General features: G+C 29.7%; 4 protein-coding genes across 8 annotated transcripts in view; 2 read left to right on the top strand and 2 right to left on the bottom strand.

Moving 5' to 3' along the window:
- The window catches only part of LOC105121696 (cell division cycle protein 48 homolog), a 4,885-nt gene extending 2,749 nt beyond the window's left edge, over nucleotides 1-2,136 (top strand). For both annotated transcript variants that reach the window (XM_011020431.1, XM_011020430.1), the window contains exons 4-9: nucleotides 1-85; nucleotides 177-398; nucleotides 473-544; nucleotides 641-922; nucleotides 1,132-1,491; nucleotides 1,594-2,136. The exon at nucleotides 1-85 is cut by the window's left edge and continues 682 nt beyond it. In XM_011020431.1, the coding sequence (XP_011018733.1) occupies nucleotides 1-85; nucleotides 177-398; nucleotides 473-544; nucleotides 641-922; nucleotides 1,132-1,491; nucleotides 1,594-1,884 (1,312 nt within the window). In that variant the 3' untranslated portion in view covers nucleotides 1,885-2,136. The remainder of the gene's footprint in view (nucleotides 86-176; nucleotides 399-472; nucleotides 545-640; nucleotides 923-1,131; nucleotides 1,492-1,593) is intronic.
- Nucleotides 2,137-43,371: 41,235 nt separating this feature from the next.
- SIGF (RNApolymerase sigma-subunit F) lies at nucleotides 43,372-47,906 on the bottom strand. 4 transcript variants are annotated; one of them, XM_011020427.1, is made up of 10 exons: nucleotides 47,812-47,906; nucleotides 47,600-47,692; nucleotides 47,011-47,162; nucleotides 46,556-46,722; nucleotides 46,253-46,447; nucleotides 45,925-46,180; nucleotides 45,575-45,805; nucleotides 44,894-45,034; nucleotides 44,349-44,549; nucleotides 43,372-43,919 (listed from the first exon to the last, which is right to left on the bottom strand). In XM_011020427.1, exons 2-10 carry the CDS (start codon nucleotides 47,679-47,681, stop codon nucleotides 43,632-43,634), a joined length of 1,713 nt encoding a protein of 570 aa, XP_011018729.1. In that variant the 5' UTR covers nucleotides 47,682-47,692; nucleotides 47,812-47,906; the 3' UTR covers nucleotides 43,372-43,631. The 4 variants fall into 4 exon arrangements, with proteins under 4 accessions (XP_011018729.1, XP_011018730.1, XP_011018731.1 ...); XM_011020428.1 differs by having other exon boundaries at nucleotides 47,600-47,685; XM_011020429.1 differs by lacking the exon at nucleotides 47,812-47,906 and having other exon boundaries at nucleotides 46,556-46,644; nucleotides 46,684-46,722; nucleotides 47,600-47,805.
- A 10,498-nt stretch (nucleotides 47,907-58,404) lies between these two features.
- Nucleotides 58,405-59,658, top strand: LOC105121694 (TCP family transcription factor). Its single transcript, XM_011020425.1, has one exon. The coding sequence runs from the start codon at nucleotides 58,775-58,777 to the stop codon at nucleotides 59,372-59,374; it is 600 nt and encodes a 199-aa protein (XP_011018727.1). The 5' UTR covers nucleotides 58,405-58,774; the 3' UTR covers nucleotides 59,375-59,658.
- A 6,397-nt stretch (nucleotides 59,659-66,055) lies between these two features.
- On the bottom strand, nucleotides 66,056-71,236 carry LOC105121693 (uncharacterized). The gene is made up of 11 exons (XM_011020424.1): nucleotides 71,009-71,236; nucleotides 70,306-70,711; nucleotides 70,054-70,214; nucleotides 68,626-68,699; nucleotides 68,377-68,431; nucleotides 67,931-68,005; nucleotides 67,738-67,811; nucleotides 67,589-67,637; nucleotides 67,216-67,300; nucleotides 66,605-66,661; nucleotides 66,056-66,391 (listed from the first exon to the last, which is right to left on the bottom strand). Exons 2-11 carry the CDS (start codon nucleotides 70,682-70,684, stop codon nucleotides 66,333-66,335), a joined length of 1,068 nt encoding a protein of 355 aa, XP_011018726.1. The 5' UTR covers nucleotides 70,685-70,711; nucleotides 71,009-71,236; the 3' UTR covers nucleotides 66,056-66,332.
- Between the last annotated feature and the right edge of the window lie 853 nt (nucleotides 71,237-72,089).

Below are 72,089 nucleotides of genomic sequence, written 5' to 3'. Positions count from 1 at the left end.
GGAAATCGATATCGGTGTTCCAGATGAAGTTGGGCGCCTTGAGGTTCTTCGTATTCATACCAAGAACATGAGGCTTGCTGAAGATGTAAATAACAAACACAGTAACTGAATTTCACACGTTCCTTTTCTGTTTTGCTGCTCCATTTATTTAATTTAAATTCTGTGTTTGTATGCAGGTTGATTTGGAAAGAATTGCCAAGGATACCCATGGTTATGTTGGTGCTGATTTAGCAGCGCTTTGCACTGAGGCTGCACTTCAATGCATCAGAGAAAAGATGGATGTGATTGATTTGGAAGATGAGACAATAGATGCTGAGATACTCAACTCCATGGCAGTGACTGATGAACACTTCAAGACTGCTCTTGGAACAAGCAACCCATCTGCTTTGCGTGAAACAGTAAGTCTTGACCCTTAGTTGTTTGTTATGGGCATCTTTTGTTTTTATGACTCTGACTAGCAATTTATGATCAGGTTGTCGAAGTTCCTAATGTTAGTTGGGAAGATATTGGTGGTCTTGAGACTGTTAAGAGAGAGCTGCAGGAGGTAATTGCTGTTTTTCTAAAGTGTTGTATTTGTTTTTGTAAATGTTTTTTGTTTTCTATTTGAATGTTAATGTAACCATTGCACTGTCTTATTTAGACCGTTCAATATCCAGTGGAGCACCCAGAGAAATTTGAGAAGTTTGGAATGTCACCATCAAAGGGAGTTCTGTTCTACGGTCCCCCTGGATGTGGAAAAACTCTTCTGGCTAAAGCTATTGCCAATGAATGCCAGGCAAACTTCATCAGCGTCAAGGGTCCTGAATTGCTTACAATGTGGTTTGGTGAGAGTGAGGCCAATGTACGAGAAATTTTTGACAAAGCTCGCCAATCTGCTCCTTGTGTCTTGTTCTTTGATGAACTTGACTCAATTGCAACTCAGGTTCATTCACTTCTTTAGAGTGCATATGAATTTTACCCTTTTCTAGAACATGGTGATCATATGGCGTGTGACAACTATTCAGTGATTCTAGTCGTTGGAGATGTCAATCATTATGGATGTGTTGTTTCATTAGGGATGTGTGTATAATCCAACAAGTCAGATGTATTTTTTTTGCTTCTTGCTTACACTGTGCCATGTCACACTTGCAGAGAGGAAGCAGTGTGGGAGATGCGGGGGGTGCTGCTGATAGAGTTTTGAACCAGCTTCTGACAGAGATGGATGGCATGTCTGCAAAGAAAACTGTTTTCATAATTGGGGCAACTAACAGACCTGACATCATAGACCCTGCCCTATTGCGTCCAGGGCGTCTTGATCAGTTGATCTATATCCCTCTTCCTGACGAGGAGTCTCGCTTTCAGATTTACAAATCTTGCTTGAGGAAATCACCAGTCTCTAAAGATGTTGACCTCAGAGCACTCGCCAAGTATACACAGGGTTTCAGTGGTGCTGATATTACAGAAATATGCCAGCGTGCCTGCAAATATGCCATAAGAGAGAACATTGAGAAAGTATGCTTCAGATTTGTTTACTGCTACTACTATTATTCTCTTATCATGTTTTAACTAGCTGTCCTGTTACACTGAGATTTATTTGGGATCTGTCTCTTGTAGGATATCGAGAGGGAGAGGAGGCGAAGCGAGAACCCTGAGGCTATGGAGGAAGATGTTGAGGATGAGGTGGCAGAGATCAAGGCATCACACTTTGAGGAATCCATGAAATATGCCCGTCGGAGTGTTAGTGATGCTGACATCCGCAAGTATCAGGCGTTTGCTCAAACACTGCAACAGTCAAGAGGGTTTGGATCTGAATTCAGGTTTGCTGAAGCTAGCGCCGGGGCAACTGGATCCGATCCGTTTGCAGCTTCTGCTGGCGGGGCTGATGAAGATGACCTTTATAGCTAAGTTACCTTAAAGTTGTATGTCTTGTAGATTTGGGCCCTAATATGTGTATTAGGTTAAATCGATGTATGTTTTCTTAAAGTTCCTTCGGAATTTTTTATTGGGTCCAAAGGTGGCCTTGTGACTCGGTCACTTGAAGATTTCTTTTCGGCCCTTTCAAGTCGAATGAACTTTTTATCTTGTTTTGTAAGATTATAATTGGCAACCATCCGAAATTAAAGTTACATCTCAATGGCAAATTGACTTTCCAATTTATCTTAAAGATTATCGTGCTATTTGCAGCTCGGGAGTTTATGAACATTGAACCATGTCATCTACTCGTAAGGTCCTGAGTTATGCGATTTGTCTTTAGAAGTAATGTCTATTGTGGACTTCAACTTCAAATTTTCAATTTCTGATCAAAATATTTCTCTACTTTTTAAATACTAAATTATATTAAATAATGTTGAGGGCAGATCCTAACCAATTCGCAATCCAATAATTTGAAAGAGTAACCATTTGAAGTATGCGACCAGTGACTGTTCTTTCATTTCCAGGGCCGAAGGGTCTTGATACCGTTGAAAATGTCCCTCCATTTGCTAGCCTCTTCGCTTCACAATCTACCGCCCAAACTTTTCTTCTGTAACATTTATGTTTGTTGGGTTTATCTAGCACAAATAAATATAGAAAATATCCATGAATTTAGTTTATATAAAAGTTTGAAGTGGTTGCATCCTTCGTTCTTTTTACACTTCAATTACCGGAGGGGGAGAAAAAAATGAGTTTTGGGATACTATAAAATTTTAGATGAGCATGACACCTTGTAATATATTATTTTCTCAAAATAAATTTATCTTATTGTTTTGTTTGCAAAGTAGGCTTAAGTTACCGAATCACATAAATTTCATGTATGTGTTCTTACGTGATTGATTGTGCTTATTCTTTTATCTTTATCCATTTGCTAATTGTTTCGAAATTTAGGGCTATTTTCATTAGAGTATTACATTACTAATTATCTAGATGACAAATATTTATAGATATCACATTACATCAACTATTATCAAATTATCTCTTGCTTGTAAAAAACGAATCAAGATAATGTTTATCAATAATTACTTTTATGTCTCGATTAAACCAACCTATATTATAAAGTTTAGAGTGTTTTTCTATCATGAGCTTATGTGTCGATTAAGCCAACTTCTCTACTGCTTTAATTGACACCACATTCTTATAATTCTAGCTGTTGATGATCAAATTACATGCCTTGTCCTTGATGATACAAAGTGAATGGAAAATACTAGTGCATATTCATTCGAATCACTTGTAAGAGCAAGCAAGTTCTTTTGGATTACTAAGGTAACACCGCCATTACCTTGCAAAATCTCTTTACTACCATCTGAATCATCATAAGCTGGATCACTTATCTTCTTATTAGTTTTTTCTATTATTATATTTTTACTTGGATGACTTTAGCTTATGACACTTAAAAATTTTATGCCTCAATTCACCACATTTGAGAAAATTTAAAAATAAATCCATCACTAGAACCTTAACTTGTGGTTTGTTTAGTTGCTGATTCAAGTTAAACAAATAATTTTTGTCAGGTAAGTGCGCGTGCCTTTACTATTCTAGTTAGATTGAAAACCGCTTTTGTTAATCACCCTAAAACCCTTCTATTTCTCCATAATTAAAGCCCTCTGATAGGCTTCTAAAACTATCCACAAAGATTGTAAACATTACATGTCTTGGATAGATTGCTATAATCCACTCAGGTACTTGAAAATCCACTACTTTTCTATTTCTTATATATCATTTCTAGCTGTTAATTTGTAGAAATTATCTGTGTACTCATCAACAATCCTCCCACCTTATCTCAATATATAGAGTTGCTGGTACAAAGTCTAAGTATACTTCAAAGGAAAAAATTCTCCTTCATCTTCTTTCCAACTTTTTTTAATCATTTTATCTGCCTTGTCTTTCTCTTCAATTGCTCACACCAAGCAAAAGCTCACCCCTTCAATTGCTTCAACCAAGTAGAAGTTCGCCCTTTCAATGTGATGATGATTAGCTTTACCCTCATTTGCTCTAGAAATTCCATGTACTTGAAAACCCTCTCTACATGAAAACCCTCTCTATTTCATTCAACTAATCGATAAACTTCTTTTCTTACAAGGTTTCTACAAACTTAATGAGCTTTACCCAAAACCCTACATCTTTATAATACTTATCCTGAATAAAAGGATATTCTTTCTACTCTTACATTTGAAATATTTTTTAAAAAATGATTATAGATCCATGATCACTCTTATCATCACGATCCTTAAGGTTCCTCATTGTCACAATTTGAAGGGTTAGTTATGCAATATTTTTTGTATACCTTTTATCATTAGTTTTTAGACATCTATTTTCTAAAAGATAAGCTCTTGATCCCCAAACATGAACATCTCTTATTCTGTAACCTCTTCTAACCATGATTATTTAACAACATATAATATTTAACCATCAGGACTCGTTGAGTTTTGATATCAACATATATAGAAACTACATAAGAAAGACAATAAGTAAAAACAACACATAATTCTGCCAAATAAAACCACCATACAAAAACTTTAATTCAAAATTTTATTATTGGATATTTTATCTTCAAGTACTATTTCTCTCTAAGAGTTTTGCAACTCTTTAAATAAACCTAAACAAATGACAAAATCTAGAAATAAAGGGAAAACATTAAAAGTCCTAAACAAACTAGGAAATAAAAAAAATAAAGAGGAAAAATAAGAAAATTAACTTGAACAACACCTTCTATACCTTATTTAGAGGTCTTTCAAACTTAATTAGTTATGACTAGTAAACCTCTGTATAAAACTACACCCGTGAAATCTCATAGTAATATGTGAGCACGATTTAACTCTCAAATCAAAAGTTGTAGGTCTTTTTGTTATGCCAATCACTTTGTGTAACCTAAGTATCTTATTGGGATTTCAGTCTATAAATTTTCCTACAAGACTATCTATATAGCTTAATTATGGCAAATCTATAACTAAATGATTAGAAGCACTTACATCAACCTCTATGTTATAGGAATGCTATTATTGCCCGGGCTATTTCTAATGAAATTGATGCTTTCTTCTTTTATTGATGTTGAAATCATGTTAAAAGTGGTTAAAAAGAGTGAAAGCAATATCAAAAAAGCATTTGAAAAAACATAAAAGAGTGCATCTTTAATTATATTTATCAAAAAATTTGATTCGATTGCTCCCAAATAAAAGAAGATGAATAAAGAGGTTGAGAGGAGGATTGTATCATAACTCCTCCTCTTAACACATGAATGAGCTAAAATCATGGGTATATGTTATTGTAATTAGGCCTAAAAATTAGCCCAATAACATTTACCTTACTCTAAAGATGTTTTGGAGATTTGATAGGTAAATGGATATCGATGATCTAAATGAAGTTAGATGTTTTGAGGTTCTTAGTAGTCATACTAAGAACATAAAGCTTGCTGGAGATGTAATTAATAAATAACATCACCTTTCATTCATTCCTTTTCAGGTTATGTCTTCAAGGATGACAAGAATTGTGACTCCTTTTCTTCTTCAAAAATAGATTATAGCTAGAGTAACTGATTCACCATTAATAATATTGGCCATTTGAGCTAAAACACTAGGTATGGATGTGTCAAGAATGAAATCTTTTTCAATTTCTTTTTATTATTGACTTGAATAATTCCCACCTTAAACTACCTCTCCTCTACATTTTTGCCTTCTTGTTATTAGTGAGAGTTAAACAAAAAGCAACTAATAATAACCTAATTGTTTATGTACCTTGTACACAATCTCTTGATAATTATTTGAACAAACTCTAAAAGTAATAAAAATTTTTAACTTTTCCATACTAGAATATATGCTTATCAATATATGCTTAATCAACTAGAACATCATGCCACCAATTTTTAACATCACATGTAAGTCTGTGTATGACAGATCCTATTTTTTGACAACATAGAGTCTTATTCAAATAAAATTAGGTTTTAAACTTTAACAACCAACCAATAAATCTCTTATTTGAAGATTCTTATTAAAGAAAGAAAGGAACTTCATCAAAATTAAAAATATGTATACGAAAAGTTTGATTATGAACTAGGGTTGTTCATAGTCCGATTTGGTTTGTCCTAAAAAACCAACTGAATTGAGATATTTGACTTTAGAAAATATAAATTGGACCAAATCAAAAACTAGTTCAAATGAAACCAGTTTGGTTCGGTCAATACTGATGTTTTTGGAATAAAACTAGGAAACCTAATCCCAACATTCCTGAATAATTCATCTAGAAATATAAGATCATGACAAGATATGAAGATAATTACTCTTGCTACTCTTGGTGCAATAGAGTATAACATTGTATCGGCTTCATTGAAGCATGTTAAGACTACTTCATTTATTCATAAATCAAAAGTATTTGTGTTAAAAAGGAGAAAAAAACATGATATTAATTATACTTAATAGCAAAATTATTTTTCTAACACTATCAACTTTTATAATTCATTACACAAACCATGAAATGTCTCAGAGGTTAATAAAACACACACACACACACACACACACACACACACACACACACACACACACATATATATATATATCCTAGAGAATTTTAAATAATCAACTAACTCAATAATGCCTAGATTGTATATTATCGCCACTAATTAAAAGATAAAATTAAAGATTAAGTTTGAAAGAAGTCTTCAAACAAGAGGAGAGAATGAGAGAAAAGAAGTTAGAGGGAGATAAAGAGGTGAGTTTGGTCGAACTTGACAATGCAGGTGGCCTTTGAGATAAAAAGATATAGCAAATGAAGATGTAATGAGAGGGGGGGACTATGAGATATGGTAGAGCAGATGCAGAGGGAAAGGGAAAAAAACAAAAGATGGTTAAGGGGGAATTATGAGATATGGCAAAGTAGATGCATAGAGATGATTTTGTTGGGTGATGTCTTTTTTATGAAGGGGGGAGGGGCTACTTTAGGGTTAGGTTAATTAGTGGTAAATATTTAATATTGCAAAGTAGATGCATAGAGATGATTTTGTTGGGTGATGTCTTTTTTATGAAGGGGGGAGGGGCTACTTTAGGGGTAGGTTAATTAGTGGGAAATATTTAATATTTATACCCTTTTATTTGTAGAATTATTAGGTTCTTTTTGTAAGGTTTAGTTCAATTTAATGGTTTCAATTTTTGAAACCAAAATTGATCTAGAATGAATTGATTTTATGGTTTTAAAAATTAGTTTAATTAGGTTTTTCTTTTGGTTCATTTTTTTTAGTTATTTTAGTTGATTAGTTTTTTTTAAACACCCCTATTATAAACTAAGTTTTTAGTGTATCTCCTATCATATACATCACTTTCTAAATAGACATGATGTCTATAAGAATTTGTAGGAATAGATCTAGGATTTGATCATCCTAAGACAAGTCTTTAATTACATCCATTTCCTTGTTATAAGTCTTATTAGTGCCTCCCCCTTGTTCTTAATTCATTTGCTCAATCAAGTCTATTGTGGAATGCTCTTGTTAATCAAATATTTATGGTAGGGTTCTTCACATGACCTCTTGAATCTTTAGAGTCTCCTAGATGGCTTACACTCCTATATTGTGGGGTGAGAAGTTGTTACCAATACCTTCATCTATCAAATAGACCAATTTGCTCTAATACCAATAAAACCCATTGGACGCTGAATAATTTCTTGTCCTGAATGAAATTCATTAGATCAGTAAGATTATAAAAAATTAAGTTTCATTTTAATTGCCAATGACTTGTAAATTAGTTACCAATTAAGTTTCCAATTTGATTTAAAGACAACTTAGATGTCTATAGAAATATATATCCATCTTGTCTACTCATTATTAGTGTTTGAGTTGTGCAATTCTTCCAAGCTTTTTATTGTTTTTTTAGGATCATTTAATGGAGAAATTAATAGTACTATCTATTGTGTTCACATTTTAGTTTGTTGAACAAAATATGACCATACTTTATGAAAACCAAATCATAGGTAAGTAATTTTTTGGGTGAAGAATGGGATATGAATAAAAGAAAATTTATAGAAAGGCACATTATGAAATGAAATAATTCATGTGCTTCTCTAGTCACCATTAGAAAATTGAATTACATTGATGGAATATTCCATATGTGTCAAAGTTGTGTTTTCGTTAGTAAAAATATTTTTGATAAATTCTTTGAAGGAATTGTTTTATCGGCTAGTATTGTGTGAATGATTAAATGATTACATATCTATTAGTAATTTCATTGTTAATTTAATCACTGATGGTTAGGTTGACAAAATATTCTTATCAATGATAAAAATATACAATGATCAATTTGTGTTGGTGTATCAGTAGGTAAATATTACCAATGAATCGTAAACATATAAATCATCAATAATATATTGATCTGTTTGACAGATACATGATAAAATCACCGATAACCGTGTTTTGTTGGTGATTTCATTAGTCTACATCAAAGCACGTAGTTGCTCTCAATAATTCTCAAATGAAAATTGACATCTTGTACTAACAGAATAATTAATGGAGTTTTTATATTCATCGGTGTTTTTTTTAGTGGTGTACTAATTTGTTTTTTTAATACTAGCAAAAAAAATTTGAATTGGAGAAGCATTAAACAACATTAAATAAAAAATTCTAACTTGAAGAATACATTTAATATTATTAATTCAACTAATTACAAATGTTTATAAACATTAAAAAAGGCTGCAGATGGAGATGGAGGTGAAGGGGGAATGAGAGGAAAATTTCTTGGAGGTTAGTAAGGAGGAGGATAATGACTAAACATATATATAATTATCTCCTCCTATTATTGCCTTTTTTATTCATACTTTATCTCCATTATAGCCCTCAAAGCACCAATTCATTTTTTTTTTAAACTATCCTTCCTTTGTATAACACCATCAAAGTCTGGATGAAGTTTAAAACTTATAATAAACACTTTTGTTTGACTGCCCATAAACTATTGCACATTTCTTTTTAACTATCCTTTCTTTGTATATGTGTTTCCATATATAACTCCATTGAAGTTGGCTCGCGTCTAAGTTATGTATCCTATAAAATAAATCATTAATTAAACATTATTACCAATAATAACTATCATTTTAAGAAAAATATTTAAAAATAAAACAAGTACTTTTAACAAGTGCTTTTCTTGGTAAGTAAAAGAAACGACTTGCTGGTATGCTTATTAATGAAACCATGAGTTTCCTTATTTTTGTTCGAGGGACCCACTCTATAAATGCTTTGTAAAAACCTACAACGTGAAGAACTCTAGATATCTCTCATAGCTACCTTTTGTGTTGTAAGGAGGTCCACAATTCTTCCACTTCTTAAAGTCATATGACTTGGTGTATCTTCTAACATAGGTGTGTTAGTCATACCAGAAATCACGCAACTTGGTTCATAGATTTGTTAAACAAAAAAAATATAACAAAAAAAGATTACAATTTAATAAAAAAATATATACTTCACATGTTAAAACCTACCTAATTGTGTTGTGATTTTTCTAGATTTGCCTTGTCGCCCTAAAGTTTGCCTCATCTTACTAAGATTTTTCCTTGCAATTATTTTTATAAAATAATTAGTTTCTAAATAATAAAATCTTTTATTAATGACAAGTATTAATTATATATGTACTAATCTTAAACTTTCCCCATCAAGCCTCAACCACGAACATCCATTCAAGATGAGCATTAGGTTGGCTCCATTGAAATAAAAGCACTTTCATTGATGATTTTATTGTTGAAGTTATTGTTCACTAAACTTCTATATTTGTGAACTTGAAAATTAATTAATTAACAATTCAATATATAATTACATAATCATTAATTCAATGTTATGTTTGAATAGAACAAATTTTCTTACATGCATTTTCGTTCAGTGACGTCCTATATTAAGTCCTTAAATAAGTTAAATAAGCTGATTAGAAGTTTAATTAAGGCATTGAACTTAATTAATTCTTCTAATTTTGGTTAAAATAACTTTCAAATTTAATTTTAGCTCGTCTTGTCAACAGTATTCCAATCTTATTATCCTTTTAGCGTTTTGACTTGTTGCATCATAAAAGCTCATCTATTTAAGTCTTTATAATATTTTTGGATTTTTTTAAAATTTTTAAATAAAAAGAAAAAATATAAAATAATTTTAGGGGACATGAAATTGGGATGACACTTCATACACTAAATATATGGGCAATGCTCCATTAAGTCGAAGAAAAAAACCAACTTTATCATATGAAAAGTGGTTAAAAAGCTCTATCCGGCAAAGAGAAGAAACAAGCCTTTCTTTTGCACTTTCCTCATTGTGTCATCATCTCAAGTTTATAAATTGTCTTAATGATGTTCATTTCAAGCTGCTCCATGTATTATGGACATAACTTGTTTAAGCAAGTATCTTTTAAAAAATAATTAATCTCTGTGAGTGCATGAATTGTTTAAGCAAATATCTTTTAAAAAATAATTAATCTCTGTGAGTGCATATTATATCCCTTTTAACAATAAATCTCTATATGCAATAAGAATGAGTTTTTGTATAAACATATGGTAATCATGACTCTTCCTGCCATATAATCTGTATTCCTCTAAATCCATCAATCTAGTTATGTTCGAAGCTTATCTATCAGGAAATTATAGACTTTTTAGTCATTTATGGACAATAAATTGTGCTTTTTTATTGAAGGAATGTTGCTTTAGGCGCTACCACACGTGCCTCATCATTAAGTAACTCTATATTTTGATAGTCATAACAAAAAGTTATATCTTTTCTAACTTTTATATTTTCATTTTTTTTTCATTTGAAATCCATGATCATGTTAAAAAAAATTTAAACATATTTTTTTCAATATGAATGACTTCTAAATTAAAGCGGAGGACATTAGTCTTCCAATTAGAAAGCTTTCAAAGAAATAATATGCTTTATCCAGTTATGGATCACACTAAAATCAAGAAACTTCTGTTTACCAGACTGAAAACCAAATACAATGTCCTCATACTACGAAACTACATTATACAATTCTTCATCCGACAGTATTGGAGGTGCAAAATCCCTTTCAGTTTTAGCTTTTATAATTTTTTTTATGTTTTCCTTTTATATCAATGATGACATGGCTAGAACCTCCAATACCAATTGAAAAAAAACAAAACTTTACCACCATTTGTTAAGGTTTTCCATAAAATATAAACAAACTAATTTTTTATTTATGCTCCATCCCAAAACCATCCTATACATAGAAAATTTAATTATAATTCACATCAAAGCTATTTTCATTTGAAAATTATATTTCTATATAACATCATAAGTTAAAGCCTCAAGTGACCATAACTATTTAAACTCATCAATTAATGGTTAAAGACAAAAACATATATTCTTACCTGGTCTATGAGGACTAGGTATGATTGTAGATAAGGACATGAATTCTAGCTGCATACACATCTCTAGAGGCAAGTTGTAAACTATTAGTATAACTAACTAACAAGAATAGGTGTAACAAAAGACCCCAATGGATTGAACTCATCTATACATAAACCAAAATGAACATTTCATGGTTCCATTAAAAATTGAGAATTATTAAATTGATTTCAAGCTTCACCATTAGAATAGTGCATCATGACTCAATTCTTCATATCATGTGAATAATGTCATGTCTTGTGCTTAGATATCTTTGGAGACAAATAACCTTTGCAGCTTAGGAGTGATAGAGAAGTATCTCAAAATTTTATATGTGATAAGTGTCCTACCCCTACTTGTATTAGGTTTATACTGAGTATGTTCATATGTTTTGTACTTGATTAAATTTACATCTGCATCGTAGCACAACATGTAAAATTTTTAAGCACGTATCAATTTTTTTGTATTCAAGACCAAGGGGTTTCATCATGGGTTTTACAACATAAAAGTTCTTTTCAACCTATTTTCTTAAAATAAAATGTTTTTTTTTCTTATTTGATTATGTTATCATAACCGATCTCACTCAGACCATTATCAGACTTGATGTTAAACACATGTGCAATGCTTTTTTTTTATTTGATTATGGTATTAAACCATAATGTTTTTTTTTCATAAAAAGAAAACATCAATATAAAAAAAATACATATCTTTAAGTAAAATGTTTTTTTTTTCTATTTGATTATGCTATCATAACCAACATCACTCATACCATAATCAGTCTTGAAGTTAAACACTCATGCAATGACTAATAATTTCCCGTAATGGTTTATCATAATTTTTTAGAAGTTTAAAAAACTTAGTTGCATCTATATTTAGTTCTTTATTTACACACGAAACTTCACTTGAAGAACAATGATTAATTATCATTACATCTATTATCATACTCTTATAATGATTATTTTTATCATCTATAACTTCATATTTGTTGCTAGAACTAGATGTTGAGCTAACATTTCTTTCTAACATGGTCTTATAAAAAAATAAAGAGTTCTTCATGTGCAAATTAACATAAGTCTTTCTCAATGAACCATTTTCTTGGAAGATGCATTATCAAAATATCTGATTGGTGGAACTTTTTTTTTTTTTACACTTCAAAGATGGATATCTAATTGTGCCTCCACTAATATTTTTTGGATTTAAAAGAGAAACATTAATAAAACCCTAAACTCTTTTACAATAACCTTCTCTAGACAACCTTTTATAAGAATCTTGTTAAAAAAAAATCATCCAATACTTAGGAAACCTATAAAGAATAATGATGACCAATATTTCTTAATAATATAACAACGAATTCAAAATTCAATAATTAAAAGTGAATCAATATTTCTTAATAATATAACAATCAATTCAAAATTCAATAATTAAAAGTGAATTCACAATCTAATAACCAATTATTTTTGTTGTAAAAAAAATGCAATGAGATGTAAAAATGTTAACTAAATAAATCCAATTAACAACAATTAATCGATACCAACTAATTATCTATCATTTATTGAATTCAAACTTATTCAATCTAACTTAATACTATTTAATTGTTATCAATTCCATAAAAAAATCAATTTCCCTAAAACTTTCAACTTAAAAATAAAATTGATAAAATTTGATTTTCACCCATTACATAACTTGTTATTTATTTCATTATAACACACCTAAGTTATAGAATCAAATTCAAAATCAATTTTATCAAATTACAAACAAATTTAAATTTCCTCAAATTACAAACAAACCTTACCATATAAATCAAACTTTAAATCTATATGAAAAGGTTGTAAAACACTTAAATAGACAAGCAAACTACACTAAAAATACTAAAAAATATATTAATATATTATTTTAAAATATAACTTGGTAGGATTGCTTACTTGGCGTAGGGAATATTTAGAAAACAATATTACCAACATAATAATGTTGTCACTATAAGGTGTTGATTGGATGAATTTGTGATGATGAGGCCTAGATTTAGAGGAAAATAGGTGGGAAGGGCTACTTTTTTTATTTACAATTCAAAGAAAAGAGAAAGAAGAAGAAGAAGAAGGGGAGAATGAGGCTGATATCAATTATAACACTTTTAAATTTGTTGATGGAATATATGATGGAATTTTATGATGAAAAATTTAGTGGTCAATTCATAGACCAATAATGACGTTTCATTTTAATGATTTAATGATAAACTATTTCATAATTTTTAATAATTTTTATTTTATTGGTGATTTCTTTAATAATGACTGGAAATACATATTTCATCGTTAATTACATTTTAAATTTCCAGCTAAAATATTTTTTTTGTTATTATAATAAAATTATCAATGAAAAATATTTCGTTGGTAATTCCATTGCTATTTAATATTTTTCTAGTAGTGATTCCTTCACACATAGTGAATTGTGGCATTTGAAGCAAAAGAAACAAATATTATTAAGGTAGAATGGAAGTCTATTAATAAACTAAAGATATCATGGTTTTTTAATTTTTGAAATTTGTGGTCCATCACTTCCAAACTCAAGTTTATTTTTAGTTTTTATAGCATAATTAAGAAATTTTTTTGGTAAAGTAACAAAGTGAAGAAAATTTTTGGAGATATAATATAGTTTCACAAATCCTTGATGGCAACTACAATATGTGAGTCACAAATTTCATCTATGACTTATATTTCACAGATGCCATTAGTAACTCATATTTTATAAATGACATTTACAACATGTGAATCACATATAATATCTATGATTTCATTTGAAATTTATATCTAGAGACCCTTTCCTTCATTCTTTCCTTCTCTCCCCCCATATAACTACCTTCCCCCTTCTTACCACTATTAGCAACCTTCCTCTCTTTTCCCCACCATGAAACACACCTACAACAACACATGAGAGTACTTCTCTTTCTCCCCCCAGAATCATCCATTTCTCAACCAAAACAACCATCACCGATCATCATCACCACCCGTATTTTACATTTTAAAGTATATTGAACACTTTCCCTTTATCAATTCGATGTAATTTATGCTAATGTGTGCTAATTTGATTTTATAAAATGCTAAGGTTTTGAATTAGGAATTAGGTTAATTAGACGTGATTTGAGTTGATAATTATGTTTTGTTTTGTAAAATAATCAAGGATTTTGGGTTATTGTTGATTGTGAATTAACAAAATTATTTTGAAAGAGTTAGTGTTTGTTTAGCTATGAAATTATTTTAAATTATGCATTATATTGAATTACATATAAAATAATAATATTAACTATAAAATACATGAATTTGATTGATAATGTTTTTATGGTAGCAAAATTTGATGCATAGGTGTTAACCGATTAATTTGATGAATTTAGATTTTAGCTAATTATATCGCTGCTATGGTTTTGTTGATAAATTATGAGTTTTGATTAACCCTAAGAAATTAATAAACTAGCAATGAATTTTATTTTTTTGAATTAAGTAAACTTCAATTATTGTTCTTAATTTAACTAATTGGATGTTTAATTGTATTGCAAAGGCTAATAATATTTTTTATGCAAGATCTCGAGGGAGACATGGTTCAGGCTTAAGGAAATTTAACTACTTCTAGAAGTATTGATATGCATGACCACCTTATTATTAAGGCAGGTCCTGATGATAGGTTAGTTTTATATATGCATGATTAATATCTTTCTGATGATATTTAGAGCGGAGATGTGAGATAAATATTCTAATTAAGCATTAAAAATTATTAAATTCTTAGAAATTTTAATTATTTAAATAACTAAATTGCTTAATGCTCAGGGCGATAATGTTATAAGACCTCGACAACATACCTTTATGGAGTTGCATGAGTGTGTACACCTATTTATTATCGAAGCTATTTTTTATGAGATTAGCTAACTACATGATAAATATCTTGACCAGGCATTGATTGCAACATGAGCTGAGTGAAGGAGGCGTGACACACACACTTTTTGTTTATGTGTTGGTAAGATGACACCTACACTCTAGGATGTAACCATGTTGACTGGTCTTTCGATAGATGAAACTTCCGTGACAAGTCGTGGAGGGTTAATTGACATCAATACTTTATGTGATTGCCTATTATGGGTGCCTCTAGTCAGTGCTTATATGAGTGACTTCATCAAATTTACATGGTTGTATATAAATTTTAAGATCCCCTAACAAATACGAAAAAGACCAGTTGATTATGTATGCTCGAACATATATTACATATATTTGGAGGTTTTATTTTTAGAAGTACTATTGGCATTGCAGTGCCATTGTTCTTTTTTACTTAACTTAAAGATTTATATGCAATTTCTAATTACAACTAAGAGGCCATGCTTGTATATTTATACTTGCAACTATGTAAAGCATATTTAAAAATGATAAGACAAATTGATGAGTGTCTATTATTTCTTCAGGTATGTTTATTTTAAATATTTGATTATTAGAATTAATAACATCTTAAATACTAACTTATAATTATCAATGTTGATTAATATAGCTCTTGTCATGAGAGCATATTCATATCGGGCATCCAGAGAGTTGGGGTAATAATATGTTTGATGCTATCATTTAAAGGCCGTTATCCAATGGTTCTAGGTAATAATAAAATAAAATTGATTATAGTCAGTATGTTATTTATATAAATTGAACGTAAAAAATATACTAACTTTGTGGCTTATCATGCTAGATGATATGGGGCTAGATATTTTATGGTAAATGCCACTCATGTCTACAAGTTTTACTGGGATGAGTTGTACACACAATAGCCACTTTCGATATGAGATATAAATGTATTGAATTTTTTGTTATTTGAACATAAATTATTTATTTTTGGTTTGTTATCTAATATAAGTTTTTCATATGTTTTGACAGGTTATATGGATTTTATATACAGAGGATTTGATAATTTCATCTTCGTCTATATGTTATGAGGGATTTGACCTTTAATTAGCATAGGTCTCATTGCAGTGCTTCAACATTGTTGAGATGTATTATCTACATTGGGTAATATGACAATTTGAACTATCTCAACATATACTAGATTATATTGATATCGATGATGAGCTACACAATATTAATTGCTAGGGTAAGCATAAGGGGAATTGATTGGTGATTCATGCATTTTACCTAGATCTCTATAATGCAGGAGAGATTATGTTTTTTAGGAGCGACATTCAACGATTGATATAAATACCTGCATGAGATGATATCTGTCCATTACACATCATTTCATTACATGGTCATGTTTCTTGAGGCGACTATATAATCTGATGTATTATACGCCCTGATATCCGAGACAAAATTGATTGGTATGCAATATTATTTTACATACAACATTTATTAAATACTAAATTAATTTTATTATGGATGATGATTACTAATTGATTTTTAATGTATATGTATAGATTCATTACTTGATACAAGAGGCTTAGAAAATAGTAATGACTATCTATGAAGGTGTTGATGAGATGAGATGTATTGTGGCCAACACTACGCTTAACTTATATCGTGGTGGACTTCAAAAGGTTGAGAAGGTTGAGTGTCTTGAAATGACATTAACGAAAGATGATATTGCTTATTGTGAAAGTGTTAGGGATGTTGGTCCATTCACGAGCATCCCATGTCCATCATCAAGCATCTTAGGCTCGTCCATGAGTATCCCGGGTCTATCCACGAGTTGAGATGATATTGGTCCTCACACCTATATAGATATTACAGACCTATCCTCGAGTTGGACGAGTTGGAATGATGCTTCGACCTGTCCACAAGTGCTCTAGACCCTTGTACAAGCTGATGTTATTATTAAATATAGTTACATGTTATTATATGTTATAAGAATTATGAATATATGTATAATTAATTTAATTTTAATCAAATGTTATGTTATGCTAATTATGGTCTAATTTTACTACTAATGATTGAAGATTATATGCTACTTATATGAATTGTGTTTTGATATTGAAAAATTAACTATTTAAATTGTGTGATTTTTTTTTCTTTAGAGCTAGGAGTTTATAACGAAAAAGATTATCAGAACTTCTAGTGTGAGTTCATTAAAAAAGTTACAAATCCTATACATGATTTAATGGTATAATTACTATACGGGGCACTCGAGTTGCATATATAATGAACGACAAATGAGTTAAAGAAGCTATATGAGACTTGAATATTATAAATGCTCATGAGTTAAAGAAGCTATATGAGACTTGAACATTATAAATGCTCTCTCTCTATATATATATATATGATTTTATGAAGCATGTTGGATTCTTAAATATTTATTTTTACCTCTCTTATTTTAGTAAAATTACTTTTTAATTGTGATAGAAAAGGAAAAAACTCTCCTCAAAAATTTATTAGCTTGAAAGACGAGCAGGTTTTAGTGGGTCAGCTAAAATGGAATCTTACAAGTGATGGTGATATACGTCCAGTCAATGCAATAAGTGATAAGAAATTGCTGTGTCATCTAGGATCAGAGAGTGCAATTATTCAAAAGCTCCTGTCTCATAACATTCATAGGGATTGCTGCTGATTTTATCTTTTCTTTTGAGGAATCTGCTGACATTTTCCTTTCGGAGTATAAAAAATAATACTCCCAACTGTGCTTCTAGAATGCTTCAATTCTATTTTTTCTGTCAAGGATGCGTTACTAAATAAACTCCTTTGTCTTTGCAGATTTTTGTTCTCAATAATTTGTAAACGCTATTAGATTCCATTTGTAATTATAATGGATGATTACTATTGTTTTGATCTGAGTTTTTAACCTTGGTTTCGCACCAATTCTATATAGAAATGAGATTTTAATTTTAATTTCCCACCAGTGTAAGATTCTGATGTTATTTTTCTCCATTGCCGGACATGTTCATGTCATCAGCCACTAAAGTGGTGGGATAGCAAATGTGAAGGGTTTTTTTGGATGGTTCAAGAGGACATGCTTCTTGTGTAGTCTTTGGGTTCAAACGAAAAATAAACTTTGCATAAATCTTTATTTATAACGTGAATAATTTTTCTTTTAATTAGACGGGAAAGATAGATTTGAGAATTCCTCTTTACACACACACAAGCAAAAAAAGAAAAAAAGAGCGGAGCTTGGAATATTAACAATTGATGGAGCCTGCTGGCCTTTTCATTTATTCATTACCAATAAGGTGAGCCTGAGAAACCAAGGTTGAAGAATTTAATGGAACTTGACAAAACTGCAAGCGCTGTTTTCCATTCGTGTGAGATCTATGCCAACTAGCAGTCTTTACACTGACAACCTTTTCTTTTCTTTCTTTTGTCTGGACATCTCTTTCTTTACAATATTCACATCTCACGTGGGGAGTTTGAAGCCGAAAGCTGCTGCTCATAATCTCTTCTTGACTAGAAACATTTCTGGTATTTTTAATGGCCGTAGGGGGCATTCATCAAAAAATGACCTTTACATTTTACAGCATTGTAACTTGCAATAACTAGTAGACGTAGATATTCCTCCCGTTTTAATTTGCTAAATTGAATTTGGCCCATGGATCCTCTCATACTTTTTTACACGGTACATTGTTGAGGTAGGGTTTTGGTTTTCGGATCGGGTAGCTAGCTAGGTCCAAATCCAACGGTCTGAAGTTGATGTTGGCCAAGTTTTAGGAATGCTGGAGATAAGGAGTCTGTCCCAAAAGATCAAAGCAAGGCATGAAAGGAAGGGTTAGAAGGTTTGAATGCCACCAAAGACATGTTTTTGGTAATGATGGTTGGGGGGAGGCTAATTTTGTTTTCTTGACTAGACTAATTAAGCGACTTCACAGGAGACAACAGCACATGAAAAACTAGAGATTAATGTGGACTCCTTTAACTAATATTATTGTCCTTGCACTTTTAGGGTTCATGCACGGCGCCACTGGCCATTGTAATCCCCCCACCATTCGCAGCACGGAGACCCCCGCGCGAACCCCTCTCATCAACGTAGTTTTAGATCATTTCAACTTGCCTGTTCGGATGCCCTACATTTGTGACCAGTACTACTGACATGTTCCATGTTCATGTCCTGTTCTCCTCTATCCTTGTGGGATTCACGGGATATTTGAAAACACGGTTTGATGCCTCGAAGGTTTTTACCTAGTAAATTGCGAATGGTAAAAACATGTAATGACAGTGCTTTATAGAAACAAAACAAAGACGGCCTTGTTTTTCTGAACCAGGAGAGACAATCAAACTCATTAGAAATAGCACAACGGCAACTACAAAAAAAAAAAAAATAACAAATCAGTATCATTAGCCAAGTAATAATGGTAAGGGGCAAATCATGTCATATCATATCATACACGTAGATATCAATCATGTCTGGGGCCATACCTTATAATACCCCACGGACGACATTACTCCTTTTTCTCCCATTATAATATCTAGCTAGGTTTACCTATTTGGGTCCGACCACCCCGTAAGGTCACGTGGCTCAGGCAGCAATCACATGACAATGCACTAAAAATATATTAATTTAATTATTAAAAGATACATTAAAGATGACCGGAATCATAATAATTTTAATTTAAAGTTATGGGAAAAAATATATCTTAAATTAAGGGTGAGTTTGAATTCGATTGGCTTTTGTTTTGTGATTAAGATGTAAAAAAAAAAAAAAAAAGGTTGAGTGATAATTTTTGTAAGGATTTATAATGGTATTATGCCTTTTTCTTCTTTTTAATCATTAAAACATCAAATTATAGCTTATTTAAAATTTTAAAAAAAATTAAAGGTGGGGTCCACCGCCAGCTTTTCACAACCAAACCCTTTGAAAATTAAGGAGTGGAGCAAATGGGGGTCCAGGCACACACTCGCATTCTCATCTGAATGGTCATTCATTCATTTATTTATGTAAGCTGCACAAAAGCTCTATTTGATTGTTTTTAAGAGTTTCCATCAAAATTGCAAGATCTAGATCGACGTGGAGTCCTTGAATGACTCAGAGCTTAATCTAGATTATATTTAAAATTATACCTTTCAAAACATTGCTTCAATTCAATTAAAATAATACAGTGTTTGCTGCTTTTGTTTTTTTAATGTGTTTTAAAAATACTTTTTACACCTTGTACCACAATATTAAAAATATACTTAATTAACTAGAATAACTAAACAATAATTGCACAAAAATCAAACTTTATAACAATTAAAATAAATAAATAATTTTTTTTTGTTATATATGAGTTTAGTGTTCGAGAGTATAATATTTTCTGTTTTTTTAATATGTTTGAGAGTGTAAAAATTCATGCTTTTACATATATTTAAAAAATATATTTCATTTTAAAAAATAATAATTATGTTAATGATTTTGATGTAATAATATAAAAATATATTTTAAATAAAATATATTTTGAAAAAGTACTCCACATCCAAGTACCAAATAAACATAAAACCGCACTTTAAAATGTATTACCACCATATGTATTACTATTGTCGATTGGACATTATATATATATATATATATATATATATAACTTAAATAAAATAATTTAATTGATTGACTTGAGGCACAATCAAGTTGATTTCTTGAGACGAAAAATATCTTTCACATAATTTTTTTTAATGCAATGAATAAAGAGAGTTTTGCACGAGGTACAACAAACTTGGTCAACAAACTTGCACTCCTTGCAAGACTTAAAACATAGAAAAAATAGTACAACTTTTGCCCTAACGAATCCAATAACAAAATGAAATTGTATGATATATTTGACTTTAGTTTATTGGAAGAAAAAAAATATACAAAGGAGCTCAAACAACTTTTCATTGGAGGAGGAAAAAATTACAACGTCAAATAAAAGATAGATTTTTTATATTTTGGTGTACACACACATATAAATATTGTAGGAAATTACAAGTATTTAAGTTCTAAACCATTAAGGATTTAATGACCATTTTAAAAGCTAATCTGTTATTTATTTATTATTATTATTATTCATAAAATGTTTCTGTAGCTGTATGTGCATGCGATTAAATGGCATATAAAGTTGAGTAATTGAATGCAATTAAAAAGAACAAGAAAACATTATATTTTCTTATAACAACTCCTTATCAAATTTTATTTTTTTATAAAAATAATATAACAATGCCCCCACTTATTAATAGAAAAATAATAGCCATATATTTCGGACAAGGAAACAAATAGATTGCATAATAAGATGCCAATAGCTTTAACCATTAGTGTTTCAACAATATTACTTTTAAGCTAATAATGAACTTTGTCTTGAACTAAAGCTTCTTCTTCTTTTTTTAATTGAAGATGAATATTGTATCACGCACAACATATCTAGGCACTCGCAATAAGGTCATATCTAGGCACATTATGACGTTGTGCTTGATCTAGACTTCCACGAACAATTTAAAGAACTCATCCAATTCTTAAAAGAAGCGGCCACACTTCCTTGTTTATATAGGGGTGCTTATCAAGGATGCTCCCATGACTCTAATATCCAATCAAAAGAACTATATAACACATTAAAAGTTTAATTAAAAAAACTTAACCTTATTTCATCTTAGGATACATGCACTTGCACTATAAAGATGGATAAAAATAAATTAGTGCAATTTAATAAACTATTCTTATAATTTATTCTTCTCTTTTAACCTAAATCTTGAGATCTCTAGTCAATTAAGTAGGGTATTCTCATAAATAGTTTATATCTTTTTTTGAAAAAATATATTTAAAACTTATCTCCCTTAATGCTATCTAGATCTTATCTTTGGCTAAAGTTTTTGTAAAAGGATGAACAATATTATTCTCTATACATAGATAATCAAAATTTATGATACCATTGTTTGCATATGATCTCACTCATAATTCTATGTTTTCTTCTAAGAGATTTGGATTTACCATTGTAATATTATTACGCATAGTTTCAATAGAGACAATTTTATCATAATAAATTAAGACATGTGGTATTGGTTTTTTCCTATAAGAATTCTATATAAAGGATGGAGTAACCAACCCGTCACTAGTTATGGCTAGAGCTACTTTCATTTAGCAATAATTGATTATTCTATTCAATTTCTAACATATTACTCCACCTAAAATGAAAACATAGCTAGTGGTACATGAAAAATCACCTGATAAAATGTTTCAATTAACATCACTATACTCTTAAAGTACAATAAAATACTTTTGATATAATATATTATAGTGCATTGTTCCTTTCATATATCTCGTTAAATGAGTTATAACATTATAACGTTGAGCATTTGGTTTGCTAGTAAATCTTACTAAAACCCCAATAATAAAAGCAATATTAGGCATTTTACAATCAATAACATACATATGACTTCCAATAATATTAGCATATATTTTTTTATATATAGAAGACAGTACCGTTATCATTTTTTATAGGAAGCAAAAGCATATTACAATCAAAAGGAGTACCTATAGATCTGGAATCTAAACAAATTATATATTTTTAAGATAATTTCAATGTAATGAGATTGATTCATAAAAATACCATTAGAAGTTCTAGTAATTCTCATACCAAGAATCATATTTGCTTCACCCAAATTCTTCATATCAAAATTACTTTGAAGCAACATTTTAATACTATAAATAATATCCCTTTTAGAAATAAAAATTTAAATATCATTTACATAAAAACATATATAATCACATGAATGTTATTGAAAAATCTATAATATATGCATTCGTCACATTCATTAGCTTTGAAACCATTATCAAGTAAACATGCATCAAATTTTCATGTTATTGTTTAGGCTCCTTTTAAACTATATAAAGCTTTTTTTTTCAATTTACATACCTTATTTTTATTATTTGTAGGTTGATATATATATATATATATATATATATATATAGGATTTGAGGAAACCTATTCCTGAAATCCTTATCTTATGAGTCTAGTTAAACAAATAAAATTTTAGCTATTTTATATTTTTACAAGAGAAGCATGTTTTGATTTAAATTCAAAAAAATATTACCTTACTCACGTGAGAGAATATATCAAAGAAATCAATATCTTTTTTTTTTCTTTAGCATCTAATCTAGCATTTGAAATATTTAGTTTAAACTCCTGACCAGATATGATTGGGTTGCAATTCTTACGGCAACAATGATGGTGTTCCTGAGATGTTTAATTCGAGTACACAAATTGAAGTTGTAGGACATATCTGGACATTTTTCTTTTCATGATGCAAGAGGCTTCTTTTGTCAATCCCCATCAGCCAAGCATATTGTCATTCATTTCCTTCGATCCAATGGCCGAAAATATGATTTGAGTTTTTCTAAATCCAAATTCTCTAGGGGATTGTTGAGCTTGGATGACCAGATTCGGACGATAAGAAACAGATGAGGGTGCTAACTAGGTTTTTTTTTTTTTTTTAGTATGATGATAAAATTATAATATTTAATATAAGGGTATTTTTTATTAAATAAAATATAATGATAATCTTGTAAATAACTAGATAATTTTTATTAATTTTTTTAAGAGGATGTTTCAAAATATAAATAATAATTTTTCAAAACTTAATATACAAGTAAATTTCAATTAAACTATAGAATGTTATGAGTAATTTGTTTTTCTTATTTTTATCCCATTAGCCTTAATAGTTTATTGAGATATCCTATGCAAGGCCCACCCCTCATCAGTGGTAAAAGAAAACTAGAAAAGTGTAAAACTTTGCTTATACTACCAATTATTCCTTTTATAAGTACAAAAATGTATACGTATTTATAATTTTTTTGATATTGTTATTAAATCTGAAAAAAATATTTATTTTGATCTATTTTTCTTCAAGATAAGTTTTTCTATTAACATATCTATTGTTTATGTTAACCAACATAATATTTTCAAATAAAATCATTGTTTTTATTTTAAAAAAAATATTTTATGATTATTAAAGTATGTAACAAATAATCTTAAAATAGTATATTTATATTCTTTGTGATTAAAAGTTAAAAAAAATCATAACTATGATATAATCATGTTCAAATCAATTTAAAAATTATAATAATAGAAAAACAATTTAATTGAATTTTCATGAACAATTAATTTTTTTAGTATTATTATTTTTAGTTTAGATACATAATAATTAAAAAAGATAATACTTTATTAAATATCAAATAGAAATTTATAATAATATCTAAAAATCATAAAAAAATTAAAAAATAAGTGAATGTAATTAAAAAAAATCTTCGAAGGGTAAAAATCAAATAAAAAAAGATTAATAAAAAGACATCAAAGAGCCATCCCACGTGCGCATAGCAGGCCAAGAGGTTAGGCTTGCATACCTTGTCTGGCCCCCATTTTTTTTTAAAAAAAAAAACATGATTGATGACAGGTCGTTTGCTATAAAAATGTTTGTGCCCGCTTGAACTCGCGACCTGGGACCGGTCCTGGGTGCTAACCAACTCGATTATCTATATTTAAAAAATATTTGCATTCCCCAGTATTTGAAACTGCAATCTCTTATTGGTCTTGCACGTTGACCAACTCAGCTATATCATGAAATTGTGAAAAAAAGATTTTAAAATAATATATTAAGGTGTTTCAAAGTAAAACATTATTATATATTAAAAAAAACCCAGTGTTTTTAGTTGTTAAGAGTATTTAGGTAATATCTTTGTAAGTCCAATTTAAAGTCAAACTTCAACAACCAACTACTAGCTACCATGAATAGAACTTCATCGTCTATTATTCCTATTATCGGTGCAGTGTCACGCAGCAAGAATCTTTTTGATAATTTAGGGGTCAAGGTAACTAAAAATTCACCGACAAAGCTCATAAATCAGATAACACATGAGGAGGTTCAATTATGAAATTGAAATGTAGAAATTGAGATTGAAATTGGATTCCATTTTTGTTTTCCTTGTGTACAAAAAACATTATCAATTACCGATAATTAAAAATTTAATTAATTCTAAAAAGTATAATTTAACTGATTAAATTCTAAATTTATTCATTAAATATTACTAGTTCACATGCCACAAATCTCAAAATTATTAGAGATTTAGATAGTTGTTAACATTAAAATTTTACAAGATTAGTCAAAATACATATAACTTGGCTTGTATATCCACGATTAAAAATAAACTTGGCCTTAGAAACACAACATATCATTTTATTTTTTTCTTATTTGTATCTTTTTTTATTGGGTCCTTCAAACTTTGTATTCTTTTTATATATCTTTTTAGCTGGATCCATTTGCTTTTCATTTATCAACTATAGTTTGATTTTATAAAATTAACTTTTGGTAAATCATGAAATGATATTTAAAATTATAAACACACTAAATAATGTAAAATAAAAAAATAATGAAAGCACGACACAAAAGAAAGACATGATTCATTGTAGGTTGCAATGGTTATTCATAATGGTTTTTAAAAAAAATTATCATTTAATTTTTTTAATTTTCAATTTAATCTTTTCATATTAAGTTGATTTAATATTGAATTTGATAATTTTATTGGAACAACTAAATATATTTTAATAGTCTTATTGTATTATCAAAATTATAATTACTTTATATATGGTTATTCATAATTATAATTTGTTGATATATTTATCTTATAAAGTAGTTTTAATTTCTTATCAAGTAGAATTTATTATTGGATCTTATAAGCTTTAAGTTATAAGGGTACACTAATAACTTACTTAAATTTCTCATCAATTCTTTATATAAACCAAATATATATATAAAAAAATATTACTTACACTCTTTAATTTTAGCCAAATACAGATATTTAATTCTTAATAATTATATTCCTAACAGTCACATTCTAGAAAAACATCAAAAAATCCAGCATAAAAAACCCTCCTGTCTTGTTTCAAATTTACCGCATGAAAATTGAATTTGACCAATACATGGACGTCACGTATGAGATCATAGAATACCAAATGAAGCACGATATGAAGGGTAAAATAACCCGATTTAGGTCAAAAGATAGATGAGATGGGGCCCGACTGAGAGACAGAAAAGTGGAGGGCCGACTGGCGATACAGGGAGGGCCGCACGAGGGGGCACTGGGCGTCAGACTGTAGGTGTAAGGGGTTGTGCTCCTCTCTCAGTCCCCATCCCTCACGTTCCTTCTCATAAGGATTCTCGCTGTCGGCTGCTGACACTTCCATGTACCCCAACGCCCGTATCTTCCCGCTTTTCATATGCTAATGCTACCCTCTCTGTTGCTACAGCTTCACCCATTCCATCTCTCTCCTTCAATGGAGTTTTTATATTTTGTTTTTGGTTTTTGTTTGTTTTAACAGGCAGATTTCTAAGATTCAAACCTCAGTTTTCTTTTTTAAAATGTTAAGATTATTCTCATATATACCAACTTATGGCTCAACAATCTTGGAAACAATATTCCTCCATGACAATGCCGTGCCATGTCAAGTCTTGAATCACAAGGATTACATTCAAACCTCCGTGACAATGCCGAGCCATGTGTCAAGTCCTTTTGGTTATTGTTATTTCCATAGGTTACACGTACGTTGCTAGCGTTTTCCGTCACATTATCGTCTTGTGATTTTACTCTACGAATCATAGCTGAAGATCGATTAAGTCTGAATTCATGTACTCTCCAGAACATTGAGGTTGTACCATCGAAAATAGGCATGTGAAATCTTCCCTGGGAAAAAAACTATCCAGGGATCTCTCTTTCTATGCAGGGGACAGGAAGAAAAAAACTGACGATTGCTCTTGAATTTTTTTTTTGCTATATATAAACCTTCATTCTTCTTGAAAATTGATAGTATCTGTTTTCATGCCTTAGAATTTCTGTAGAGGGCACTTGAAAAGTATCGATGTCCACTTTATATATATATATATATATATATATATAGATATATATATATATATATATATATATAGCATGCAGAAGGGGCAGCTAAATATCAACCAGGTAAAATATTTAATGTGGAATTACATGATTGATGATTTATCAGTTAATAGAATCTACAGTTACCATTACTTCACTAAATATTATAAGTTTTATATTCAATGATTTAAAAACCTTTCAATATTAAAAATGCTACATCACTTAGTAATTTTATTTTTTTTAAATGTAAGTACCCCTAGCATTTTCCTTCGCCTAATTGCTAAAAAAATAAAAAAGCTAAAAGCTACAAGTCTCTATATTTATCATGCATGCTAATCATGTGACAATTAAGTACTTTTCATTGTTTGATGTCTTTCTATATTGGAGCCTATATCACACATACATATCTTTTTTCTTTTTTTTGAAAATTTGACTTTAGAAAAATAAATCTATAACAATTTATTTGGTAATATAGGCCCTATACAAATATAAAAAATCATTTCATAACTAAAAAATATTTATTAATGTTACATCAGCATGTATAGCAGAATCAAACACCTCTTAATAATAATACTAAGAGGTGTAACTCAATTGATCAGGTCATAGGTTTACTTTTTAGAGATCACCAGTTCGATTCTCATAAATTTCAGGGCTACTAGAGACTTATTTATCATTAACTTCAAGGTTCATAAGATTAAACAAGATGCGCGCAAGCTAATCTAAACATCCATATTAATAAAAAAATAAGTAATAAGAGTAAGTTATTTGAATAATTGAACTAGTTTAGAGATCATAAGTGTTAATTGAACAAAATCCAAAAGACACAAAGTTAAAGAAAAATTTTGTTTTGAAATATTATGGAATTCAATAATTCTTAAAACTATTCTGAAAATAACTTACAAGTTGTTTAAATAGGTGCTTAATCAACATAGCTAGTTAAAACCAAATCATGTTAAAATTTTGAAATATAAATAGGAAAAGAATATGAAAATAACAAAAAAAAAATCAAACAACAACTTCTAAACCTATAAAATATCTTGATAAAATTTCAGTCAAATCCAATGATTAAATTTAAAATTATACCTATCTTTATTATAAAAATTCATCCGATGTGTTTGAATCTCTTTTTAGAAAAACAAATTCAATTCACATCTTGCATCAATTATAATAATCCTATTTAAGATATATGTGCATAATCATATTTAAGATATATGTGCAAACTATATGAAAGATTTCACAAAGTGGATTTAATTAATTAAGTTTTAAATTAACTATTATACTAAGAATTGGGTTGGAATCATTGTTTATATGAACATTGAATCTAACTTAATTCTTTTTTTTCTTTTTATTTAGTTCTTTTTTAATTTACTCCTTTACACTTTTTTTTCCTTCAATTTGATTATTTAAACCTTTTTTTTCTCATTTAAGCCTTTTGTTACCTAATTCTATGAGATTAGGTTTTAAATTGTGAAAAATAAAATGAAAAGGGAAAGGATCTCAATGTAAAATACAAGAAAAGCACATGATTGTTCTCAAAGTTGGTGAACAAGTGTTTTTTGGCCCACCTATTTTTTATTTCTTTTCTTATTCTATCCCTTTCACATGTAGAATTTTAGTTATGATTCAAAGTTCTTTTTTTTTTCAATCCCTGAGTTTTTAAAGATGAGAGACAAACTCATTAAAAAACAATAAGAAAAAAAAATTATCGGTTGATCATATTTTGATAACAAAAAAGGCCAATCTTGATGCTCACCTGTTCCATTTGATGAGAGAAGATCAATTTAGATATTTTTAGGCCTTTATCTCACTAAAAAAGTAGATCAAGATTGAGAAATTTTTTTTTCTAGTTTGATTTTGTATTTTTGAACTTATTTATAGGCATTTTAAGTTAAAAGATTGATTTATTGACATGATAAGGTTATTAATTAGATGTTTCTAGGTGAAAATTGATTGAAAAATGAACTTTAAGTAAAAAAAACCTACTCCAATTTTCTAACCTCCTCTCCAATGATCAGAAACTAAGCAAGCACACGATGCATCATCTACTATTGTGAAGCAACTCATTTTGTATTTTTTTTTCATCTTTAAACATTCTGTTTTAATTTCATCTTTTTTTTACCTAACTCCATAAGATTAAGTTTTAAAATATTATTGAAATATAAAATTGAATTAGAGAGTAACGCAATATAATTAAAACATGAAAAAACACATTGCTAGTCTCATATGTAATGTTTGTTTTTGTGGTATCATGCTTTTGAAAAATATGATTTTTTCTTGCTTAAAATTATTTTTTTTCTGGTGTCATTTTGGCTTGTTGATCTTAAAAATATATTTAAAAATAATTATTTTGATACATTTCTAAGTAAAAATCACTTTGAAAAACAACTGCTATCACAATATCAAATAATACCTTAAAGTTGGTAAAAAAGTCTTTTTTGATCCACCTATTTTCCTTTCTCCTTTACTTTAATCCCTTTTCAAAATTATAATTTTGGTTTAAAATTTCATGTTTTTTTAGTCCATGAGCTTAGGAAATGAGAAAGAAACTCACTAAAAAACAAAGAGAAAAGGAGAAAGTTGTTGATTGACTAATTTGAACAATAAAAGCTTGATTTTTGTGTCAGCGTGTTTCCTTATTAAGAAAAGGCTTTTTAAGATGTTTTTAGACTTTTATCTTGTCAAACAAAATATATATTGAAGTTGGGATTTTTTTAAAATTTAATTTTGTATTTTTAAATTGTTTTAGGGATGTTTCTAGTTAAAAAATTAATTTATTGACATGATAAAATATTTTTTATTTTGTATTTTTGAAATGACTTTTTATATAAAAAAAACTTGGCTTAATTTTCTAATTATCTCTTTGACATTAAAAAATTTAAATAGATTACATGTTATTTGATTTTAAAAAAAAAATCAAAATTTGTTTGCTATGCATATCAAAATAGAGTATTTTGATCCATATATAGATTTTATTTAATTAAACATATACATCAGCTAAAAATATTAAGCAAGCATTTATTCAAGCAGGGTGTCCTGTCCTTGGTGCGTTTAAATCAATTGTTTTCATGTCATATCATCAAAAAGTGCGCTTTACGGGTTGCATGTGATTTCTGAGCCACTTAACTAATCACTTCTTGACTCGAACTGTGATTCACTGTTTTCAGGCATAACAATTGGAAGCTCCTCTCTAACGTCCATTTCCTCACTTCAAACTCTTGTCGATTAGCTCCCAATTATTGCATTTCCTGATGCTTGGTTTTCAACGTTCTTTTCTTGCCCCTTGATCCTGTACCTATAATATGTAGCTGTTTGTAATTTAAAATATTTATTTAATTCTTATTATTCACTTTACTTTTTTAATACCGAACCAATATTTTTTTTGTATTTCAAAATCGTTTTTAAAATTCAAAACTAAATAATCACTTAGCATTCTAATATCTAGCACAAAAAACTAAGCTTGAATCCAGTTTTTTCTGTTTTGGAATGCAACTATATATTGTAACTGAAATCCAAATTATTAATTTAATAATAGTGTCAAGATATGATGTGTGAACAGCATTCCCGTTCGACCCCCACCGTTGATGTTTTGCTGCCTGTAGAGAAACATTAATGCAAAACATTGTGGGTTCTCAGGACACAACACTACAAAAAAAAACAAACCTTCAAATTGGGGGATCGAAAATTGATGCTTGCTCTTGTCTAATAGATGTTCCCTTATCATAAGGCCTATATATATATATATATATATATAGTAAATAGTCGTCTGAATTAGAATCACGGGCATAATAATTATTAATTAGTGTAAACTGAATGTTTCTGATTATAGGACTTTTTTAAAAAAAAATAAGAGGGGGGGGGGGGGGGGGGTGGGGGGGGGGGGGGGGCGGCTATCAAATATGTAGTTCAGTCGGCAATTTCATGCTCCGTCCTATTGCAAGATTTTAGGTTGAAGTCTCTTCTTTATAATTTTTTTTGGAAAAAACTACTTTGTATTAACAGTTAGCAAGAAAACATAAAAATAAAAAAAGGTGAAAATCAAATCTGGGAAAACCTGACGAATCCGATGTCTATTTCTATCGGAGACTTGTGAGGAAAGTGAAAAAAGAAAAAGAAAAAGAAAAGGAAAACGAAGAAGCTATTTTTCTGGACTCAATGAACAAGAGAGTGTTTCTTACACTCTTCTACTATATATTGTGTTCTGATCCACCTGACAAAGCAATAAAAGTACCGGAACAGAGAATAATCGAAGAACAAAAAGTTATACTATAAATTATCAGGCTAACCGTGGAACCATTTAGTGAACTAGACTAATAATTTGGCACCAGCCAGTTTCCAGAAAAACTAATAATCACTATAAACTCGATAGAAAGTTAATTACGATACATGGAGCATGCATTTTCAGAGAAGAAGAGGAAAGAAAAAAGAAATATATATGGAGTAATTTAAAATTTAACTCAACAGATGGATAGATCCAGAATTCATAACAGGAAGCCGAGTTTATGGATGAACACTACAAAATGATGATAGCAACATATAAAATTAAGTAGTTCTATTAATTACACTCTTATAGCTAGATAGATACATATAATTCAGGATTCTTGAGACAATACTTCAAGGCTCGCCGCGCTCGCGCTCATGCCAGCAAATAAGCATGGCTATGCAACGCCTGACGATATAGAATTTGCCCCTCTGCTTCTTCACCAAATGGCTGCACTTCTGCCCAAACGATCTGCAAGGTTCACAACCATGCAGCTGAGTCTCACTCTTTTCCTTGCCTGCCATGAATTATAATGCAAGTTAGCCACTTGAGCTAAGAGTGTGACTATACTACAAGAAGAAGGAAATGAAACATAAAGGGCAGGGATGGGAGGTGGTTGTATTTATAGATAGAAGGGAAGGGAGATTTTGGGGGAGGTGATATGGTTGTATGCGATCTATTTTGGGCTTCTCTGTTTTAGATATGGACTCTAGCCATTGTAAATTGTTAGGTAACCCACTGGCTGTCAGGAAGGATGGTGCAGCTGCAGCATATGATCAGGCACGGCATGGACCAATGCTCCTGCCATTTCACCTGAAAATGTTAATTTCGCCTCGGTCCCATTTCGTCTTGTTAGAAATACTTTTAGCATCGTGTTTAATGTTGTAAATAATAAAAATTATTTTATTAAAACATTATTTTATATTGAAAAAAACACTTTCCCTGTGAATATAAAGGATATATAGGACTTTATGTACTATATTAAAAAAAAATAAAACTTTTATTTAGAGTATATATAATAAACTTTGATATGAGATAAGAATCAATAAAAAAAATAGTAAGTTCATGTATATAAAGTTGAGTCGAATAAGAAAAAACCCTCTAATTGCTCCCTACGCGCGAAGCAATACCTGTATTTTCTGAATTTTTTGTCTCCAACAATAATTTATTTTTTATCTTTAAACTCAAATCATAATTTTTTATAAACCTAGAAAAGCTACTTAAACCTTACTTGAACCATCCAAAACAACAACAAATAAACAATCATTAGCAAAACAACAAAGGAAGTCTCATTATCTATAGCAAGCCAACACTCATTATCTACAGCAAGCCAAAAATATATTTTTTTAATATATAAAAATTATTTTATAAATTAACTCTCTCATTCCTAACCAAAAACATTATGTTTATAGCTCAAATAAGCCTAGCCAACCACCAAAATAATTTAAGAACAATAAAAAATCAACAACATCATCTTTCAACATATTTTGTCACAAACATAATAATGATTAACTTAACATTAAAAAATATTAAAATACCTTTCAAATTAACATTTATCACTTTATTAACAACTCTAAAGTATCAAACTAGGCATCGAACAAAACTTGAACATATATATTAAATCATTGCTTAACTAAACATATTAAATATAACAAAAACATATTCACAATGGTTGCACAATAAATATTCAAACACAAATTTAAAACACAAATAGAAGGAAAACACCCCCCAAACCCCCAATAAAATTAAGAATAAACCTTTTAAGAGCAAAGTTGATTCCTTTCAACCTGAGGTTAACCTAGATTATTTTTATTCCTTATTAACATCCAATCTTTATACAAAAAAATTTAATCAATTCTAGGGTATTCCTCTTGATTCCTCTCTTCTTCTTTTTTCTCTATAATTTCTTCTCTAAAATCCCCTCTCTCTGCTAAAAAAGCATTTTTCCTTCTATAAGCAAACAAAAACCAAAATTTGCAAACCTATGGTGTTTGTGCAACAAGATAGGTGTTAATCAAATATTCTTGCTCATTCTCTCCTCTAACCTCCCTAGAAAGGTGCATTCTAGCTTTTTAATCCTTTTGTAAGCTCAAACCTGTCAAGAGAAGATAGTCACAAAGTTTAAACAATCATGGTGATTTTCTTATTTTTTAAATGAAGTTTTTCCACAACTTCATCAATTTGAGTTTTTGAAAGAGTAAATTTTACAAGATCCCACATCTATCAGCATTGCAAGGGCTAATAGATTTTCTAGTGATAAAAAAAAAAGATGTATGCAAATATATAATAATAGACTAAGTTTTTTTGTAGTGGAATTGGAGATATCGTTAAGAAAGTGGTCCATAGTCTAAACTTCAACCGAAGCTTTTGAGTAAAGTATCATAACATGTCTTTTCTCGTGACCTTAGTGCAATTGGTACCATTTATTTAGTTTGCAAATCATATGGTTTGATTATGAATGCTTTTATTTGTTTGTCGTCAGAACTTATAGTTGATGCATCAACCAATTAAAAAGAGCTAAAACCTTAGGAAAACTCTGTAGCTCTACACGGATTTATATTGTTCACTGTAACAGTGTAATGGCCTTTTTACCCCTATACCTAAAAAGCTTAACACTTCCTATCAAGGGTATTAAAGTCTTTTCACATGATCAATTTGTCATTACTAAATTGACTAAGGATAAATAAGTCTTTTCCCTTCTTGATTGCACAATGATATAAGCAAAATACCTTTAGAATTATAAATTTTAAACTTGACATTAAGGAATATTTTTGTATTTTTTAATGTTTTTTTCACGATTATAATTTAACTTAATTAGCAGTTTGGTATTTGACTAAATATAAAAAATATGCAAAGGGAAACTATAAAAATATCATTAGCAGAAAAAGTTTTAAACCTAGAGTCAAAGGGCTTTTTGGTCTTTTTACAATGGTTTTTATATAATTATTAAGTCAACCCAAGGGCAATTTGGTTTTTAGCTAAAAAAAGACAAATGTGTGTGGCGGCTTTCGACATCTAAAAATGTCGTTCCAACAACTTCTGTCGTGTTATTAGTAACGTCACCATATTCTTTTTATGTTGGTACAGTACGTGTCTTTGATGGTGGTTTGATTTGTTGTTGGTGAGCTTTTTTTTTTCCTTTTATTCTCTCTCCAACCCTAAAAATTACAACTTGACCATCTTGGTTGTTAGTATTTCAACTTTAATCTTTATTATTTTAATTTTTAATTTTTGGTTTTGACCCTTTTATTTAAGTTTTGTTTGTTTTCAAATTTATCCTTCAAACCCAATTTACCATATATTATATTCTTCAATTTAATCCTTATTCTTTGGATTTCTATTTTTTTCCTTAAAACTTTCATTAGTTTTCAATTTCATCCTTCAATTCGAATTGATGATTTTATATTTTCTAATTTGGTCCTCATTGTTATGATTTTTATTTCTTGGTCTTATTGTAAAAGTTATTATTCTTTTCAATTTCAACCTTCAATCAACTATAAAATTTATTTTGTTTTTTAATTTTAGCCCTCATTCTTTTAATTGTTATTTTCTTAATTCTTTTGTATAGTTGAATTTTTTTATATATAATTTCATCTTTTAATAATTGATTGATTAAGAATTGAACTTCATGATCTTTTCAAATTGGATACTTCGGGTTCAATGACTTTAGTTATGGATTTGAGAAGTTAATAAGGTTTTTTTTTTAAAAAAAAAATCTTTATAATCCTCTATATTTTTTTAACTAGGTTGTTATAATATCATGATTTAGGTCTCAGATTTGATGATATATTTTACGTTGACTTGACCTTGATTAATGTGGTTATATATTTGTCATACTAACTTAGATTGACTAAGACTGATTATTTATATCCTTTTTTACCTCATTTCAACACTTGAACATCATTTTTTGCATACAAAAAAATAGTTTGGTGCCATAGTGAAGCACAAACACCGAGACTAGCTATCCATACCTGATGTACCTCAAATTCTTCCATCCAATTCATAAGCATGCTTTTTAGAAAGAGATTTTTAAATTATCAAATGCTATTATCTACTTCTCTACACTCGACTGGTCGTTATTATTACAAAACGATAATGTGTTCTTTTTAAATCTCTTTATAAGGGTGGAATAAAGCTTCTTGAACTTTCACCGCCCTACTAACGAATGTTTCTCATCTCTCCAAACTTGTTCTAATTGCCATGTTGTTAGAATTTCATGGCCTGGAGTTGATGGTAGCCATCATTAAACATGGTGAAATGCAATGGACTTTTTGTTCAATTCCTCATCATGTACATCATGATTGTTTCATAATGTCTTATTGTCCTCCTATTATATGTAAGGAGATCGAGATGCTATTTTTTAGGAGAGAAATTCATGGTGGTACTTGATCTCAATCACAAGTTCTCTATACATAGTTTATCCCTTACTCCAAGTCAGCTTTGTTCAATTTTTTCAAAATTTCTTGGTGGAAAGTAAGGGGCGATTGTTATCAGGTGACTCAAGAAGAGAAATGTATTTTTTTTATTAAGGAAAAACATCTCCTAAAAGAAACCTATTCAAAAATTGATAAAGAAATTGTTGTGTATCAGCTACAGTGTAACCTTTTCAACTCAGGCTATTGAGAAGGCAACTGGCAATAAGATATGCTTTCCAAAAGTTTCATACAACAGCTGCATATTTTAGTCACTACTGGAAAATATCTCCCCTTTTTCAAGAATTACTCTAGCGGAATTCTACACAACTTGAAGGAATTAACTAGATTGTATATGGATTCATCAGTCGATGCCTGTACTAATATTGATGATGTGAAGCTCATAATCACATGATCATATAAGATAAATCTTGAAAAGTCAAAGAATCAAGTTTACTAAGAATGTAATACAAAAAATATTTGAATCAAAATATCAACACTATTAGAATGAATCATCACCCAACAATTATCAAATAACTAATGAGAAATATAAAGAAGAACATCACAAAATCAGTTATACTTTTATAAGTTCGATTGTTCTTTGTTTAATAAAATAGAAAAAAAATGTTGCTACAAGCAAAACACCAATTTTATTTAATAATTGATGGCTATCAAAAACCTAAGCACAAGCTAAATAACCTATTTATACTAGGTAAAAGAAAATATCATAAAAAAGTATGGAAAAAAACTAAAGAGTTTAAAATAAAATAGAAAAAAGAGTCTTAAATCAACTAGGAAACTGATACAAATCCTGTATAGTAGCTTCTATACTTTATTTCAAAACCTTATCAATATTCAATTGACCTAAAATTTTAACCATATATAGAAACAGTTCTTTGAAAAGTTTTGGTAAAATTTAAGCTTGATTAAATAGTCAGAGTAAAAAATATTTTTGTTAATGTAAAACTATGTACTAGGAAAAAAAAAAAGGAAGCTCAAAACTGATTTTAATTCTCCTAAATAAGCTTGTAGATATTTTTAATAGCTCAAAGCCTTTAGTTTCCTTATAGGATATGAAAAATCCTAAAATATTCTATCATTAGTACCATAAACCCTCCTTCCTTGTGTAAGCAAGATAAATAAAGAATCTTGGTAAAAAGATGATTTTAGAACATAAAAAGAATTCTTACCACACTCGAAAACTATGTTGCTGCTTATTAAAATTTTTTATAGAACTAGAAAATATCTTAAAATTAGTTGTTGGATATCCTTATATTAATACAAAAAGAATTCCCTCTAAACAAGAAGGCAAAAGGCAACAAATAACAAAATATGTATTACATCTACTTACTTGTATCATAAGACTTTTCTGAACTTTGATTTACCAAAAATTTTAACTAAATATATAAAAGTATGTATGGAGACTCTTAGTACAACATCACACCGATCAAACGGTTGTATTAAGACTTATAGTTGATAGCGTAAAACTATATAATATGAATAATTACACTAAAATTTAAATTTCTTTGTTCAACCTTATCTTGGATCATATCATTCCCTCTCTCTTCAAGATGATTTGTTCTTGAATCACCAATAGATATAATGGATGTTTTATAGGCCTCTTTTTTAAGCTTTCGGAGCTATTTTCTTACCAACACTCACCTCCAACAACTTTATATGAAAGTAGTAGCCCTTTTATTTTTTTTCATCCTTTTAGTAACGTTACTACTCTATCTTTGAAGCTAGCCATTCAAAAAATATTTCTTGTAACTTATCAAATTCTTGCCTCAAAATCCCAACCACACAAGATAGATGTTCATATGTTTGAGCAATAACCTTTCTTTGTTCCCTCTTTCTTGGTAAATACATGTCACAAATAGAAAAACAAAATGGAAGACAAGCATTATATGATATAAAGACACTATGGAATAGGACTTTTAACCTAAAATCTTAAATCTAAAACTATAAATGCCCTACTGATTTTAATAAGATCAAACCCAAAAACTTCAATTTATATTATTACCCGAATGAATCAACCCTTGCAAACTTGAATTTGTGATCTTTTTTATTTTATTTTTTTATTCTAAATAGATATTCTAGATAAAATAAAATGTTATACAATTTATATATATATATCAAAGGACCCTTAATTCAAAACTAGACAATAACAAAAGATAAGGAAAAAGAAATTGACTCAAAATAAGACACAAAGAAAAATAAGAAAAAGATATAGTTAGAAAAAAATTTAAAGAACAAAAAATAAAAAGGATATAACCTGATTTTCAAAGTCTAGCTTTGATACTACCTAATATGAACCATGTGATCACGTGGTCACATAACCCACATGTAAAAAAGACATATTCCGGAAAGCTAGAGAATCAGGTTTGATAGGAGTGACATAAAGATTACATGAACCAAAACATCAATACTATTGGAATGAACCCCCACCAAATGATTAGCGAATCAAGAATAGAAAGTATAATGAAGAACGCCATAAAGTTGGTTTTACTTTGATAAGTTCAATTGTTCTTTATTTAACCAAAAAAATATATTGCTCTAAGAAAAAAAACCAACTTTATTTAATAATCCATGGCTATCAAAAATCTAAGTACATGATTTATACTAGGTAAGAAAATAAAAATCCCAAAAAATTCTAGAAAATAATAATAAAATTCTAAATAATAGAAAAAAGAATCCTAAATCAACTAGAAATTTAATACAAATCTTGCATAGTAGCTTCCAGACCTTATTTCAAAACCTTACAGATGTCCAATTAACCTAAAATGTTAACTATATATAAAACAAATCCCTTGAAAACTTCTGGTAAAATTCTAGCTTGAATTAACAGTTAGCTTATTATGCTTGTTAATGTAAAATTATGAGTTAGAAAAGCAATCAGCTTAAAATTGATTTTAATAATAAATTTGGAAATCTTTTTAATAACTCATGCCCCTTAGATTTCTTGTAGAATATGAAAAATCCCAATATTCTGCTATTAAATATCATAAGCTCTCATTTTCTTGTGTAGTTAGGATAAATAATGAATTTTGAAAGAAATTTTGTAACATTAAAAAAATCTTTGTCACACTTGAAAACTATGTTGTTGTTTGTTGCATATGGTATGCAGCATTACAGTGTCAGGATCAAGTAATCACCACCTAATTGTTTGGTTTAAGGTCAATAAGCATTCTAAGTGAACTAGTCTTATACGAAGTTCCAAGGTAAAGGACTAATTGTGGTTAAAAAAAGTATTAGTACCTTTAGTGCATCTTACATGAGGTAAATTACCTATGTAATCTAGATATGGTTTAAAAGTGTTAATGAGTTTGTAATCGGTGATCCATCTATTGTTCAGAACAAAGATTTACGCTCATAAATAAATCTGGTATTTTGAATTTATTATAGGCTCATATGACATGGTAAATTCTTACGGGAAGAATCCATGTGGATGCCCTGACATGATTCATTTATCCTGCAAGGTGAAAGTGTTTTTCACAACTTATGTATTGTGATGAAAAAAAACCCCTAATTAAAATTACTAAATATTCAAAATAATTCTAAGAATTTTTTTAATCAACTCTTGGTACTTAAATACCAGCTTACTAGTAGGTCCAATATTTATACCAGAATATTGACCATTAATTTTTTGGAATTAAATTTTTAGAGTTATTGAAATATTGGTCAAATCCTTAAGGAATTTTACAAACTTATTATAAATTCCAAAAATATGCAAAAAAATAAATAATTTTTTTAAAACATTGCTTAAAAACATCTCTGTTTTTTATAAATAAAATGCAATTTTTATAAGGATTATGCCATATACAACAAATAAAAATCATTTTTGAATTTTTTTAATCATCGTGTTCTATTATTATTTATTCCTGTAAGGCTATCTTTGGCAAAACCATATTTTCTTTCCCTAAAAAACTATCAAAATGGACTTAAGTTTGTGTTTGTCAAACATCCCCTTACACAACTAAATTCTTAACAAAATTTATCCAAACAAATAACGCCTTAAGTATTTGACTCAAAACAAAACCAAATGGGTCAAACCAAAGTCAATCATGAACTAAACTAAAAACCAAGGTTTGACCCAACAACTAAATCGAAACAAAGGTTTAAACTTAAACAAAATCAAATTTGAAAATTAACACAAAACATAAAAAAATACAACAAATCAAACACTCAAATCATAAAAAATTCAAAGAACATTGATCAAGAACCTAGAAAACACAAGTCTCAATCCAAACAAGTTTTCATGCAATCAAAGGTAGGGTTTTATTTGAAATTGTGCAAGGATCCATAATCTGGTATCCATTCGCTTTGATTATTAAATAATCAATATATTTTTATCAAAATGGGTTTCAATTTTTATTATAAAAAAATGAACACGATTATGTCAAAATAGGTTTCCATTTAAAACCAAAACCTTAAGATTAAAACCCCTGAAAACTTTTTATTAATGCATATAACCCTAAATTATATACTAGTCAAGTTGCCCAAATAGTTTAGTGCAAAGAATTGGACCAAAGTTAGTCCAAATCATGGAGCTAAGACAATGTTCTTCCTAAGAACATGAAGAAATTGAACCCAACAACATAGCAATTCCTAACCACTATTAAACCTAGAACTACCCCTTTAGACTTCTAAAATATGTTGCTTTGAGTCCTTACAAATCACATTATCAATACCAAGTATAGTTGAATATATAGAACTAACAAATAACATTAAGTCATCAATAACATGTATGAAGTTCCAATGTTCAAAACTACCAAAACTAAACAACAAACATATTTAAGTTATTTGGATTCAAAACTTAATATTTTTAACATCTATTTGCCAATACATACTTATATGAACCATGAACTTGCACTAAAAGACATCAAATTTATCAATATGCTTTCAAAATCTTTAACCCACAAACAAAATCAACTTATTGTTTTATTACAAAAAAAATTCAAACATCAATCAAAATATCTCAAATACATTATCAACATGTTATTGGGCTAAAAACACAGAATTAAACAAATATCAAAAACCAAGAATCATACCTTTAGTGCAAGCCTTTTTAATATATTATTGACCAAAACTAAAATCAACTATCATAATAAAAGCTTGAGTAATCTAAAACATGTTAATAGAAGAACAAAAACAAAACAAACATTGCTGAAAAACATTAGATTATTCCGACACTAAAGTCAAACAAAAAAATACAAGATAAGCTCAAACAACATCAAAAAAAGGTTTAAACATTAATAAAACATGAATATAAAAGCCATATGGACTCCACCTTTGACCTTTTATATGGCTATACCTTCTCCAAGTTTATTAGCTATAAATTATTGTTTTCCTTCTCTTTTCTTCAATTCTTTCCTTTCACTATCTTTTTCTTCCAAAGCTTGTTAGACCCTTTTATGTTAGATTCTTGAACCTTCAAACAAAGATCTTTTCACAATGTGTTTCTCCATGTTTTTCCTCTCTTGTTTTCATTTTTCAGAGGGTATTTATATGGTTTTGTTAGGGTTCTTAATGGATTCAAACATAAAGTGATCAAAACCTAGCCCTTTGATCAAAATGAAAGAGTTTTGGACAAATGTTAATAATTGAAACCTATGTTCTTTAATGGTTTTAAGATGGTGGTTTTGTAACAAACTTGTCTATGTGGTTTTCTTTTGTTTGGAGACAAAGACATGCATCCCTCACCTTCTGATTTTGAATGAAAGATTTATGACTTTTGATAAGAACCCTCTAAAAAAATTTAAGTGTGAACACATGAAAAAGTTGAGTGGTTTTACACAAATGGGTATCTCAGTCAAGGCTGATTGAGTTGACCATTCTCAAGGCTTCCTCAAAGCAACTTTGATGTAAACATCATCAAAGACCACCTAAACTTGGTAGAAGAAAAGCATACGTTTCGATTGGATCCACTCTTACTAAATTTGAAGGTCTTTATCTCTACATTAATTTGTTTGGATGTGTCAACTTGATTAGCTGAGAATCTAAAAATGTAGTGATGGTTGATCAGGGATAAGATATTGTCAAGTTCGTTAAAGAAAATTGAATGCAAATGTTTGATAAGAGTAGTTGATCTCTATAAAGGGTGTGTTTCTCATATGAATAGTGGTGATTACAACCCTAGATAAGGGTGTGTTTCTTATATGAATAGTGGTGATTACAACCCTAGAAGTGATCAGAAACACCATATTTATTTGTCTAAAAGTGTCTACTCAATGAGTCAAAACTACCAAAAAGAAGCTAAATAGTGGTCGAACGACGTGTCGTCTAGGTTAAACCCTAAAAATTAGAGTTTTTAAGTTGGGATGTGACAAGTTTTATTTTAGTCCTTGTTCTTTCAATTGCACCAGTAATTTCCTCATAAACTCTTAATTTCATGCTATTGCATCCCTGTCATATTCAATCATCAGCCTTAAAGTTCAGCATTATTTCCATCTTGGTCCTTGGTTTTTGATTTGTGCACTTGAACTCTTTATTAATCGTCAAACGTTTAATTTTCTTCAATTTAACCCTTGATTTGATCAATTTTAGCCCCTACAATCACACACAATTTTTTATTTTGGTTCTTGATTTTGGGTTTCGTTAATCAAGTCCTTAATTACTCATCAAACTTCAATATTATTACAATTAATTGCCTGATTCATTTAATTAAACCTCCTAAAAAACCAACGAAGTCCTAGACTTTAATTTATTCTAACTAACATCCAAATTAACTCTGAAAACTAATATTTCTTGCAATCAAGTCCTCAATAAGATTAATTAAGCTTTTCAAAATTGTCGTTGAGTTTTTACCTACCAAAATTTATATTTCTTTACCCCAAATAAAAATATTTTCACCAATGAAACCCTTTATCAATCAAAATTGGATTGTCCATTTTGTTAATCTTGTACATTATGATCCTCTAACTTTTCCACCTGTTATTTTGATCCTTCACCGCCAACTTGAAAAATTTTCTAGGCTTTCTTCATGTATATCCTCTTGTATTTTGGATTTTCTTTTTCTTTTTCTTTTTTTTCTTTTCTTTCCTTGTTTTTTTTTTAATTCAAAATTGAGTAACAATACTACTCATTAAAGATCCTTGTAGAATTAGAAAAGCTCTCAAAAATAATTATTAAATATCCTTGCATTATCAGGGGAGAAAAATAATCACCTACCAAGAAATTTTATTGCATTTGCTAATCTGTATTACAAGACCTTTTCAATTCTGATTTATTTGAAATTTTAACTTAATATAAAAAATAAATTTAGAAATTCCTGGTAAAACTTTATATTAATCCAAAAATTAAATTGAAAATTATACTTAATAATAAAAAAACTAAATAATAAATATAATTACACTAAAATCTAAATTTTTTTATTCAACCATCTTGAATTCTACTCGCTGATGGGCCGGAGTGGTAGGAAATGGAAGCATTAAAAGTTCATTTCAGCCTCCTGTCAATCCTGTATGGTATTGTATGCCAGTGTAAGATTTTGTTTTCTTTTTTTCTTTTAATTACTTTCAGATTAATCGGTCGAAATAAGTGGTAAAAGATGAGTGCTCTTAGTTCTTACCTCTAGGTACCTATGGAAGCACAAGCACACATAACGAGCAATCATTCACCACTTCCAAAGTATTATGAAGCAATTATTGACCACTATGGACAGAGATACGGGTGATTTAAAGAACAAGGATTATTCTTTTCTGTACAGCAATATTAGAACATTGAAGCATCAAAAACTTGAACTGTGCCCATAAAAATGCATGATCTCCACCTACCGAAAACTGGAAGTCTAAACTTATAGCTCTGGAAAACCATTTCACGCCGACATGACATCCATTTAAATGGCGTGCCTTAATGACTTTCATCTAAGTAAATCTGCATAAGCATCGAGGCCATGGCTGCCAACACACTGCTTAAGCTTGTACAGTGCACGGCTCTCCAATTGCCGTACCCTCTCTTTAGACAACCCAAACACATTGCCAATCTCAGAAAGTGATTTCTGTTTTCCATCCTCAATGCCAAACCTTAACCTGATTATCCGTCTCTCTTTTAAGCTGAGAATATTTAGGAGCCCACGAATATGTTTTCTCATCAGTTGCTTTGCCACACTCACATCTGGTATCTCGATTTCTGTGTCAGCAGTTATCTCCTGCAATATAAACAGGAAATGCATGATTTCTACAAACTCTCAATCAATTTTCGGAAAACTTGTTTGGATATAGGACCCATGCCAAGTAAGCATTTAACAGAGGAAGCCATTTGCCAAATTTGAAATCATCTTTTGTAAACAAACTCTTCCAGTGCTCATTTTTTTTTATTTTTTTGACGGAAGTTGTATTGATCTTTGAATTACTCGGATAGGACTATTTATAGAGCAGCTCATAATAGTAATGTATGCTACAGACACTCGAAACGTACAGAGCAGTTAAGGCCTTGATGGGGATTTCAAAGAGCACAATAAATAGCATGTTAAGTGTTCTAAATACTTACATTAAGTTTCTTTCCCTCTGGAATTTTCTATTTGAAGCTCAAGAATGTGGATATTAAATGAAACATGAGAGAACAAAGAAGCATTTACTTGAAAAGTAGTATTTTGGTCAGACCACACAGTCTGTTGCATCGAAAGTGGTGTTCTCGTAAAACATAGCAACTTTTCCAATTTGTCAATAGCTATTCCAACACGTCTTGCTATTTCTTCTGTGGTTGGTTGATGATTTCCTTCCTGAATATATGACCTCTTTGCTTCCATCACCTTTCCTAAGAGGCCATAGACATTCTCCTACAAAGAAAATGTTATTAGTTCTCAGACGAGCATTAAAGCTCATCATGCTTTTAAATACATTTTAAAGTTATAAATTATCAGGAATTCAGACAGTAAAAGTCCAGCCATTGTTAGAATATTAGTGAGAAAACGCCATACTTTACATGCCAAAAAAATAACAAGAATTTATTGAGACAAAAAAGGTAAAATTGATTCTCATCCTCGTCAACAATTATTTTATTGCTGAAATTATTGTCATTTGTGAACTCACCAGAGATGGTGAGAGATAAAAAGAAAATGGAGAAAAACATGGACAAGTAATTCTTGATGAAACAGAAATTATGCGAGAAAATTGTCATTACCGGTAAACGAATTGTCCTGGAATGTTGAAATATAGCCTTTGTAATAGTTTGTCTTATCCACCAGTAAGCATAAGTGGCAAATCGGCAACCAGCTTGCGGTTTGAATTTCTCAATGCTCTTCATAAGACCCACGGTTCCCTCCTATAGCAGTTTTAGGAAAGAAACAGAAAGAAGCCTAGTTTGAGAATCACAATTCATGCTCATTCAGTCTTGAGTTCAAAAAACAAACTCAGACATGTTTGTCCAGCTATTCCCTTTCTTTAGTTCCACAAAGAAACGGTATAATCAACAAGGAATATAATGATACCACCAGGATGAGTGTAAAGACATGCACAACACTCCAGTTATATAGAAAAAGTTGAGGAGAATTATTTGCTGTGTATGATATTCCAGCACGCACATGAATGGATGATCTAATATAACAATTTCTAGCGTAGCTACCATGTGCATCAAAGAATTTTTTTGGGCAAAAAATTCTTTACTATTTCCATCAGACCAAACAACTAATATTTGCATATACCCTCCCCGCACTCAGAATAGTATTCAACAAAAATGCAAGAACCACATTTTAATTATCCCATCCAGAAACAGAAACCAAGATTTACGTGTTTTATCTACACATTGATACAGGTAAAAAAAAAAACGGGGGGACCCCAGAAGGCAATACAAGTTTCAGCTAACCTGCAGTAAATCCTGAAGGCCAAGACCACGGTTTTGATAACGTTTAGCTATGTGAACCACCATCCGTAAGTTTGCATTGATCAGCTTCTCCCGGCTGCGGTTACCAGAGTGAAGTTGTAACTTTAAAACAGAACAACTAAGACCAACAGCTTGAGCCCATTCAACCAAGGTTGGTTCACGGCCAAACTGAGATTCAAGCCTATTCTTCACCCCCTCCAAATTCATTAAATCCTGTTTCATTTTTCATTTTAAAGGGAAAAAGAAAAGGTTGTCCATAAATAAGCATCTTCTCTTTTTAAGGACATTCAAGAAGAAATCCATTTCAAATTAGATATGATTGGGAAATACACCTGTATTTGAGCAATCAGTTCAAACTCCTCTTTAGCAGTCAAAAGTTGCTTTGTTTCAGGACCCCACAGGAACAATCTAAGGGGATCATTTGGATCAAATCCTTGGCTTAGCCTTTTCTGTACATCAGCACTTTTAGAATCATAGGTCTCGAAAATCATATCTTTTGTTTTCGGCACCCTTCGATTTAGAGACTGCCTCGCTAAATGCCGTCTTGACCTTACAATTCTCACCTCCTCAAGCGAAAAACTTGATGAACTGGAGAGCTTTATGTATCAGTTCCGAAACAAAAGAGTTTATAAGTTAGAATTAAATTAATGGGAAACAAACCTAGTGGAAGCCAGATTATCAAGATCGGTGGAGTTATCAGCAAGAAAAGCTGCATGTTTTGAGGCTGACAAAGCTCTCTTAGCGAGATTAATAACATCAGTGGGTTCCACATCAATTAGCTTGTCAGTACTTCTTGTAACAGACTGCGTGGTGAAGGACATGGATGGATTTTGCCCTTTTTGTGAAGGTGGCAATCTTTAACAGAAAATGGAGCACCATGTAAGGATTCCATCCAGGACAATAAGTGGCAATCATAAGAAGTTGATGCAAGTAGAACAGGAAATGAAGATTTATTCATCTTACAGATTCCAATAAGTAGGCCAATGATGCAACTGGTACTCAAAGTTTTCTACCATCTGGTCTAACTCATCAGAGTCCTTCCCTTCATGGCCGGATGTCCCAATCTCATCAGAGTCCTTCCCTTCATGGCCTGATGTCCCAATCTCTGTCTTCCTCCTATCCAATGTTGCCTTGAATGAAACGGAGGCAGACAGATAATTTAGAACGCACAAATTAGGAGTTGATATGGACAAAGAGATTACATGAGACTATAAGCAAGCATGGCGAGGCCTTTTTCTTTTTAAATTACACAAACAAGGACACTTAACATTTGAAACTCTGCAAATTCTTCAAAGCAAGCAATTACACAACCAGCTCAAGCAACAAGGTAAAGAATCAAATGTTAAAACAAAAGTGTCTTCCTATATGTGAATCTCCTCAATATTTTAGTTTGGTGCATTGCACAATGAAAAACTAACCTGAGAAGGTCTATCTTCCTTGAATATGTTCTGTAGAGGCCTAAACTCGTCACGCTGCTCTTGTAAAAGAACTGAAGTAGGAAAATGTTGAGCTGTAGAAGTGGTTGGAATAGCAGTAACAGCAGGAGTTGCTTGTTCCCGAAGTATCAGAACTGCAAAATTAAGAGCGTAAACAGGAGGTAATATTCTCATAAGCCCATGAACTAATTTCTAATACCCCGAGGAAAACAAGCATAATGTCCAGTAGATATACAATGAAACCTCACTCAACATGCAAGTTAATTCAAAGGAAAACAACAATAGCCTGGGTAACAATCCCACTGATGTTGACTTGCACCCACGAGAGCCTATGACGGGCTTCTCTATGATCCTAAAGTAACAAAAGTTTCATGATATGTATAATATTTAAGTTATTATAGAAAGGAAGGTCCGTCCTATCAGTTGCTTAACAAAATGTAGAAAATAAATATAAATAAATAAATTTTACAATGTCATGAAAATTAATATTCTTTAGCAACCGAAGAGAGAGAACTAGAGAACAGGAATAGACTTTAACAAAGCTGCGAAGTTGCAGTAATTCAGAGGTTACCTGAAGAACAGAGAGAATTCTTGAGGTGGGTTCTTGTAGGAAAAGATGGAGATGAAGAAAGCAAAGTCCTGCCAGCCTCCATTCGACTGAATCCTGACAGCAACTTAAAATCATATACTCCACTGAACAAGATGGTAAGGAATGGTTTCTTGGATAAAGAAAGAAGCAGAGAAAGCCAGTGGGAGTGCTGCTTTGAGTGACTAATTTCTCACCTCAAAATGGGATCAGGTTGTCGTGCCGCTTGCACTTCCGCTGTCGTTTCGTTACAGAACTAGACAGCTATCACATGTTGTCGTTTAAGGCAGTAGTTTTGCCCACGTTGTAGTATCGTGGCCTGTTATAGCCCAATTTGATGAGTCTGGACATTGATTTTCTTCTTCTTTATGGGCTGAAACTCCAAGGAAAGGTATTTTCAAGGTTTTCGAAACCATCCTGATCATTAAACCGGAGGGTTAGACATCGTGTCGAGATTTTATATATATATATATATATATTCTCTTTCTTGTTTATATTCAAATGAAATATAATAGTATAAAGTAATTTAAGAACAAATAATCATGAAATTTTCTTAATTTGTGTAAAAAGTCAATTGAGACTAAAACTTTGGCATAGTAGGAACATGAAATTAAATCCTCAATGTTCTTAGCTCAACGCTGGAACATTTATATTATATATATTGAATTACTGATTTCAATAGTTGTAAATCCTTTATATCAATATTTATATTTTTAAATTTTTGTTTTATTATTCCTAAACCATTTACAAAATATATGATTATGAGAACGTATGAAAAAAAAAAATTATGGTGAAATTGATGCATTAAATCCTAACATATTGATAGCAGCAAAGAGATGATATTCTTTGCTGCTAGTAACCTGAGATATTATGTTGCCAAAAAGAAGTAGAAAAACTTTATCCTACGCCAAATAAATGTAAAAAGAAGTTGTTCTCACTATAAATAATATAGTCTCCTTCAATTATTTAGCATCGTATGGGCCAAGGAATAATAGCCTATAAACATAAAGTGCAATATTTGAGTCATGGCAGGGATAGAAAATTTTATAGATCAATCGGTAAAAGACAGCCATGGGTTGGATCGTTGGTGGTTTAATTATACAGTTCATCTAGTTATTGCTGGGTTTTGACCTATTAAAGGTTTCTAACATCTTCCATTTCATATGTATCATTCAAAACAAGGTATGCTATTTAATAATTTACAGTGATAACTGCGAAAATATAATGTCAGTAAAAGTTATAAAGAAACTACAACTTAAAATTTAAACAACCATAAAAAAAATTTATAAGATGAATTAACTAATTAGAAAAACTAAGACAATTATAAATAAATAATGTTTTGTGTTATTTTTTATAAAACAAAATATTATGATAATGTTTAGTATAATGTGGTATTAGTGGATGCACGTCATACATTATTAGGTAGATCTTAATAATATGATATAATTGTTGTGTATGATAAACAAGGTAAAATCCTCCACATTAAAAAAAAAAAAAAAAGAAGAACATGTGTGGTGTTAACATCCTGGAAGAAAAGGGTAGTTATTAAATCTAATTCAATTATTAAAAAAAAATTATTATTCTTATCACAGTTCATGAAAGAGATAGAGAATAAGTGGTTATGCTTTAATGTTTGATAATAATACTATAAAGAAAAAGGTTGAAGACAGCCCCCCTACAACAATCCAGGAGGTTCTAATAAAATTTACAAAGATGATACTAGAAGAATTTCTTCAAGGGTTACCCCCTAATAATAGACATCCATTACCACATCAATATGATTGTAAGTTCTAGCTTGCCAAACAAGTTAGCATATATGTTTAGCCCCGAGGAGTTTGAAAAATTGTAGTAGTAAGTGGTAAGGTTAATTGGTATATTTAGAAGAGTCCTTGCACAATTTCAGATCTCTTAATTTCAAAAAAAGATGGTTCATAACATGTACGTATACATACATATATATATATATATGGATGGAAGATCCATCAATAGATCACCATGAAGTACAGGCACCCCGTATCATAATTTGATGATGTATTGTATCAACTAGCTAGTTCTAAGATGTTCTCAAACATTAACTTTAAAATAGGTACCATCAAATTAGAATAAAAAAAAGGGATGGGTGGAAAACAACTTTGAAGACACAATATAGGTTGATTAAGTGATTTGCAATATCATTTGAGCTATCCAATACTCTTAGGACTTTCATTAGATTTATGCATCAAGTCTTAAGACTATTCCATACAAGTTTATAATAGTCTACTTTAATAATATCCTCAATTATAATTCATATTCAGAATCTCATTTGGAACATCTTTAAGTTGTTTGTAACATATTGAGGTAGTAGCAGTTACATGTTAATCACAAGAAATATAAGTTCCTCACCAACAAATCATTTATATGAGTTTTGTTGTTTTTGTTAATAGCGTCCAAGCTGATCAATCCATAGTGATAGCAATTATATAGTGGCCTACTCCAAAAGTTATTCATTTTGTATAGAGTTTTCATAGGCTAGCATCTTTTTAAAGATGGTTCATCCATAATTTCAGTGCTCTAATTAAGTGTCTAAAAAAGTAAAACTTTTAGTGCATAGAAAAGATAAAAGTTATCTTTCAATTACTAAAACAAGAGATGATTTAGGCTCATATGTTGGCACTTCCTAATTTTAACAAATTACTTGAGTTGATTTGTATTGCATTAGGTTTAAGCATTAGAAGTTTTTTAGCCAAAATAGAAGACTTGTATTATTTTTTTTAATAAGAAATGTTCAAAGAAGAATTACTTTATATATGATCTTAAAATTTATCTCATTATTTTAGCATTCAAACATTGGTGGTATTACCCAGTAAAGAAGAAGTTCATACTTATAACTTATTATAAAGGCTTTAAAATATATTGGTAGGTAGTAGAAGTTGAGTTGTTAACATGCCTAATAGGTTTCTGAAACGACCAAAAGATTAATTTCTTTTCTCAATTACAGGAGTGTTGAAGTAATAAATAATTCGGCATGATCGAGGTTAAACCATAGAGAGGTGAACTATATAAAATTATAAACAATAAATAAAAGGGAGTTGAGATGAACTATATAAAATTATAAACAATAAATGAAAGGGAGTTGAAGAGAATTCTTAAGATGTGATATTGATGGAAGGAGTAAACAAGAATAAAATAATTGTCAAGGTTAAAGGATTCATTAATGATATTTCAAACAAGTATAGTATAAATTATTTTTATTACTTAACTGGAAACCACATACAAAGAAAGTTCCAATCGGATTATAAGTTGTTAATATCATTACATTAGTTATCTTATTCGAATAAAGTTAATACTTGTAAATGTTTTCATGTATTCATGATGCTAACTTATGTTAACAACCAATCAAGTTTCTTTTATAGCACAGGTGTCGGTTATACCATATGGTTGGTTATGAAAATATCAAGTATTCGTTGTACCAAGGTTTATACTAAATAAATAGTAGTAGTAGTAGTAGTAGTAGTAGTAGTAGTAGTAGTAGTAGTAGTAGTAGTAGTAGTAGTAGTAGTAGTAGTAGTAGTAGTAGTAGTAGTAGTAGTAGTAGTAGTAGTAGTAGTAGTAGTAGTAGTAGTAGTAGTAGTAGTAGTAGTAGTAGTAGTAGTAGTAGTAGTAGTAGTAGTAATAATAATAATAATAAAGAAAGAGAAGAAGAAGAAGATGATGAGAACTTTGAGATGGAATATTAATGTAACGATTAAACAATGATAATAACAAATGTCAAGGTTAGAGGTTCCACTAATGGTATATCAAACAAGTATAGTATAAACTCTTATTATTGAATTGGAAACCACACACAAAGGAGGTTCCAATCAGATTATATATTGTTAACATGATTACATTAGTCATCTTATTCAATTAATGCTAATACTTGTAAATCTCGTCAAGCATTCATGATTATAACTTATGTTAACAACAAATCAAGTTCCTTTCATAGCTCAGGTGTCGGTTATACCATACATTATGGGCTATGAAAGTGCCAAGCATTTGTTGTACCAAGTGTTATACAACATAAATCAAGATTAGTCATTTAACAAGCAAAGTATTAAAGAGTGAACAAGATAGCAAATATAAAACATGTTAGTATCAAACATTAAAGTCCATATTAAGTTTACATTATACTTATTCTTACACCATTAGTGTAACCTTTTCACCTTGACATAATTAACTTAGCTAGACATAATGAAAGAAAGCAAAATAGATAAACAAAATAAGAACATAAAAGTTAACTAAGTAAAGGAAAGGAAATGAAAGGCATAAACTTAATATTAATGAAAACAAAGCATAAAAAATACAAAGAGAGAAAGGAAGAGCATGATCTTGATCTGAACACCAAGATGCCTAAATGCATGGCAAATGCCTCCTTTTATAGGCCAAAATTGGGAACTATTGATTTGATGACTAATTGATAAGTGGGTGACCAACTTTTGACTTGGTGACAATCCTTATCTTCTCTTGTCTGCCCAAAACGTCATTGATAACGTCAAAATTGGAGCCAGTTGTAAACATGAAAGTTGTAGGCAATTGTCTCAGCTTTCTTGTGTAAAAATTTCAGCTCATTTGGACTTCTAGAACTCCAGATATGGCCAAAATACCGAATAGTGCTCGGGCTGGAAGACAGATTCGGGCTTCTTTGTTGTTGCTACAATTTGGACTTGATAATGGCCTTTTTAGATCTTGGGCTCCATATGAAAGTTGTAGGCCTATGTCTTACCTTTCTATCCATATAAATTGGACCTAAATCTGAGATCTGTAGCTCCAGATATGACCCAATTACCGAACAGTGTTCCGGTTTGGATTGCACCGACATCTCTTCTCTAAGTTTGACCATCTCTTTATCCATGCAATTTAAGTTCTTCAAGTCATCAATCAATCCTTTCATTTATGTGATAGGCCTGCATTAAAAATAGACATTTACCACAATTTATAGGTATCTTATATTATTAGATACATTCTTATAAAACATATTTTAGTTAAGGAGTTATTGATACTTCAAGTGCAAAATGATGATATAAAACCATGATAAAAATGCACTTTTAAGTACTAATCAATTACAAAAATATAAAGAGAGAGAGTAAGAACATGATCTTAATCTGCAAACCAAGATGCCTAATGGCAAATACCTTCTTTTTATATGTCAAAATTTGAAAATATTAATTTGATGACTAATTATTGAATGGATGGCCACCTCTTGACTTGGTAACAACCCTTATCTTTTTATCTACAAAAAATATTACTACTAAAATCAAAATTTGAACAAATAGTCTCATGAAAGTTCTGGAAAATTATCTCAGCTTTCCAACAAAATATAAATAAGGTCATTTGGACTTCTAGAACTCGAGATATAAGCTAAACACGAAACAGTGTCGGGCTACAAGACAGATTCAGACTTCTTTTTTTATGCTAAGATTTGGACTTCCAAACAATAGAATTGATCTTAGACTTCCATGAATGTTTTAAACCTATATCTTAGCTTTTTAGCTATATAAACAAAACTGAAATCCAAGATCTACAATTCTAAATATGATCCAATGACTAAACAGCATTACAAATTGAATTGAATCAGAATCTCTTTTCTAAACTTAGCCTTTTCTTTGTCATTTCACTTTCAATAGTTAATCATATCAATCAATTTTTTGAATTTTAAGATATGCCTGCATTTAAAATAAGCATTTACCATAAATTAAAATTGTCTTATATTACCAAACTTGTTATTATAAAACATGCTCTAGTTAAGGAGTTATTAATACTTCAAATGCAAAATAATGATATAAAACCTTGATAAAAATACACTTCATTTCTTATTCTAGATTCTTTTTTATTGGATGTCAAGATGGATTTTTTATTGAGCTTACCCTATACCCAATGAGCTATAGTTATATCTTCATAATGGTGGATAGGTTTTTGAAGATGATCAATTTTATTACATATAGAAAGATGGTGAACGTTTTTTGGATAGCCCACCTTTACATTTGAAAGGCAGCACATATGTTTGAGGTCTTCATCTCCATCACTTCAGAATAGATTATAAAGCTTATGAGTAATTTCTAGAAGATCTTATAAGTAAAGGTTAATCCCTGAGTAAATTTTATTAGTTCAATGGTTAGAACGAAGTGTTTAACTATAACATATGGAATCTACTATGAAATTTAGTAAAAGACAAGCTAAGTAATGGGATTTGGCTTTATCCTAACTAGAGCTTGTCTATAAGAGGTTTAGAAATCAGACTATCTAATTAAGCCTATTTAAGCTTATATGTGGACAAAATCTTTATAGCAAGCTTAAGTTATCACCAATTCCTCATACTAAATAACCAAGCATGCATGCTGAAGGTATGACAGATTATCTATAAAGGTATATAAAAAAGTCAGGCAAGCTTTTTTCAATAATAATATCAAGTATAAAGCCTAAGTTGATACTCATTGTAAAAAGATCGTCTTTGAGTTAGGAAATTTTTTAAAAAAAAAGTACTTCCTCGTTAAAGATTTCTTATAGTTAAGTACAACAAACTTAAGGAAAGAAAGATTAGTCATTGTGAGGCCTTTTAGAAGATTAGTGATAATGCCTATAAATTATGCTTTCAAAATTACTTGAAGACTTCTACTATTTTTATTGTGTAGCATTTATCTTTATACTTAATGAATGACAAAAATTCAAGGACGAGTTGAGATTGATATCGGCATGTCAAAGAGTCTGATTGTTTTTAATATTTAGTTATTCATATGCCATCAATGGATTATACTAAGTGTTTGGCATCCTTGTTTAAGAACTCGTTGTACAAAACTAAACCTAAATATAGTTCTATTCATACTAGACCAATAACATGAAATAAACAAAAAAAAAAGTCATAACTTTCAATTCAACAACTGGATTAAACTCAAATTTTATCAGATGATTCTTCATGTCTAATTTTATAGGATGTCCGAATTGTTGTAACTAGTTGGGCTCTGAAAGACTCTTAAATTGGACCTCAAAGATATTGTTTGAGTTAATTTTATTTTTTTTTCTTTTTTTCTTTTTTCTTCTTGTATTTTCAATTTAATTTTGAATTTTATGTTATGCTTCCTTTTATTTAGGATTTTAATTCTATTTAGGATTTTAATTCTCCTACCTTGTGAATTTTGGTTTTCTAGCCTATTTAAAAAGTTATAAATCTCTTAGAAAGACATATCATATTAGAGATAATTATTCAAAAATAAAATATAAATTAAGATTTTTGTATGAAAACCCCCTTTAACATCAATTATGTCTTTATTTGTTTATTGTCTTCTTATGTTTTGTTTTTTATCTACATCAAATGTATCTAATATGTCAAATAATATTTATTATCAACATTATAGTCATTGATTCTTTCAATAAAGTTTAAAATCTTTTTAAAATGTTATTCTACCTTACACAATGATTTTACAATCAATATTATTTCAGAACGAATGGAACATAAGAAAATATTATACTTTATATCTACTCACTTATTATTCTTGATTAAGGTAATATGTAACCAAGATTAAAACATAGCATTCTCTATATAACTTGGTGATTTCAAATTTATGGATCACTTACACAATTATTATGTTAGTCTTTCTATAAATACCAGTAATCTCTCCATATGTGATCCTTATGGGTCAATTTAGTTACCTATTATTTTACAAGCACCTATATATTTTTTCCAAATATCCCTCATGTCTCAACCTATGAGAATTTATTCTTCATTTTATAAAAGAAAGAACACAATATTTATTAGTCTCAACAACTCTAATTAATATCTAGTATTAATAGAGTATCAACTAGGAATATTTAGGAATAATATCTTAATGGAAATTGAACCCTTATAATTATAATTACTTTATGATTTACTTTGCAAAATATTTTTGTCTCAAGTGTTTAATCTTTACTCTATACATATTAATAAAACATAGATAAATACCAAATATAAAGAACACCTTATATTAACAAAATATTTTTTAAATGAATATAAAAAATAAATAATTCCTTAGTTTTTTCAATGAAAACAAATTGAAAAATGAGTTTTTAAGGTTCAAAAATTTATACCTTGATTTTTCAATTATAAAATAATGTAGAGGACAATAAATCATCTATCATAATAGATCATGTGTCATCCACTTAGACGGGGGGGGGGGGGAACCTAAGCATATGATCCATTTAGAAAAAATTATATAGCCGACACAAGAACCTTGGATTCCTAATCCAGGTGCGCCTAAGCTTTTGGATCCCTAGCGAGGCATATGGGTCTAACTTGCTAGACTTAGCGATACATGATTTTTTTTCAATGTTATTTAGATTTTATTTAATACCACCTCTCTCATTTATTTATTTTATTTCTTACTTTGAATTACTTTTTATATAAATTTTGATTAATGTCCTTTTAGTTTCTTAAATTATTTAGTTCTTCTAAATTAGTAACTAGTCTATTTTTTATTTTTTTATTTTATAATACTTTGAAAATATTATTGAGATTTATCTTTAAATTTCTTCCCTTTTATATTTTATATAAATAAATCATATTTACATCAAATATTTTTAAAAATAAAAATAATTTATCCTTAATGATTAGAATTAATCTCTAAGAGAAAATAAATAAATAAATAAATAAAATAAATAAAATAAAAGGGATAGTTTAGGTTAAATATTGCATGTGCATCTATCTTTTGCTTTTTACTAAATATATTAGTTTTTTATTTCAATATTTAATTAGCATTACCAACTTTTTTGATTTATTAGTTTATATTTTTAAAATTTATTTTATTATATGTAAATAATGTATTTTTTAATTAAAAATCATAATAAAAAATAAACATATATAATATTAATATTTTTTTTATTTGCATTAAAAAAAAACTGAAAAAGCTCACTTTTTCACTCTGCACCAAGACATAGTTCACTATAAATTGAAATTATGAAATGATCATTTTACTTTTATTAAGAAAAAATCAACAAACTTGTTATATGGGGTAATAAAGTCTTTTCCAAATAACTCATTTAATGTTACCACATTTATTAGGACAAATTGGTATTCTCATATTGTTTAGCAAAATTACTTAATTATTGTTAAAAGAAATATATATAAGTGACTTCTTTATCTTTTATTTTTTTAAACATAGTGAAATGACCTAATTACCTTTAAAAAAACTATTAAGATGGCATCCATGGGCTTTTTGTATTTTCAACATAGGTTTTTAGTTATAATCAAGTTGATATGGGGGCAATTTGATATTTTAATAAATATAAAGTATTATTCAAAAAATAAAAGTAATTGGCATGCACATGGGGGACACCAGTGCCATTCAAACTATATATGAGGTGTCATTCGACAACCCAACAATAGCTTTCAAGATGGTATATGAATTGTTTCAACAACCTTACCATTTTTTGGTGGTGCATGTGGCCTATGGACCTTCAGTTTGGTGTTAATAATCTTTTCTTTCTTTTTTCTTCTCAATTTTCATGTCTAACCCTTTTATTTTTCAAAGTAGCCTTTCAATTTGTTTTTTATTTAGATTTAATCCTTATTTTTTTCATTATTATTTATTTTATTTGAAATAATTTCTTTTTTTTTTCAATTTCATCCTCCTAATCTATCATGTTTGATCCTTATTTTTTTTATGTTGGTTTTTTTATTTTTGATCTTATTCTTGATTTATTTTACTTTTTTAGTTTTTCCCCTCATTATTTTATTTCATTTAATTTTTATATCATATTTAATCCTTATTTTTTTAACTATTATTTTATTGTTTTTTCTCCTTTTCTTGATTTATTTTATTTTTAATTTCTTCTCTTATTTTTTTGTTTTATCTAATTTTATACTAGATTTGATCCTTTTTTTAATTATTATTTGTTTTTATCCTTTGACTGATTTATTTTATTTTCTAATTTCTTCTCCCATTGTTTTATTTCATTTAATTTTATACTAGATTTTATTCTTATTTTTTTATTGCAATTTGTTTTTTTTTTAATTTTGGTTGATTAGAAATTTTTCTTTGTTGCTTTTCAAGTTTGTCTTCGATGAGTAACCTGGTCTCATAACCCGGATCATGAATTTTAAATATTAGCCCGAACTAACTTTGGTCTTTTGTAAGTTTGCTTTAAATGTTTTTTTTATTATTTTATCCTTCTACATTAGACTATTTGGCTCTTAGCTTTGTGATATTTGTCGCTTTCCATTCTAAGAGGTTATCCTAATCTCATATATTGGATTACATGTTAGTCGAGTTAACCCGGATTAATTCAGGGTTTTTTATATTTTTTATTGATTTTTTTAATTTTTTCTTTTATTATTTAGTTTGCTTAAGAGTTGACCTTTATTATTATTTTTTTTAATAAAGTTATCCCGATCTCATAATAAATTTAGCATGTTGACTCAAGTCAATTTTTTTTGTTATTTTTTTAAAATTAATATTTATTTTTTAGATTATTATTTAGCATTTAATTTGCACGTAATTAAGCTTTAGATTATTATTTTTTTATAAATTTATCATATTTTCATTTAATTTTTTTTTATCGAATAAGATCATGGAGTTATTTTAAAATATTTAGATGATATCTTTTTTATAATATTGACAAGCTTTTATTTTTTTTAAATAGTCATTAACATTTTTATTTTATTTTGTTATGGTTGTCATTGATGTGATAATAGTATTTTTTTTATTTAATTTTATTGTAATTGATTTTTTATTATAATAATATGATGAAATTAATGAAGGTTATTGAAGTAATTCAAGTAAATGCCCCGATTCTAAATTTTCTTTACTCTTATAAAAACAATATTATCAGCTGAGTATTCTTTTTATATAAAAAAATTAACGTATCACCTAATAATTAAAACTAATTTAAAATCACATCACGGCCACAGGATTAATGTTTTACTAGGATAATAAATTGGGAGATGTTTTTCAAAATAACTTTTCGGTAGAAAAAAATCGTTGAAATCAAGGTCTGGCCCGCTACTATAAATGGGTCGCCGTTTCTCTCCGTGTTACAGTGCAGGGTCAATAGAGTCAGACCTCAGACACGCACATACCTCTGATTCTTTCTCTTCTTCTCTCCTTTGCACAAACCCTAACTTCAATCTCTCCTCAAATCACTCCACAAAAGCCCCACGTCCTCGTGGCTTCTGAAATGGTTCTCGACAACCTCTCCTCCACCTCAAACAATCAGCAGAAGCAGCAGCAAAACTCAAACCTTAACAACAACAATCATGTGGTCCCCACAACTATCCCAGCAGCAAGTAGTGGGTCCGACTCTAAGCTGGCCCACCCTCGCAAATCCACTGCTTCTCAATCCAAAGACCGCCACACCAAAGTCAATGGCCGTGGCAGGAGGGTCCGGATGCCCGCTTTAACAGCGGCCCGTGTCTTCCAGCTAACCCGTGAACTCGGCCACCGCTCCGATGGCGAGACCATCGAGTGGCTCCTTCGCAACGCTGAGGCATCCATCATCGCTGCCACCGGAACTGGAACTATCCCCTCTATCCCCATCTCCACCACTGTCGGGCCTGCCCCGATTTCAGCCTCTCCGCCCTCTGTTTCCGGCGAGGTCCACCCCGCCATCGATACGGGGCCCGATGTCTTCTCTCTGACGGAAGCTAGCTGTCGGCTTGACCTGGATTATAGGCACATGCCATTTACTGCTTTGTTGCTGAAGCCGCTGTCGGAAAACGTGGATTTGGAGGCGGAGGAGGGTCGGCAGGAGGAGGTAATCGGGGAACAGAAGATGTAGGACTAACATTGTATCAAAACAAACACAACGTTCAGGGTTTTGGGTGTTGGAGCCTAATGTTTCTTTGTTTAATTAATTAAACCACAAATCATCAGTCTTTTTTTCTATCCTTCGGGCGAAAAACGTAGAGGAAGAAGAAGCAGCTGTCAATAAGCTAATATTCTGAAGTGCTTCGATTAGTTTTGTACAAGACTGGAGTGAACCGTCGTTTGATACCAGGAGGAATAGGAATTCAAACCCTGTATTATTATGGATTCTTAAATAAATTTATTTTTTAACCCTTACCACACAATGACATTTAGTTTTGTTTCAAGGTTAGCAAACCCTTGCCAAAATTTTCCTGTATATATGCAAGAACTTAAATTTAACCAGGAGGTAAAATGGGTTGAGTAATTTGAATAAAATTAATTATAAATGAAATAAAAATATTATCAAATAAATATGAAGAAAATTCTTGGAAAAAATGACTGTTGAATATAGTATAAGAAAGTTTGCCGTGATAATATACTCAATTAGAAGAAAATAACTTATTCAAATAAAGAATACTGACATATTTATAAATATATAGAAATGTGGTTGCTATATATAATTTATTGGCTTACCAACGAAGCTATTTTCTACGTGAATGGCCGACCAAGTATAATGAAAAGAGAGGAGAAGAAATTGATATTTTCTTGATTTTCTCTCACAAAATCTTACCAAAATAGAATAGAATAGAATATTAAATATTCGAAAACACAATGCCAAGCCTGTTTCTAAAAAATTTAGAAAAAATTATTTTACTAAAAATTAATTTATTGTATATTTTGGATCTTTTTAATACATTGATCTCAAAAATAATTTTTTTAAAAAAAAAATCATCTTGATGCATTTCGACATGAAAAACATTTTAAAAAACAACCGCAACTACACTTTCAAACAGGCAATAACTCTAATAATTAAAGAAAGGATTTTATGATGGTTTTATGAATTTAAGCTCTAAAAAGGAGAAGTAGGGTGGTAATAAGAAGTTAAGAAGAAAAAGGAATCAAAGATTTATTTGTTAAATTTTCTTTGTTTCAGCATTATTAAGAGGTGAAGAATTCTAATCTAAGCTCAATTTAAATTTTTGTAATTAATTATTGCATATTTTGGATCTTTTTAATGCATTGATCTCAAAAATAATTTTTTAAAAATAAAAAAAATCATCTTGATGCATTTCGGCACGAAAAGCATTTTAAAAAACAACCGCAACTACACTCTCAAACAGGCAATAACTCTAATAATTAAAGAAAAGATTTTACGATGGTTTTATGAATTTAAGCTCTAAAAAGGAGAAGTAGGGTGGTAATAAGAAGTTAAGAAGAAAAAGGAATCAAAGATTTATTTGTTAAATTTTCTTTGTTTTAGCATTATTAAGAGGTGAAGAATTCTAATCTAAGCTCAATTTAAAGTTTTGTAATGAATTGGTGAGAATTTGGTGTTGATATACATTATGGAAAATTTGAATTTTAAAAGGGATTGTTTGAATTGGTTATTTGATGCTTAAAACATGTTGACATGTGTGGAAAAATGATAGGTAAAGTGTTGATAAAGAAATATTGAAGAGAAAATATGAATCCTTATATGCATGAAGTTTTGTTTAGGGTTTGACATAAGTTTTTGAATATGTTTGATTTAATTGTTATGAAATTTGGATAGAATTGTGTTAGAACAGGTACAAAATAATTGGATAATGGTTGGATTGTGGAGAATTTCAAGAATTTTGGTGTCCTCGCATTATACACTTGTTTGATTAAAAGGGTTGTGTAAGTAGTTTGAATTGATTTATTAAATTGACCTTTAATTTATGTTGAATTGTGTTAGTTAGATATTAAATAAATAAGTAATATATTAATTGAAAAAAAAACATATGCATTTCTTAAAGAAGGAAGTTTTGGCTAAATGCTAAGTAAAAAAGGATGGGGTTTTTTATTTAATTCATGGTTGAATTATGTTTAGATATGCTAAAAGTAAGGGATAAAATATGAATGAAGTGTTAATTGTGATGAATTTGAACGAAATCATAAATTCTTTTTTTGTTTAGATATGCTAAAAGTAAGGGATAAAATATGAATGAAGTGTTAATTGTGATGAATTTGAACGAAATGATAAATTCTTTTTTCAATAATAGGTTAGGCCAAGACTTAAAAAAATTGAAGACTTAAAAAAATTGAAGAGATGAATTCTTGTTTTAATTGATATGGAATTCAAAAGGTGATGGTTAGGCCAAGACTTAGGCCAAGACTTAAAAATTGAAGAGATGAATTCTTGTTTTAATTGATATGGAATTCAAAAGGTGATGAGCGTGATTGATCATTTAATGATTGGGTGATGTGTAGAATTTTAAGAAACTTGAAAAAGTTTTCTTGTCTACTTTGTGTAGGTTTGGCCATGGAAAAGTAAAGGGAATGATGGATGGAATTGATTTAATTGGTATTAAAATTGTATTCTAAGATGTTAAGTAGATTGTGTAATTTATAAATTATATGCTAATTTGCTCGAAAGTAATAAATAAAAATGAGTTTTCTTAGATGGTAGTTTTAGCCAAAGTATAATAAAAAAATAATGGATTGGTTTGACCAAATTGGTGAGAAAACTTGTTGAAATGTGTTTATTGATAAGTTTATTCAGGGATAATGGATTTTGTTGGAAAGAGAATTTCTACCTATTTTAGAATTCCTATCTATTTTATAAGAAATGTTTAGCCAACTTTTATAAATAATAATAAAAAAATAATAATTTGAATTGTGCTAAGAAAATGTTAGCCAACTTTTATAAATAATAATAAAAAAAGAATTTGAATTGTGCTAAGAAAATGTATTTAATATTGCCTACATAAAATAAAATAGTATATTGAATGATATATTAATGAAAAGTATTTAATTATGAAAAACTTTATGTTTTCCTTACCATTGATTTGAAACTCAAACTTGGAATGAGAATTTGAATTTGAATTGGATTTCTATAATAATTGAATTGTATGTGACGTGTTGTTATCGCTGGTATAAAAAAGACCACATGATTCATTCAACAAGAAGGAATTTTTGTTTAAGCATAGATATCAAGTAGGTGTTTTATGTCTCTATTATTTATTATGCTTAAATTTTTAATGTTATGTAACTATAATTTATTTAAATGTGTTATGCATTTGTATTAATTATGACATAAGTATCGAAAAGATGATAAATTGACTAGTTACCATGAATAGGACAAATGGCGTCAATTTATACAATGACTAGGATTTGTAAGTCTAGTTATCTAAAATGAGATTAATAGACCAGTTTGTCTAACGACCAAGTTTTGTCCTTAACTAGTCACCCTAATTAGATAAGTAGTGTCTATTTGTCTTTTGATCAAGATCTGTAATTGACTAGTTACTCTAAGTGGGGCTAATGGCATTAATATGTTTAACAACCATGATTTTTATTTGACTTGTTACCCTGTGTGTAGCTAATGGTATTAATATGTTCGACGATTGAGAATTCGATTGAGTGGTTACTTAGATAGTACTAGCAGTATCGATACCAGTATTTCTGATTTGATAAAATTATCTAGTGGAGCCATAAAATTAGTTGAAAAGAAAATATATAATAGAGTTTGATTGTTGAAAATATATTTTTGAATCAAATAACAAATTATATGACTTAGGTAAATAAATAATATTGTTTTATTTATATCATATGTTATATAAATTTCATGTGTAGCATTGCGTGGAGTATTAGATTTTCTTAGAACATATTTTGTTTAGAAAATGATGATGTAATCTTGAATTGCTAACTTATTTTGTAATGTAATTTTTCAGGATTAGTTTTGGCGTGTAAATAATACTAGAATTAATGATGCATGTAATCTAGATAATAGTATATACTCATTAGGCTTATAAAGTATTAAGAAGTTTACTTTTACATAATAAATTTAGAAATATGAAGTATTAAGAACTTTACTTTTACATAATAAATTTAGAAATGCATGGATTCACTTTATAATGTCTTTCTATGAATTTGTTAATATTAGTTGACATGATTGTATCTTATTGTGGATGATGTATTCTAATCTTGAATTATAATAAGAACAGGTAAAGTCCAAGATGGTTGGACCTTATCGATACATTGATTAGAATAGCATACTTGTTATGTTATTGATAAACTGACATCTTTAAGGGAAACTTTACTGGAATTTTAGTAATATATGTGTGTATGTAAATTCCCTATTTTCTCATCTATCTATAACTATAAATACGTTGATTTGTGTTTTAAAAAACTAGGGATGTTATAAAGGTAATTCGGTCTTTTCCTTAAAATACAAAAGTCATTGTCAAATTCATAAGGATATTATGGTCAGCTTATTTTTTTATTACATAGTAAAATTATTAATTTTTTCTAAAAATTATTTTCATTTAATTAGCATTGAGGGGCATTTTCAGTTTTTTACTTTATTTTAAAAATTGATTTGACTGAATTACCTCTAAAATCAAACTTTCTAAACTATGTTCCAAGAAGTGTTTTTGTTATTTCCCCTTACTATTTTTGTTATTATTAAGTTGGGTTAGGAAAAAACTAATCTTTTTCTATTTTTAAAAGTTATTAAAAAAAGTTGGTGCAAGTTACTCAGGCGCTAGCTTCGCATTGTTCTAGCAATACATTAGTCAATATCCCTTCCTTTTCTTTTTCTCTAAGTCTAGGCTTTATTATTAAAATCATTACATGAATCCTTATGATTTTGATTTATTGCATGAGTTATTTATGCTAATATATGCTAAATTAATTTCAGTTGCCTCACGAACTAACGCAAATTAGTATCTAGTTAGGGCTTTTTTGTTAAAGGAAAAGAAAAGGAGAAATGCATTTTTAGAGGGATAATCCTTTATATAAAATATTTGATATGTAATTTAATGTTGAATTGATATAAATTGTAATTATTTTGGATGATTTTCTTATTTGGTTTAGAAGTGTTATAATTAAGTTGTTAGTATATTAAACTTGGTTACTCTATTAATTTGTTTATTTAATTTTCTTTTGATGGTTAATGAAATATTGCAATATGCAATCTGATGTAACTAAAATTTGGATTAGATATTTTATCCGGTGAGTTGTTGTGTTCGGTGAATCAAGGATGGTTAAGCTTCATGGTAACATAAAGATAAAATAAATTGTGAATAATGGATTTGTGTTGTTATTGTTGTTGTCGATAACTTAGTACCAATATTTCGGAGAAACTCTGCTGGATTTTTTATAGAAAAAATATTTTAGTTTTTATCTTGCTTTTGTTACTAACTACGTGATTAATTTACTTTAAAATTAAGGGATGTTACACCCCGATTCTCTCGGGTCATGGGTCAATTTATTGGGTTGAGCCGAGTTTTAAAATGATAGTTTTTCAAATAAAACGCTTCCAATTTAGTCACTAGCTTGGATCACAGGTTTAAAAAATTTACACTGGTTGACATCATTTTTTTCTTGATTATATTGTTCAAAGTTGTTCATTTTAAAAAATAAACTTTGTTATTTTCTTTGGTTTTCTTTCAATCAAGTTATCCTTATTTCATTATCTAAACAATAAGTTTGGGTAGGTAGGCCAGGTATTTTTTTTAGATCACTCTTGTTTTTATTTTTTTAAATTTTAACCTTTAAAATTTGATTCTTTTTAAAAATAATTTTTTTGTTTTATTTTATTTTTTATTATCATCTATTGAGATATCTTGTTCGTATAATTTCGCTCAAGAATTTTGGCTACCTTACCTAAATTTACATGTTCTTTGTTTTTCAGACTTCTTTTTATTCACTGATTTTCTTCTCTGATCTCATCTTTCTTTTGTTTAGATTCTCAAGAATTGACAGACCATTAATTTTTTTTCCATGATGTTCAAGTTATGGATTTTTTTTCTCCTTTTAAATAAACTAACAATGCTTTAATATTATTTTTTATATTATAAAAAATTTAGCCTGTAACAAGTTTTTTATTGAACACGCTTCTCTTTTTTCCCTGGTCAATGACATTCACTTTCGTCAACATTAAAGATTTTCTATGAGATTATTGAAAGTATAATAATAATCTTAAAAATATATTAAAATATTTTTTTATTTTTAAAAAATAATTTTTGACATTAACATATTAAAATAAACATTAAAAAATATTAATTTAAAATAACTAAAAATATTAATTTTTTTTTAAAAATACTTTTAAAATACAAAAATAAACCCACATTTCACATGATAAAGTTCTGCTACCAACCCTGGTTCAAGTTTTAGTTACTTGCCTCGGATAGAAACATTTGGATCCACGAACTGTAGTGATCCACTGCAGTAGAAGCCCCCCAATAAATAAATAAAACAGAGGCATTGGTGGTTCTATAAGAGCTTGTGAAACCATATCCTCATCTCTCCCACAAATATGCGACAATCATAAGAAAGGACGACTGGATTGATAAATAAACCAAAATAGAGGTCGCAATCAAGTCAAGCTTGAGTATTAAAAGTATCCATGGTCATATATGACAATGGGAATAAAACGTTATCAAATCAATAACAACATCTTATTTTGAATGCATGAGCAAGTTCTGAGTTTTGATCAGGTAAAGAATCACACTTTCGATACACGTGAAATTTCCCAACCAAACAACTTATCTGAAGCTCCATCCATCCATCTCGCTGTCTCCATACATTAAAAGAATAAACAGTGTTACTCATGTGATTATTTTTTTCTGTTATTTGAGAAAGATATGACATGCAATTCTAAGCATGCATGCATGCAAAATTTGAGACAAAAAAATCGTTCCCAGAAAAATACAATACACTGGTAGAATAACTGATCTGGACAAGTATGGTTTATAGAAGGAGAAGATACAAGTTTCGCACCGAGGAGGCTGCATGTGCATATGTATAATAGCAAGCACAGCAGCAAGAGAAGAGGGTGGGTCCTCAGATTACCAGCAATATATCTAGTGCTTATTCCCGAAATTCCACCACCTTTTCTTCTTTCTGAATTCACTAGATGTATCTGTATCAAAACCACGAAAAGAGAGAAATTATTCTCACAGGGGTATCATTAGATGCAAAGTTACCAAATTAGACTTTGCACATGAAACCAAGATCATTGTCACGTAAACTTCGGTTATGTTTATCATCAACTTTGCCCAAGCATTCCATTGTTCTTACTTTTTAACTCATGCCTTTGCCCAATAAAAAAAGCAAAAAAATAAACAATATTTACCTCCTTGAAAATAGATGGAGTTGTAGTGTACCTCTGCCCAAAAGCTCAAGAAAATGACTGCAGAAGGAACCCAAAATTCTTCATCAAAACACAAGCTTATAAGCAATAAAACAAACATTAATGCTATCTTATTATTGTTTGAAAAAGAAATCTGGGATGGGACCGGAATTTCTTTCAATCATTTAAGACCAATTACATTGTATATGGATTAATTAGCACAGGAAACATTATAATAATTTTCAGTGTTTCTAATTTGGTGCTTCTGCAAAAAGAAAGAGAGAAGCAATTGTAGCAATCAGATAAGAGTTTTTACCTATATTCTTCTGTAAAGTAGTGTATGGGAAAAGCAATTCACCAATGGAAAACATCGCATACAGATCAAGGTTTAACAAAACAATCACTCAATTTTTTTATGTTTCATCAGGAATCGATAAAACTATGAAACTTGCAATCAAACAAGCAATATTTATTACCACAACCAATTGTCAATAATATTTATTATAAACTTGAAAAAATATGATCATGGAAACATCTCAAAAAGGAAGATGAGGGGTAAGATAAAGGAAAAGGAAATTAATTTTTTCAGGACAACTGAAACAAACATAATTTACCTCCTTTTGGCTTTTGGCTGACAGGAAGAATCTCTATGTAACATGTGTCCTTGAAAGAAGTCATGACGAGTATTTTCACACCATACTGCAATAAAACAAGGGTACACGCCATGGAGGATAGCACAGAATGTTACATTTGTCTTCAAAATGAAACAATGCATTAAGCTTTAAAATAGAGCAGTGCTATGGTGAAACCGGCAAATAGAGGGACAGGGTTTCACCAAAGGTATAGTCACAATCCATGTCAAATAAAGGAAGCAATTGGCAAAATGTTTTAAGAACAAAGAAAACAAAATCAATGTCCTTCAAGAACAACATCAAGTCCTTGAGCCCAAAAAAAAAAGGGACGACTACAAGTTGATATGATCCATACCGCATCCGCAACTGCCTGCAATGTCACATGATCACCCCACTCACCACTCCTGGCATCATCCAAATGCAAAGGGTATTTGTCTATTAGAATCAACACGCAAGATTCTTTATAGTTTATGAAATAGAATAAGCAAACAGTTCCATTATTACTTTGACATCTTCCTCAAATAGTCACCATACTCCATGGGAACATATCCCTCGTATATCTCTGGGTGAGATTTAAGCTGGTGATCACAAAACATTATAACAAAAATTTATAAGATCAATGAAATATAGATATACATGTTACAATTCTACTAACTCAACTTCAAGCACTAATAATAAGGCGGGGAATAAAACAAACCTGATACACAACCTGTCGTCTTACTATTTTGTGGCGATCAGGTGTATTATATATTTGATCTGATAAAGCACGGAACTGGAGAATGAGAAAGTTTTAGAAAGTAAATATTAACATGTCATCATTAATTTGTCAATAAGCATTTTGACAAGCAATCTCAACAGCAGCAACAATAACAGCAAGGACTTTTCCAACATGTGGTCCAAAGGGCACTCACAAATATCAAATATCAATATGTGCAAGGTTTCATTATCCATAGTTAGTATCAACAAATTAAGGATTGGGATTTTACTCAATTATGGAAGTGAAGAGCTTCCATTTATTGCTTGTTGACCTATACCTTTAGGGCCAATCTTAGAAAAACCCTAATAATAATCCAATTACACCAACATCTCATGGAGGAGGTCATAGTGAAGATACTCAAAAAGAAACAGACAAGAAAAGCTAACCTGACAGTTTCCATCCCCTTGAACCTTAAGCTCTTCAAAGCCAAATAACTGCAGTCTGGATTAGTGAGAACAATAATTTAATAGCATGAAGTTTATTCCAAGGTAAAAAGAAAAAAAAAAGGGGAAGAAAATGAGCAACGTTATAGTAATCACATGTCTATAGAACGCATTAACTGAACTAACTCCCAATCAGACAAAATAGGAAAAGAATTTTGCTTTATCTGCAGCAATAATATCTGTACACAATACCTGTTCAGAAGCCTTTCATGATCTGATGTTGCTTCATCACTTGAAGGTATTTCTCCATTAATTCTTGGAACATGCTGTGAAGCATGAAAGAAATTTTGGCAGGCGATAAGCAAAACCAACAGTAGGGGAAATGATATGTCCTTGCAAGCATGTATGCAAGAACACAAGCACAGTATTTTCACCAAGCTAGTTGTACAAGAAAAATACCATTTATAAAGATTTTCAACAGGAAGTATCAAATGATGCAAAATCACAAGATCGTGTGATGCAAATGAGCACCAATTGATTCTAACATGTAACTGCTATGATGCACATTACACTGAACTTAATCATATACCATATAAGTTGCACAAGAAAAAACTAACATTACACCATGCTTAAAAGTGTTTGAACACATGCAAATGTTCTCTCACAATAAAGAATCATGGATAGCGTTGATTGTCTTTTCACAATAAAGAACCACAGCTCACGTTGACAGTCTTTAGCCATAATATGGCAGTTTATCCAATGATAGTTCATAAAGTATACACTATTTTGTCTGGCTCAGTGATGGAAACATTGAACTGGTCAAACACTCAATTATCCTGAACTTGGAAGTGCAAGTTTCAAAATCCCTGTCAAAAAGCATTAGTAAAATTATAGATGCAGTGCCATTAGAGAAGAGAGACTCCAGGAGCAGAAAAAAAGACGCACCCTGACTCTGTGTGCCATCTGTACTTAAATTCATGGCTCAGAATACCTTGGATACTTTTCCAGGATTAAAAGTGTGTGTGACAATGTGGTAGTGGTTGCTTTTCAAATAACTTTTTATGCCGAAATGCATGTCAATTATTTTTTATTTTTAAAAAATTATTTTTAACATCAGCACATCAAAACGATCCAAAACGTACAAAACATATTGAATTTTAGCAAAAATAAATAATAAAAAAAATTTGAAATTTTTGGGAACGCAGGTTCAACCGTGTTCCCAAACAGCCCCTTAGTACTAGCTACTTTAATGCAATCACCTAGATATTAAAGATAGTGATTGGTGAAAAGGAAAAGGAAAAAAAATGTAATAAAAGAGAGAGGAAAAGCTATAAATGACTATGTGATGATTATGTTCGGGTCGCTTGGGATTGGAAATAAAAATTAGTATCTTGTACCTTTTCTTGTGAAATGCAGTTTGGTTTGCCAATAATAAGGATTAAGATTATACAAGAAATGAGATATTCTATATTTAGTGGAAAAAATTACTTCCTTTATTTGTCATTTGGTAGTATAAAAACTCTAAGACAAGTAAAATTGTTTAAATAAAGTTAAACATAAATTTTATTTGAAATGCTTTTCCTGATTCCTAGGGGAAGTCAAACATGACCAAAGTCTCTCAATTTCCTCAACCAGAAGAAATAAAAGACCACAATGATGATCTAAAGCGGCCAAACTTACACGGATTGGAATCAACTGATTCAACCTCTTGCCTACTTCATCATCCAGGCCATCTTCATCAGTAAACTCTGGTGAATAGGAATACTCTTCTCCATTAGCAGGACTTGAGCATGAACTAGAGGGTACTGCATCATCTGATTCTTCATGACTACGCTCATTGTCTGCGCATTAAAAACATCAAGTGAAACCAACATAAGAAATTCCCTCCCACAAAAAATGAAACAAAACAAAAGGATAATCTTAACCATAAACCTGAACGGTAGTTCCCCATCGGTGTACAATGCCACTCATGCTCATCAACAGAAGTCTGCAAATGCTCTCCACCTTCTCCACCATGTGAATACACATTTTCTTCAGTAACTGAAAGCTCTTCTCCACCATGTGAATACCCATTTTCTTCAGTAACTGCAAGCTGCGAAAACTCTTCTTGCAACGTACGTGCAATCATCTCATCATTCTCTACATGGCTACAGTCCGTAATATCATAATGATCCCTCACATAATGCCCATGGTATCCATCATCACTCTGTACTATTGCTTCACCATAGTACCCAGAATAAAAGGGTGGGTCCCCGTCAAGAAGACGAAGACCCCATTGAATAACATCCGACTCTTGCTCATGAATAACCATCTTTCTTACCAAAACAATCTCCTCCCCCTGCTCAAAACCCGAATGGTTACATCAACCTTGACCCATCATAATTCAAGTATAAACAGCACCAAAATATCCATCCATCTTTGCAAATAACTCAAAATCATTTCCATAATTGAAGATCATCATTACCAGTTTAATGCAAACACAAATCTCTTAATTAATTTGTGTCTATTCTAGCCGACACCAATAATAAGATTTGAGCATAATATAGCATGATTTAATTTAAAACAAAACCAGAAATCACAGAAAATCATCAAACATTAAATCAAATCAAATCACAAGACAAGACAAAGTACTAACCTGATTAAGGAAATGGAAAGGCAGATAAAAAGAAACAAGACGGGGCTGATAGGTAGGTAGATAGGGTTTATGTCGAGTGTAATAGAGGAAACTACAAGCTAGACAGAGAACTAACGAAGCAGATAACTGTGAATCATTTTACTTGATTTTAACATGGAAACTAAAAACTAAATCAGATGAATAAATTATAATAAAATGGGAAACAAGGAGAGCAATTCTTTTTTTTATTCTTTTTGTTTATTGTATACTGTTTGCCGCGGCTCTTAAATGTCCAAATCAAAAGTACCTCAAGGCGGTGAATGAATGGTTTGGATTTCGCCCCGTTTGTAATTGCGTCATAAATGAGGTAGAAATTTAAATTTAACAAAAACCTTTTTTATATTTCTAGATTGTTTTCATATATTTTTAATATAATATTATCAAAAAAAATTATATATATATATATATTATTTTAGTGCACTACTATAGTCTATACTTTTAAATATATCATTTTTACGGTTTCTTACCCCCAACTGGCTTTTTCTTTATCATTGAATTGAAAACGTAGTTATAATTGTTATTTAAAATATTTTTATATTAAAATGTATTAAGGTAATATTTTTTAAAATTTTTAAAAAATTATTTTTGATATCATACATTAAAATAATTTAAAATATAAAAATATTTTGTAATAAAAATAATTTTAAAATTATAAAAAAATATAATTGAACCATATTTCTAAATTTGGACTGAATTAGTGGGAGGTGATATCTTTTTATTTTGAGTAACCTATATCTATGAGGTTATTATTTTTTAAAGAGTTTTTTAAAATATGTTTAAATAATATTTTTTATAAAAATTATTTTTAATATTAATATTTTAAATCATCTAAGAATATTGATAATAATTTAAAAAAATTAATTTTTATAAAAACAAACGTGCTTGTGGTTTCGTACTTGTGGTATAATTGGGGCGATTTATATGCTAATGCTATGATCTTATTGAACGGGTAATGACCGTAATGGTGAATTTTGTGAGCTTTCCTAGCCAATAATTTAGTATTTATGACCCACGCATGACGGAATTCAATTTACGCACCAAA

Source organism: Populus euphratica, unplaced genomic scaffold (assembly GCF_000495115.2).
Source record: "Populus euphratica unplaced genomic scaffold, PopEup_1.0 scaffold46.1, whole genome shotgun sequence".
Classification (NCBI taxonomy): domain Eukaryota; kingdom Viridiplantae; phylum Streptophyta; class Magnoliopsida; order Malpighiales; family Salicaceae; genus Populus; species Populus euphratica.
This window is presented reverse-complemented; position numbering and strand designations above follow the sequence as displayed.

Bases quoted from the DNA above. Each gene is read 5' to 3' on its own strand.
- SIGF (XM_011020427.1), bottom strand. From the start codon at position 47,681: ATGGAGGCTGGCAGGACTTTGCTTTCTTCATCTCCATCTTTTCCTACA. The intron at 47,163-47,599 runs GTAACCTCTGAA...TTAATTTTGCAG, and splicing joins GAATTCTCTCTGTTCTTCAG to TTCTGATACTTCGGGAACAA. The intron at 46,448-46,555 runs GTAAGATGAATA...TTTCTGTTAAAG, and splicing joins TGGCCTACTTATTGGAATCT to ATTGCCACCTTCACAAAAAG.
- LOC105121694 (XM_011020425.1), top strand. From the start codon at position 58,775: ATGGTTCTCGACAACCTCTCCTCCACCTCAAACAATCAGCAGAAGCAG.
- LOC105121693 (XM_011020424.1), bottom strand. From the start codon at position 70,684: ATGGTTATTCATGAGCAAGAGTCGGATGTTATTCAATGGGGTCTTCGT. The intron at 67,301-67,588 runs GTATGGATCATA...GTTTTATTGCAG, and splicing joins TGCAGGCAGTTGCGGATGCG to TATGGTGTGAAAATACTCGT. The intron at 66,662-67,215 runs GTAAATTATGTT...TTCCTTCTGCAG, and splicing joins CAGCCAAAAGCCAAAAGGAG to TCATTTTCTTGAGCTTTTGG.